Raw genomic sequence first — 72089 nt, 5'->3', positions numbered from 1 at the left:
AAACTGTCATACTACCTTCACAGGAGGCCTTTATCACAAGAAGTTGGGTAGTCAGTTGCTCAAGTTAAAGCTGCTCAGGGACTTGCTGATCGATCTGACAAAAGATGAAGAGGGGAGAGAAGAAGAGTAGAGATGAGGAGAGAGGGCACAGCTAGAGAGCATACCACAAATGACTAAATGTACACTAGATTTAGTTGAAATGTAGAATATATACAAACCCATTTAGGGTTAGGGTTAGGGCATCGAGTGGTTTGGTAAAGATGTCTGCAACATTCTCTTTGCTATCACAATGCGACAGTGTGATGTCACCAAGTAACACTTTTTCTCTAATGAAGTGCTCTCTGACATCAATGTGCTTTGTCCTGGATTGGTATACTGGATTCTTGGCCAATGCTTGAGCCGATTGATTATCACAGTGTATTGTTGTTGGCTTTGACTCATCAAAGTAATCTATTTCTGACAATAGTCTTTTGAGCCATCTAGCCTCACATGCACCTGTAGTGAGTGCTCTATATTATGCTTTAGTCAAAGACAAAGAAACAGTTGGCTGATTGTTTGACAACCATGATATAGCACCTTGACCAAGGAAAAATGCATATCCTTGTGTCGATCTCCGGGTCTCATGATCTCCGGCATAGTCACTGTCACAGTATCCATGCAACCATGGATGACTTCCTCTGTATTCTATCCCAAACTGTCTTGTACCTTTGATGTATCTCAAGACTCTTTTGGCTGCATTCTAGTGAGACTATTTTGGATTTGCCATAAACTGTGCTAGTGAGCTTACTGCATAACAAATATCTGGTCGTGTGATAGTCAGATATATAAGAGATCCAATGACCTGCCTATAGTACCTTTCATTGACTGTAGGCATTTTTGAATCTTTAGTAAGTTTCAAACTCTCTTTCATGGGAGTGGCTACAATCTTGCAATCTGCCATATGAAACTTCTTCAAGAGACTGTCAAGATACTTGAGCTGACTCATGGACTGTGTGATCTGAATCTCTCCAGAACTCAATTCCAAGACAATAGTGCATAAGTCCAAGATCTTTCATGTCGAACTCTATAGATAATTCTTCTTTTAGTTTTCTAATGAAGCTATCCTTGCTTCCTGTCACAAACAGATCATCTACGTATATAAGTGCAATAGTAATGTCTTCCCCTTGAACTTTGTAGTAGAGAGTATGATATGCATTGGATTTCATGTATCCTAGATCAGCAAAATACTTATCGATTCTGCTGTACCAACTTCTAGGTGCTTGCTTTAAGCCGTAGAGTATTTTGTTGAGATGGCAAACCTTATTCTCCTTTCCTAGTTCAACATAACCTGCTGGTTGTTGCATGTAGACTTCCTCGTCTAGATAACCATTGAGAAATGCATTCTTGACATCGAGCTGGTACGCATTCATCTGCTAAGTGTCGCTAGTGATATCAAGAACCGTATGGAATCCATCTTTGCTAATGGAGTATAAGTCTCATCATAATCTTGACCATATTATTGTGTAAATCCTTTTGCAACCAGTCTAGCTTTGTATCTTTGAATACTTCCATCTGGATTGTACTTCACTTTGTATACCCATTTGTTTGCTATAGCCTTCTTTCTTGGTGGAAGGTCACATAATTCCCAAGTATTATTCTTATACAAAGCATCCATTTCTTCATTCATAGCAATTTGCCATTCTAGCTTGTCTATTGCATCTTCAAAGTACACTAGGTCTTCTATAGCCATGATGGTAGTCATAAGACCATAGTTCGTCATTTCAACCTGAATTGCTTTGCCTTTCTGAGCATATGTCAATCTGGCTGGTGGTGTGCTTTCCCTAGTAGAGCATCTGAGCTGATGTGGCTTTGCTTGGAGTGTTTCAGGCAATTCTTGCTCTTCTTCATCAACCTTTTCTGCAGATGATTGTGAAGTCAATGCTTCCATCTCCTGTGTATTTGAGGTTTTCCATTCTAATCGTCATCAAGGATTACATCTCTAGAGATAATGACCTTGCGATTGATGGGATCATACAACTTTATGCTTTGCTTTCTTGACTGTAGCCAACCATGATGCATTTGCATGACTTTGCATCCAATTTCCTGCGATCATCATCATGTATGTGGGCATATGCTATGCAACCAAATATGCGGAGATGCCCGATGTGTGGCTTATGTCCAGTGAATGCTTCATAAGGAGTCATACCTTGTATCGGTTTGGTAGGAAGCCGATTAAGCAAATAGTTTATAGTGGCTATTGCTTCTGCCCAATACTAATTTGGAAGATGCTTCTCATAAGCATTGCTCTAGCGCTGTGTGCTAAAGTACCATTCTTCCTTTCAACTCTTGCATTCTGCTGAGGAGTATCTGCACATGTGAATTGTCTTCGAATGCTGTGATTTCTACAAAAATTCATGAATGTTGAACTTCAGATTTCTCTTTCAAAAACTAGACCCAACAATATCTGTTGTAGTCGTCAATGAAAGTCAAGTAGTAAAGTGAACCATTGATGTTGCGGGTCTGGGCATAACCCCATACATCTATATGAATCAAATCAAGAATACCTCATGCACGAAAGGAACTTCTACCAAAATTGGTTTGCTTTTGTTTGCCGAAACAGCATGCTTCGCAAACTTTTCCAAGAAATTATAGCTTAGGAATCCCAATTGCCATATTCTGATTCATGAGATCTAACATGTACTTGAAATTGACATGACCATATCTCTTGTGTCATTTTGCAGATAGTGGCATCTGTTTGCGGTTGAGCTGACATGGCATGCTTATCTGGTACTGTAGCTAGCATTCTGTACAAGCGTCCTTCCTTGACACCTTTTGCTACTAGCTGACATGTTTTGGATTTATCTCTGATAGTGCATTCATCTCCATCGAAGATGACTTGGTAGTTGTGTTCCGACATTTGACCTACTGACAAAAGGTTCTTGCTGAGCTTCGGAACGTAGAGTATATCTTTTACCAATCCTTTCATACCAGAGTGAAATTGTGCATAGGGACACATATCCCTTGAACTAGATTCGGTGTATTATTTGTTGTGTAAATGACATTTTTCTGACCTTCTAATGGTTTCATCTCTGCGAACTATTCCTAATGATTTGTCATCTGAGATGATGCACTGCTATCAATGTACCAAGGATCTTGTTTTGCTTGGTCGACTTGATAGCTGTAATCCTCTTTTGGATTGAAATCAATGTCTAGGTACACTGCATCAATTTGCTACATTTCCTCGCTTGCACAAAACATATTCCCATGTTCATTTGCAAAATGACTGTGACTAGAATGTCGACAACAATGATTTCCTCTACCGCGGAAATTCCCTCGATTACTATTGGATTGACTGCCTTGGTCGTACTACTTCTTGCAACAATCTCTTTCATAGTGTCCAAACTTGTGACAGTAGTTGCACTAGATGTTTGACATGTTGGTGGATGCATTCCCTCATCCTTGGAATCTTTCTTGGTTGGAATAATTTCCTCTTTGCTGATGTTGGTGTTGCTAAGGATGATGCTGATGCTGATTTTGCTAATGATTCTTTGCAGATGATGACCACTTCTCTGGAATGATCTGCCTCTGCGTCTGCCTGTACTTCTGTCTGAAGCTGTGAATGCCTGATCATTAGAATAACCTTTGCGTGCTTGAGTGGCTTGAGTCCTGAGTTCTTCACCAAGTAGGATTGATTGAAGTTCTTCTAGTGTCAGAATTTGTCATTAGATGGCAATACTTTGGATTAGATTCTTGTATTCCTCTTCTAGTCTATTCACGATGACTTGAACCATTTGTGTGGGATTCATAGTCTCTCCTGCTACTGCTGCAAGTTGATTGTTGTAGTCTTTAATCCGGAGTACATAAGCATGACCGGTTTCACTGTTGTTGTGGAAACTCTGGTTGAATTGGTTTCTCAGTGTGAGAATCCTAGAAGTGCTCTTTGACTTGTAGAGAGCTGCGAACATATCCCATGCTTCTTTCGATGTCTTGATGGTGTTGAGCTATCCTAGCATAACATCTTGCACATTCTACTTGATCAGATGATATGCGTACTTGTTTTTCTTATCCCATTCTGCGTGAGCTCGGGCAATGGCAGGATTTGCTACAAGTGCAAAAATTGTTTGTGTAGCTGTAGATCCTGCTATAGATTCCACTGCACGTGTTGTGACAACAGGTGGAGTAGAGCTACTGGTAGCTGGATCGTCCAACGGTCTAGGTGTAGTAGATCCATTGACATACTCCCATTTGTCCTGAAGTACAAGAATGGTCTCCATTCGGTATTTCCATGTGCTGTAACTGCAATTGTCTAGCTTAGCAGATGCCTCCAGATTGAGGTTTCTAGTCGTAGACATGGTGCAAGAAATGTACTCAAAGTGTCGTGAAAATTACTATCTGAATCAACTGCAAAATACTATTTGTGGCAAGTGAAATCTGAATTGCCGGGTGAAGATAGAGCTGCAATATATAAAATATGATTCGTGTTGTAAGGCTTGTGGCAAATGATGCTGAGAATAGCCAAGAGGCTTTACAAGGCTGAAATGATGTGCACAATGCCATGAAATAGCTGAATAGGATTTACAATAATGGCATGTGTGTGACATCAAAACATGTGCTATCTGCCCACTGAACAATTGGAAATGCCTCTAAATACTCTAACGCCTGCTCACTGAACTGATGAAGTTTAGGTTTTAGGTAATGTGATGATGTGAAACAGTATGTGAGCGTATGAACTGACTTCGAGTAGGAACTAGTCAAGAATTTCAAGCATGGCTTAAATTGGCAACTTGGAAAGATTCAAAGTGTCCCCTCTATGGTGATCTAGTCTACTCTGATCTAGATCTATACCAACCGTCGATCGATGAAAGAATAGCAAATAATTTCTTTTCTCTTGTTCTTTTTAAGTGCTGGGTCAGATGCATTGATGTAGAGGCTGATGTGCGTGTAGGAAGTGGACTTGTTGACGATGCTCAAAAGTGAGTGTGATTTGTGCCAAAATGTGCACGTGATATGATGAGTGCATAGATAATGAAAAATCGATCATTTTTTCTTTTCTGAGCGCCTTCAAATTCTTCCTGGATCAAGAGATATGACTTGATCTAGGTGCAGCGGCAAAAAAGGGTGAAAATGTGCTCAATATAATGATGTGGCCACTATGTTCACATGCAGGGGTGTGCTTGCCAAGGGATGTAGCCGTGTGTTGATGTGGCACTCAGATTCACATGCAATGCCTGTCAAGGGGTAATTGTGCCTGCAAGATAGGTGAGTTTGGCTAACCTACCCAAGGTCAAGTTGATCAACCAAGGTAAAGGTAACCATGATGATGCGGCAAGATGAAAGCTAGCAAGTGAGTCAGCAATGATGTGGTAGTCTATGTAGACCTGGTGATGTGGTTGCCACGTGTCAGCTAAGGTGGCAAGGATGATGCCTTGCTGATGTGGCACAAGGGATGAAGGGATGACGTGGATAGATAAGCTGACGTGGACCTAGGGATCAAGCTGATGACATGGCACCTCGAGGTGACATGGCAGATAAGGTCTGCCATGTGGCAGACTGTGGACCAAATCTATGGGTGGCCTTATCCTGCCATGTGTCAGAATCTTTAAGATTCCGACGAAATCTAGGAAGATTCTGGTCAGACGCTGAGGGTTGTGCAAGGGCCCATGAACTCGTGAGTCGTCGTCGAAGGCACTGGAGTTTTCTGTGTGGATGGAGCTACGCCCATTGTCGAAGATGTCGCTGGTGCGCGCTTGCTGTGTGGAGGGCGGGCCGCTTTGGCGTTTTGGCGTCCATGACTCGTGAACTAGCGGCCTTGAAAGAGCGTTGACCAGAAGGTGGCTGGCCATCAGATTGCCTTGAGCGTGGAGGCTGTAGATCGGAAAACCCGTCGACAGCTTCTGAGGACCAATCGAACGACAAGGAGAATACATAAAAACTCCTTGGTTGTACGATGGACACTGATGAGAGCTTGTCGTCGCTTTGAGAAGAGTAGAATTTTCTCTTCCTTTAATTCGTTCTTTGCTCCAGAGTTGCAGAGGAAGCCAATGATAGAAGCACCTCAACGACGGATTAGAACAAAATGAGAACGTTTTTTGGGAACTAGAGCTCATCTATCACAGAACCAGAGAATTCACATAGGGAAGATGAAGTTGTGTTTTTTGACAATTATGTGACGAACAGTCCTATTGCCTCAAAAAATGTACTCCAGAGAGATTGAAACGACCCTTGATGACCAGCAAAAACAATATGCTACAGATTCAGAACACAACGGAACAAAGATCTCTCGGCAGCTTTGCATATAAGGCTTCCCTGCATAGGAAGTAAAAGAGCATTCCACGCTTAGCACATACAAAATAGCTGCAGCTGCTTTTATTGAAGTAAGGTCCAGAGGTAGAACACGCAATAGCAGTCACAAAAACTGGCACAGTAATAAAATGTGCTTTCTAGGTAACCAAACAAAAAAAAAAGCTTATCTACGCATAGGTAGTGACGGTCCTTTCGAACTGCAGCCTCGGATACTGACGGTCCTTTTAACAACCCACAAAATAGCAATAGAGATGGAGCTTCAACCCGCGATGGCGAAAGCAAGATCTCCTTCAATAGCCTTTGAATGAGGAGAGTTCCAGCACTTCTCCGTGCAATGCAACATTGAAGAGACGGAGATGGAAGAGAAAAACGACCAGTTGGCTGAAGTATAGGCAACTACACATGGCAAGCAAGACGGAGAAGAACCTCGAGCTCCGGGACCATGCTACAAAACAAAGACTTTACGATGGAGAGGAGATTATCACGAGAGAGAGAGAGAGAGAGAGAGAGAGAGGAGAGAGATAGTGAACCACACAACTAAAGTCCAACACATCACATCGTATTGGCTATCAACCTCATCCACGCAATGGAAGAGCATGTCCACCCACTAAATAGGACCAAGTCTCCATCCAAATCCCATCCAATATCCACTTCCACCACATCATGTGAAGGTGGATTTAAAACCCCTCTAATGTCAACATCTTTTCATTGAAAAAGGGAGTTAAGAAAATTAATTAGGAACCTCAAAGACTAGAAATTCCTATAGGGGAGATTTTCATTGAAAAAGGGACTTAAGAAATTAATTAGGAATATCACTTAAGGACTAGAAATGGGTCCCATTTCTAGGCTTGTTAGTCATTATTAGTCATAGGTATTGCTAGTTATGGGCACTGTTAGTCCTTAATCCACTTTCCTAGAAATGTGACAATCTATAAACATTGTTAACCTTTCTTGTCCTTTGTGAGACTCCTAGTTTCAAGAGTGCCAACCATCCCCTCTGGTTCCTCAAATCCAAAAAGTCCCCCCCCCCCGCTTGGTCAACTCAAATCCAATAAGTACACTCCCTCCTCCATCTAGGATAACTCTTTCAAAAATATTGCACTCTTACTCTCTCCAAAAACAATATTTCATGTATAACCCTTCCTCAAAAACTTCAAATGATGCTCATACCACCCCAAACTATTCTTATTTCTTATGCACCTAAGTCATTTCTCTACCCCAAGACCCAAAGAAGGATAAAGCTATTAATTGGGAAATGATAGTTCAAATCTAAAATGTCATGAATGAACATATTTTTCCTAAGAAATCAAAGGAATATTGAGTAGTGGAGAAAGAAAGAGAAGAATGAAGGAGGAGTGTGGAGCTTGTGATAGAGCAAATCTCAACAACCTCCATGGATGTAAGGATGCCTTGATTTTTCCAAATATAGCAACTAGGTTGTACATAGGGGCAAATCATTATCACAAGGATGCTATAGGCTTTCTAAATTTTCACATGTTGCTAGGTTGCAAATAGGTGGCAAATCATGCCAAAGGGCAACAAAACCATAGGTGGGCAAACAAGCAATGAAGGAGGTGGGGGGTGGATGTGAGAGGAGGGGGGGATGCATCTAAAAGTTGCTACAAGTAGCCTAGAATGTAGGATTTAAGTGAGGTACACAAGTATTAAAAATCTCCAAATTGTATCATCTCGAGACCAACATTTTTTGTTTGTTAGGGAAGGAAATCATGGAGCAATTTGAAGGCCATAAGTCAAATACAATCCCTTACAATTTCTACTTTGCAAGAGGCATATGAAGTGGCTAAATTCTCATTCTTGGGAGGGAGATTCCATTTTGTCCATTATCCATGTTAATGCTCATGACCAAAGGCATACAAATTTCACACAGGATTACACCAAACCCGAGCTTTGAAGGCATTGAATCACCACACTCTTGTGAATCATCACACTTTTTTGTATCTAAACACAATGCATTAGATCTAACCCAAGCTTCAGGCATGGAATCATTGCACTTTTGTATCTAAAATCTATGCATCAATATTCTTATAATAAAATTCTCCATGATTTATTGAATATTATTAACTTTAATTATGCATGTTAAGGGAAAAAGGTTGGGTCTTAATCATGCATGCTTGCAAATGCCCAATTCTAAGCCAATCCACTATGATTTGAGTTTATATAACTTGTGTGTTTGTTAGCATTGGCTCTCCTAGAGACACTGCTTTAGGATTGAGTTGAGTGGGAGTTTTGTGATTATTCTTAGTTTTTAAGGAATTTTTATTAAAATTTAAAATTCTTAACCTCTACTTTTAGATGGTTGTTGGCTTTTTAGCTTTTAGCTTGACCTCCACTTCCCTCCCCCTTCTCCCCTTCCCCCGTGCCCACATCCATGGCTTCGATAAGCCTTCCACCCTCCCCGTCGAGTAGGCTTCCCTCACCGTTAGTACTAATCAATCGAAATCCTTCTTCACCAGATAGTGGATTCAAATGATTCAATTTAGAGCTGGGCATCGAATCACTTGCATCCATCATTTGTTGCTTAGAAGACTACTTCAGCTTTGAATCCATCATCTCTTGCATTAAAATGTGGCAAATGCTTCAGAATCCTTTCCTTGCTCTTTTAGCTTAGTGTTGGTCGACATAGCCTGAATTTTCCTTGCTTGATTTGATCGCAGGTATGGGTTTCAAGAGCATTTTCCTTATCACATGCCAACTAATCGTAATCAAAAATGGCTTTCGTATTCGCTTCTGTGAAGCTCCATCCTGCCGGCCCGACATAGGCATCATATACATTGTGCTCGAATGGGCCGAGACCCCTACCGATGCGAAGCTCATTGAATGTCTAGAAGTTGAAAACCTTCCCACAACCGTCATCATCCCAACAAGGTGCAAGCGATGATGGAGCAGCTTATGTAGCTCTCCCTATGGCTTGTGATTTTCTTGAACAAGCTACAGAGGCTTGCAACCAAGCGGAGAAGCAGGAACAATTCAACAACGACGACGATAGTCTAGCGACGAATAGCAATTTCGAAGGAGATAGGAGATTGCAGGTATTTGATTGTGAGCTTATCATTAGCAATGGAGACATCTTACTGTGTGTTGAGTCAGGATTTCGAAGTGAAAGCTAACCAGCTTGAGGGAACGCCAGAGTGATCACCCAAACTTCGACATCTCACATGTGATCCACTTTGTGTCCATCTTGTCGAGGGAGAAGGAAATGTGTATAACAAAGCTCAACACCGAATTTCCATTCATCATTAATCACGATTTCCTCCTCGTCTCATCGCGATAAATCATCCAGTTTGACAGTGTTTGGAACAAAGGCATCCTCTCTTACATCCCCCAGGCCTTCACCCGATCTTTCCTCTTCCTTCTCAAAGAATCGGCATCCTGGTATCGCACAAATGTGCACCCTCTATTATGTGGATTGCATAGGCAGCCTCGGATGGATCTAAAGCCTCAGCAAAAATCTCTACGTGAGGGTGCTTGCCTTCTTCATGGTTGGCTTGTCGGCCACAAAAGAGAGGTGAAGCAGCTTTGCAAACGTTCCCTTGTTAAGTATGTGAATCACGAAGGAGCTACAACACTTGCTCATACCTCCTTACCTCCCTCTTTCCTTAATCTCTTTGAGTTAATCTCAACGAGCCTCTCCATCTCTTTGCAAAAAATGTAGATAAGACATTGTTTCTACGTCACATCACCTCGAGATCGTGAAGTCAAGATCTTCTCATGGAGAAGGATGATCTAGACGCATTGGTCATTGGATGCGAGGGAGTCTTCAACGTTGTGAGCCCTAAGATGATGTTCATAGCTAATCCCAAGTAAGCGAGCTGAAAATTTTATTCTCAAACACTCGATAAGAAGTTACCCCCATCGTTTTTGGCCTACCCTTATAGGGTAGCCTTAGCAATGGTTCTACTTTGGCAAAGCTAAAATAGGGGAGTTTTTAAATTTCATAAATTCTAGAATTTTCTTATTGGCCTTTGTTAAAGCTGCCCGCCCAATAAATGGGGCAATTATTACAATTTTGGGTCTCTCTCTCTCTCTCTCTCTCTCTCTCTCTCTCCACTAACCCTTCGCCTCCCCATTCTCTCTCTTAGCTTCCGTCACTCCACCACTAGTCTCTCTCTTTCTCTCTCTCTTAACTTCCCTCACTCCACCACTTGACCCTAGCCCCCCCCTTCACCTCCACATTTATTTTGGGTAGGCCTATTGAATGACATGTGTCAAACCATTTAGCCTTGCAATATGACATTAAATTCCTTAATATCTGACTTCAGATTCCTTAATTTTGGTTTAACATTCTATCAAAACACTAGATATTTTCTTATTTTTGACACATCTTCTTGGAACATCGAATTCCGTGAAGAGTTTGCTTTGGATTTATTTGTGTGTAAAGCTGCTTTCCAGGTGGGGCTTCTAAATGTTGAGAGTTACTACAATTCAATGCTCGTTTTGTTTTGCCAATTGCCAAAAAAAGCTTTTCCGCCAATTGCCAAAAAAGCCATTCTACCAAAAAAGCTATTTTGCAAAAATATATACTACCCAAAAAGCTATTCTATCAAAAAGGGCCAAACGGGCTTTATGTGTGCCAAACGGGTTTTATGCCACCAAACAAGCTTTATGCCTACCAAACTGGCTTTATGGCTGCCAAATGGGCGTATGCCTACCGATGAAATAATTGTTTTTTATTGGATTGAAAAAAAAACAAAAAAAAAGAAGAAGTTGCCATCAAAACTAATGGGCTTTTTGCTTGCCGAAAAGAATCTATATATTGCCAAAACAAAATCTATATCAGAAAAGTTTTTCTACCAAAAAACTATAATATACTGCCAAAAAAGATATTCTGCCAGTTATCTTGCAAACTTACGTATCAATGATGTGCGGCGGCCATTTTGTCCAACTCATGGTTTCTGCCATTCCAAGTATTATCTATTGTTTATTCTCATCTTTGCATATTTTCTGTCATTCTTTTAATTGAGAAATCTTCTTCTTCTACTTTCATCCAAATAGTGGATTTTTAACCTTCTATTTTGAATCTATTTTTTCATGCTTCCAGAAAGTCAAAGAAACCTATATGACTGGTGCGTGCAAGCTATTACGACATCCCTCTCTTTTAATGCAAGGTAAGATTCAAAATCAACAGTAGAGATAGCCAAGTTGGATGCAAGATCAAAGGATGACATTTCATATAGGTGTAATCCATGACAATATTATTTAGGTTACAACCAAGGATGAATTATGAGCTCTTGTGAGCATAGTCTTATTCATGTCTTCATTAGGCTTTGATTCTCAAAAGATGAAAATCTTTGAACATCACGAAGGCAATCAGTAAACACTACCCTTGACATTTACAGGGAGCATCGGGTCTGATGGACCCAATGTCGTCTCTCATGCTCACATTTTTCTCATTCTTTTTTTCCCTTTAGGAGAACTTCATTAAACGATAGGATCCGAGTTCAATTTTGAGATAGTAGTTTTGTGCTTCATGACAAAAAGGAAACTATGAAGTATAGTGAGTGAGCAATTAATAAATTAATAAAGACATACCAAGGACTCTGAAATATAGAGAACTATCAGTGATGATACGCCAATCTCTCAATGTTAAGTAGAAGCTACCCACTTTGAAGTAACCTTGCGTTTTTCCAACTACATGGGTGAGGATATTATTTTTAAATTTATTTTGGACAGAGCCTCATAGCCGAAGCCAGTGCTTGTATGCACTCTTGTTAAGTATTGCATATATGATGTAAATATTGTTAAGTAACATCTTAATATGCCAAATAGATAGGAAGGGAATAATCCTAAATTGGTGCAAAATGTAGTCTTAAAGGTAGACTCATTTTTTTGCATGTAGAAGAAAAAGAAAGGAATTACTTTTGATTGGCTCCAAATTGGGCTTGTGCAATTAGACGTGATTTGGAGCAAGATAATATGATAGAATCTAACTCCTTGTATTTAGAGATAATTAAAAAAGAAGGTCTAAGTTTCTTGCAAAATCTATCGTCTTTAAATATAATGCAAAACAAAAGTCCAAATTTGTTATGATCCAAAAATTGGTATCAGAGTCTCACTAATCTCTCCACGTTACCAAGCATGCCTCTATCCTTGCCATTCTACTCCTCAACACCTCCTCTCCTGCCACATACTATCCTCTCCTTGAAGACAACATGAAGTTGTTCATGTTTATGGAGCATCCATTTTCTTCTACTGTTGGTCATCTGAAGCAGTGTTTCAGTGCTGTGAAACTCAAAATTTATACTTAAGGATGGTCACACCCAATTATGCCACAATTTTTTATTTTCTTTCCAACTCAATTATGAAAGATGATGCCTTAGTTAAAGTAAGTAAACCTCATATATTTTGTTTTCATAATTTACAAGGGATTTGGGGGGGGGGGGGGGAGGTAGAGACTATGAAATTGCTATAAGTTGAACAAGGGAGAGGTGGGGATGCCTTTATAAAGCTAAGAAGCAAGTGCCAAGGTGAAGTAAGAGAGTAATCATTGAAGGTAGATGTACAAATGAAAGGAGGAAATGGAGCCATAATAGGGACTTTAATTTCGTATTACCATCTTTAAAAAATATGCACACTTGTCATATAGTAAATTCCAAACCAAATTGTCAATGTGCACAAAAAAAAATAATTATATCCGCAATTGTTCATCAGTGATGCCTTAAGGAGAATGAAACACTTTCAATGGTCTCACTAACATTACAAAATATAATATGAAAAAGAATGAAAATACTTATTATTGTGTCTGTTAATATTTGCAAAGTATAATGTAAAAAAGATCCATTGGTACTAAAATATTATTGAATTACAATGTCAAATTATCCATAGCTAATAAACTTGGAGGCTTGCATTGGTAAACCATTTTTCACACCTTCTAGAGCCTCCTCGCCAACTTGTAAGGAAGAAGTCTGAATCATCTTCAAAGCTTAAAGACAAGTGAGTTGCCTCACCAACTTCTTGCTCATTGTAAGGAAGAAATCTAAATCATCTTCAAATGTTAAAGGAAAAAGATCCCAAATGTGTTTCAAACTCCAACCCTTCGTAACCTCAAGTCACTAACTATCCCCATCTAGTAGATGTATCTCTACTTCTATTGTAGCACCTACATCATAGTCCATGGGAATCCATGTCTCATTATTGTAATTCCATCTTCTATACATATGGATCATATTTAAGGTGAGATGTATGACTGGATACCTAACGACTACTCTCTTCCTACTAATCAAACACCTAAAGTGATCACCCTTCACCCTCCCTAACATCCCAGGCTAGATGTAACAAATCATCAAAAAACACATTTGGAAATTCCACAAACATCAAACCAAAAGTGTATTCATGGATGTCTCCCCACATCTTCATCTTAAAAGCATCTATAGTGAAATGATGATCAAAGGATCAAAGTCCCAAGGGTGCTTCCATATGCACCAATCCCGCTAAGGAATACAATTACTGGAATTATATATTATGATTCTAGGAGGCCATATTCTAGTTAGAGTATGATCAGGGAACATGAATTTTAACCAAGTTTGTATGGAAGACTTGGATTGTTCCAGTGAGGCTTTGCCGAGGGCTAACTTTCCACTTTCATTTTGCTTGTAGGAAATCGGTCTAAACAAATTGACAAAGTAAGGATAGCTAAAAACTTTAATGTACAATAAGCATCCAAACACCCTTATAAGAATATGAAAATGGAAAAGTTCAAATAGAAGTCACACAAAAATGCACAGCTTTAAAGAAGGTGAGTCTTCGTTTTGGAATCCAAGGCCATGTTGTAAGAGATGTAGACATTTTGGATCTTGGCATTCAAACCTTTTTAGTTTTGATTGCATGGTAGCCCACAACATAACTTGAACTCTTTGCTGTATAGTTACCATTGCATCCTTCACGTTGTGACAAAAACATGTGGAGGGACTACCTGTGGCCTATGAGAAAGAAAGGGTTTCATCCTAATCACAAGGAGAAAATTCAGGTTGAGTTCGGGATGTTTGTATGATTTTTAAAAATGTCCAACTTTCTTTCGGAGAAATATGCATGAGCTTCTAGTTCGAAGTATGCTTTTGCGATTGGTTTATAGGATAACAAAAGCTATTCTCATCTTATAAGAACATAGAAGTAATTTCAGTAGGGGGTACAGATGGGTTTGAGTATTTTTAATTGTTGGAGGGAAAAAGTATGTGAAATTTTATAGGGGGGAAAGGGAGGGACCAAAAGAGAGAGGGACAAGTGGCAAGTGCAACATGTGGAAACTAGGAGAGAAGGACATGGGGGACAGGGCTATGGGGCAATGCAGGGACCCGGTTCACCCCCATGAGGTGAAGCCTTATGCTAATGTGGCTTCATTGAAAATCTCAAATTTCGAGCCTTCCCATTAGTTGATCCCTCATTCTTGGATTAAGGGCCCTTTTCAGTTCAAATCTTCATTCATCATATAGATCCAATTTCAACAAAATCTATATGACGCCTCAAAAAAGATGGATTTGCAATGCAAAGGATGGCCGAAGTTCAATATATATCTAGTCCTATGATCATAAGATGGAAAGCATTGTTGGACTTTATATTTGTGATGAACAAAAAGGTGATTGAGAAGTTAAACGACTTTATTCTTCAACATCAATTTTTGAGTGTAAATAGATGTTATCAACAAAACAAATACAAATTGCATACCACCACGGTCTCCTAGTAAGACTTGGAGTTCCTTAAATTCCTCTCTAAAGAAGTTTTCAATTTTCTAATGTGATTCGTACTCATGAAGCCAAACTAGCACAACAAACTAAGATAAATAAAATCTAACACTATATTAAGGAGTTTGGAAATTTTCAAACTGTTTGGGAATTCCTAAAACGATTAAGATTTAGCCACATGGTCAAAACTAACCCCTTACATCTATCCTAAGCATTAGATTAGGGAATATATAAGGGAAGCCTCCCAAGTTCCACTTTCAAATAAGGGGTTGATATTTAGACACATAGTCAAATCTTAACCCCTTATTTGAAAGTGGGACTTGGGAGATCCCCAAACATGTCAATAGCTTAAGTAAAATGTGCAGGACCATCAACATATCGCACAATCGTTTAGGGATGTGGATTGGTTGGTAGAACCATTTCTTAGAAAAACAAAATTGAGTATAAGGAAGGATGCACACAATCAAAGTTATGCACATGGCTCTCACCTAATTCCTCCATTAGTTGGATTATCTATACTTCCCATCTACCTATTATAAAGGCCCTTAATCTCAACAAATTGCTCCATACATATAACTTGAGGTAATGAAAAGGCCTTTATTTTTTAATGGAGAAATTCAATCAATTTCTTAGGTCAAAAGGTGGGGATAGCCCAAGGTCAAAGGGATACCTTCAAAATTTCATGCAAGGGGGATTTTAGCTCAAGACATCCTTTACCCGTTGTTGCTGATAGGGACTTTCAATTAGCCTACATGAGATGTTGTGAAAAAATAATTGTAAAAGGGTTTACCTTGATAAATAAGAGGGGAGGGTACCGCTTCCCTCATAAATAGAGGGACATCCTCATTATTCTCTCTTTTTTACACACAACCCCCCCTCCCCCTACCCTAGCGCCCTCCTTGTTTCCTTTACCACCCCTCCTTTTTAACTAATTAAAATGTTGAATTCTTTTAAATTGGGGAACCTATATTCGATGCTTCCCTCAAGTCCTATTTGAGCAGCCATTCTCATCTTATTCATGGATTGAGCCCTGAGCCCTTTTTTGTTGGTGCTCCCCCTCGGCCCTTTTTTGTTGGTGCTCCCCTTAAGTTTTGTGTACCCAATGCTACACTTTCAATGTTGATTGGAGCTGACCCCCTCAGTTCACTTCCATCCCCTTTTCGCCTCTTTCCCTTTAAACTCATCCATACTCTAGTAAGAGATTTGTGCATCTCAAGGCACTGTAGCATCCAGCACATATGATCAAAATTGTCTGCAAGTCCAAATCCATTCTATTCCTAGATGTGGCGTATCGGGGCTTAGAATTCCCTAGAATCAATCTCATGTAATACTTGGCTAACCCCTAACAATTAGTAGGTCTCTTGCTAAGAACCTTTCAAGAATATGCATAAAAACCAATGTTTCTATATGTTAACTGTTGTTTCCTTTCTCTTCCACTGCTTCTATCACTCTACCTATCCATCTCCTTGTCGATTGTCTCTTGAGTTATCGAGATTAAGGGAAGGGGGTAAAGTTGGGTTTAGGACTAGCTCAACTGCGACAATTGGTGGTGAGAATTCAAATGGCGGTGCAATACTAGAACCACCTCCATGCCTTGGTGGGGTTGGAACAAAACATGGTTGCTAGCTACTTGGTGCTTAAACATCACATTCAATGGTTCACAACATTGGGAAATCTTCATTCAATGGTTCAACATGGGTGGGAAATCTTCCTGTATGCTAAACTATTATTGAGGGTAAAATGCAAACATCCCAAAGGAAATTGTCAACTGCAAGACTTATGGCCTTGCTATAAAACCAACCAACTCTTAACAGTACGCGGCGCAAGTTCTATTAAGGTGCAAGACTTACCGAGTTGTATTGGTTCCTCGAGCAGGTTACAATGTCTCGGCAATCACTTGTGTGGCAAAATGCTCCAACACAAATAAACTCACATGCATATAACATAGTACTACCGTACATAACAACTTCTTCTAGTATGGCATGTTGGACGTCTTTCTTTTACCATGCTGTCTCAACACATTGCTACATCGACAGCAATTCCATGCTGCATTTTCAGATGATTCACTTGCCAAGAATTCTCTTACCAAGACACTCGCACCAATCAATTGAACGTGAACAGACACGTTCCTTGTTACAACGACATATTGTATGGAATTCCTCTCAAACACAACGCACAGCTATGTCTAAGCGCTCCTTACATTCCCGAGTCAGCGGAACCGAGATTTTGGGCTTGTTAGATTCAAGAAGGCTATTCGGCTACTTATAACTAACCAAGCTTGAATCGGTAATTAGCTTCAAAATCCCGCTCTCCCAAGTGGTTTAGGCCACATTCCAGTTAGACTTTATCCTCACCCAGTTCTACGGGCCAATGGATGTACAACTATAGAGAAGGGATCTCCTGAGAATCCCAATGGGCCTTTGGATCAGCACGAAAGACGGATTATGGAAGGGATATCATGCAAATTTTCGAAGGCAGACTCAAATCATTATCTCTATCCAGTTTCACATGTTTATGACTTGATGGCTACCATCCAAAACCGGGCTCAACAAATTTATAGCTATGTGCAGGCCACCTCTATCGGAAGATTAAAATTTACATGGAATTTTCTTATAAAGTGACGTGGCATTTATGCATCAGGTCTAAGCAAGATATTGATACTGTTGAGGCTGCAAACAGACTATCTGGCAAATGAACGAATTTGGTTTCATAGACAAATTGCTAAGGCTTCCTCTTCCAATATACAATCAATTTCATATACATGAACTGGCTTGAATTACAAATGTTGCATAGCCATTCCGCATTCACAAATCTTGTGAAACATGGGAGTGGTGAGAATCCAAATGCTATAAGCCAATATGCATGCTCATACCATGCAACTTGCTGGGTCTTATAACCAGATCATGACACGTAATGTGCCCTATCTCCTTCATGCATAGATTCAAGACCTCTAGCAGTGTTGAGAATTTCCTTCCTCGGGTTGTTTCCCACCACAAACTCAAGTGCCAACTCGCTTGTCTCCATAAAGGCCATTTTCTTTGCATCTTAGCTCCTCTATTTGATATGCATCATCCCACTTGCCAGCACTTGCATAAACATTTTCCATGAGTATGTAGGAACCAGCGTATTTAGAATTCATCTGGACAAGCTGTTGAAAGCACCTCAATCCTAGTTCTGCTTCATCATAAGTTTTGCAGGCACTGAGCAAAGCAGTCCATGTTTCTTCACATGGAGAACACTCCATAGTTTCGAAAAACTGCTCTGCTTCATGTAGATGTCCTGAGCGTGCAAGAAGATCAACCATGCAAGTGAGATGATCTATCGTGGGTGCAATGCCATAATCCTCCAACATCTCCTCGAAATACTCCTGACCCTTCAGAACCAGGTTGGTATGGCTGCATGCAGTGAGAAGAGAAGTGAATGTAATAGCGTCTGGCTTAACTCCCTGTTCTTTCATGTCCTCAAAACATTGCACAGCCATGATACCCTCATGGTTCATTGTGAACCCTTTGATCATTGCACTCCATGAAACAACATCTCGGACTGGCAGGTTGTCAAAGGCTTCCCTTGCCTCTGAAATTGAGCCACACCTGGCATACATGTCGATCAAGGAGTTGCCAACAAAAAGATCTCTTTCAAATCCCCTTTGTGTGACTTCCATGTGTACATCTCGCCCCTTGTCTATGGCTCCTATGCTGCCACAGGCTTTTAATACAGAAATAAATGTGACAGTACTTGGAGAAACACCATCGAGTTGCATCTGTTCAAAACATTTCAGCACTTCCTGAACAGGTCCATGTTCAGCATATCCTCCAATAAGAGCATTCCAGGACACATCATTTCGAACTGGCAGCATGTCAAAGACTTCTTGAGACTTTGAGGGCCACCCGCATTTGGCATACATGTCAACCAAGGTGCTTCCCACAACAAGATCTGTCTCTAATCTCCCATGTGAAATCTCTCTGTGTATTTCTTGGCCTTTGTCTATGGCTCCTACCCTGCCACACGCTTTCAAAACACAAGTGAACGTGACGGCACTTGGAGAGAGGCCCTCTTGTTGCATCTGTTCAAAATATTTCAGGGCTTCCTGACCAGATCCATGTTCAGCATGTCCTCCAATTAGTGCAGTCCATGACACAACATCTCGAACTGGCAGCTTGTCAAAGATCTCACGCGCCTCTGAAAGCAAGCCACAATTGGCATACATGTCAACCAAAGTGTTGCAGATGAAAAGATCTGTTTCCAATCCTCTTCGTGAGATATCCATGTATAATTCTCGGCCTTTGTCTATGGCTCGTATGCTCCCACAAGCTTTCAAAGCACAAACAAATGTGACAGGACTTGGAGCAATGCCCTCCTGTAGCATCTGTTCAAAACAATTCAGTGCTTCCTGACCAGGTCCATGGTCAGCATATCCTGCAATCAGTGCAGTCCATGACACAGCATCTCGAACTGGCAGCTTGGCAAAGGCTTCCTGTGCCTCTGGAATTGAGCCAGATTTGGCATACATGTCGACTAAAGAATTGTTGACAAAAAGATCTCTTTCAAGTCCATTCAAGGCAACCTGAGCATGTATCTGTCGGCCCTTGCCTATGGCTCTTATGCTGCCACACGCTTTCAGGACACAAACAAACGTGACATCACTCGGAGAGACACCTTCCTTTTGCATCTGCTCAAAACACTCCAGCGCTTCCTCACCAGGTCCATGTTCAGCATAACCTGCAATAAGTGAGGTCCAGGACACCACATCTCGAACTGGGAGCTTGTCAAAGACTTCCTGTGCCTCTGAAAGTGAGCCACACTTGGCATACATGTCAACCACAGAGCTGCTGACAACAAGATCTCTTTCAAATCCCTTTTGTGCAATTGCAGCATGTATCCTTTGGCCCTTGTCTATGGCTCCTGTGCTGCCACAGGCTTTCAAGACCCAAACAAATGTGACAGCGTTTGGACAGACGCATTCCCGTTGCATCTCATCAAAACATACCAAAGCTCCCTGACCAGATTCATGCTCAGCATATCCTGCAATGAGTGAAGTCCAGGATACAAGATCTGGGACTGGCAGTTTGTCGAAGACATCCTGTGCCTCTGTAATTGAGCCACATTTGGCATACATGTCCACCAAAGTGTTGCCAACAAAAGTATCCCTTTCAAGTCCTTTTAGTGCAATTTCAACATGTATTTCTCGCCCCTTGCCTATGGCCCCAACTGTGCCACAGGCTTTCAAGACACAAACAAACGTGACATCACTTGGACAGGCACCCTCTAGTTTCATCTGTTCAAAACATTTGAGCGCTTCTTGGCTAGGTCCATGTTCAGCATATCCTGCAATCAGTGCATTCCATGAGACGACTTCTCGGACTGGCAGCATGTTGAAGACTTCCTGTGCTGCTGCAAGTGAGTCACATTTGGCATACATATCAACCAAACAGTTGCTCACATAGCGATCTCTTTCAAATCCCTTCCATGTGATTTGCCTGTGTATTTCTCTCCCCTTGTCTATGGCTCTTATGCTGCTACAAGCTTTCAGGATGCAAATATATGACACAGCATCTGGAGAGATGCCTTCCAATTGCATTTGTTCAAAACACTTCAGTGCTTCCAGACCAGGTCCATATTCCGCATATCCCTTGATAAGGGCCGTCCACGACACAACATCCCGAACTGGAAGCTTGTCAAAGACTTCCCGTGCCTCTAAAAGGGAGCCACACTTAGCATATGTGTCCACCAGAGAATTCCCGACAAAAACATCTCTTTCGAGTCCCATTTGTGCAATCTCAGAATGTATTTTGCGGCCTCTATCCACATCTTTCAACCTAGCACAGGCTTTTAGTAGGGCAGTAAGCGTAAACGTGCTAGGATGTACATTATCGTCTTGCATTTTCTGGTACAAGTTTAAGGCAATGTGTGTCTGCCCATGTTGGATATACCCTAAGATGAGAGAAGTCCATGAATACTCATTCCGATAAATCAAAGTGTTGAAAACCTGTTGAGCGTCAGACAGACTCCCACATTCCACAAACATTGGCACAATGTAGTTACCAACAGCTCTTTCCTTTTCCAGTCCGTTATCACAAGTGTGAGCATACAGGCGCTTTGCAATCGCTAGATTTTTTTCCTTCCTGCACTTCTGCGCAGTGCAGATAACGTCATCAGCACAAGGGGACTCATCCATCCTATCCAAAATACCAAGTGTCTTCTCTAAGCTTAGCATCTTCCAACCACAGGCCCCTTGCTGTTGTGCCTCGTACACTCGTACTCCGGACCAAAAGTTCTCCTTCCAAATAAGGCTGGACTGGCACAGTTGTTCTTGCTCTGGTTCCCGACCAGAACCGTCAGTTCCCTGGTTCCCCCTGTCTAGAGCCTCTTTTCCCTCTAGCATGTCTTTAATCCAAGCTGGGTTGTACAGCCCATCTATCCATTCTTCAGTGCTTATATGTCTGAAATCTTGTAACTCGTCAAACGAACCAATCAAAATCCTAATTTAAGACCATCCTATGCAATACACTTTGTCCAGTCGCATTTGCCACTTACTCTGTCCTTTCCCTTGTACCACCACTGAGAGGGAGCCGTGAAGTGCTCCTGCCATAAGCGCTGTGTACGTGACTTTGGCTCCCTATCTGCAAAGCAGGGACACAATATATAAAACCAGTATCCGGCTTTCGAAATCGAGATTGAAAAGAAGAGGCGGCCTGTCCGGAAGCAACGAAGAGGCAAACCTGGAATAGAGATTGTTGATATACTCCGAGAAAGCCCAACCAAAGCATCTTCAATCATGTGACTTTTTGGACGGCAACCAAGAGATTGAGCTTGACTGAGCTGGCGTCGAGGAGGGCTATGGCTCCAATCCCGGGTTGCTAAAAGATTGAGCTCCACAAAAGAGGCTTGTGGGCGGATATAATCGGGTGCAGATGTCATGATAGGGAGCTGGTCGACGGAGCGAGTCAGCTGGCAGATGGCATGAGGCAGCGAGTAGTGCAAAGGACTTACTGCGATGCTGTTGGGTGTGGGGAGCTCTGCTGAATTGAAAGAGGTTGACAACATGGCTAGCAATACAAACTCAATTTCTTGAACTGAAATTGCTCCTCATCAAGTGAGTCCACACTACCACGGGGAAAAAGAGTTCTCCACGTCAATTGAGTCCACACTATCATGGCGGAGAAAAGAGTTCTCCATGAGTCCACGCTTGAGTTGGCAACCGCGGTAAAAGAGTTCTCCATGAGTTGTGTCGTGGGTGTTACTCCCTCATAGGAAAAGCCGCCTCTAAAACAAAACAAGAGGCACACTATTGCCCCTTGACAAGGTGAATCGCATTCACTAGGCTACACCCAAGCAAACAATGACCCCTTACCTAGGTAGATTTTATATGAAGTGGGGTAATGCTTCTATGTCAATTGGGATGAAGTTGAAGTATCGAGAGTGCCAAAACAAGTCTAACATTTGCAATCTATTGAAAAGGTTCCTTGAATTTGATATAAGGAAGTATAACTTTGTGAATAGTTGGAGCTCTTAGCTTTGCAGAGTTGCTAGATGTTTGGCTTCTATTGCCTATCTACTTTTTACATCAGATTGTTGCTATCTATTGTCTTGCTTTGCCAATCCTTACTTTGCTTAATTGTGTGCTCATCCTGTGAGTCGTTGAATCATTTCTGTGTTTGCTATGCTTACTTATTGATGTGTGCTACTCTCTGTTGTAGTTTGATGTTTGCTATGGTGTTTCTTTCTGTCATGCATATGCTAGTTGCTTGCATGAATTGGTGGCTATTACCTATCAATTGCCTTTCATGTGTTGTGTGTATTTGCCTTATAGGTGATGTGTTGTGGTTGCTTGATTTGCATCACTCCGTTGGTTGCTCGCACGATTGAAAATAATTCTATAGCAAAAATCAAGGGTGCCTCTTTGTCTAAATGTTTGAATGCCCAAATGCGAACATCGTATTTATAACTGTCATACTGCAAACATCAAAATTACAAACATAAACTTACAAATATTGAACATCAATAGTCATGGCTAACACATGGCAATATTTGGTAACACTTCTCGTCCAAGCTCCTATATGTCCAAAAACTATCCTTTTTCTTGTCCATAGGTAATAGGTAGAATAGATGAAGAATATTAATCCTTTGTTTTTGTCCATGGGTAATAGGTAGAATAGATGGAGAACTATACCTTAAATGAATCTTTAGGAGAAATTATTGTTTGTAGATGGCTTGAGTGATTTTACTAGTCATAATCTTACTTTGGCAAGGTCAATTATTCTTGAGTTATATTCTCAATTTCAATAGTTTTGACAATATTGAAAACTTGCATGACAATAATATTGTAGAACTATCTCAAAAACATCTTGGAGATTAATGTTATAATTGTGGTGCATTTATGTGCAATGGGGTGTGTGCTTGCACATATGTGAACAAACGAACATGTATGCACTCTTTGGACGTTGCACGCATTAAATCTCTATACAATAGAACTAAGAAACATGTTATTTGGCTCTTTCATAGGGATAATGCAATTCATGCATGATTCCACATTTGTAAAACTATGGCTTTCATATTATTTGAAAAACTATTATTTTGTCTGGAAGAACAATGTTTTTTAAATGATTTATTTTAAAGTAAACATTAATGAGCTTAACTACTACCAAAAAAACGATTCACAATTGCACTAGACTACATTGAGCATAATTGATGTAGCATTGCACCAATAGTATTGGTAGATGTAACATCACTATCCAACACAAGATCCTCTAATTTTGAGCCCCATAAGAATTGTTGGCATAAGGGCTTTTTCATAAATCAAAGGCCCCATGAATCCAAAAAAGATAATAGAGCATGGTTGACATAAGGCTTGTTTCATAAATCTAAGGCCTTAACCTCAAACTCGTATAGGATGAGATCAAACTTCTAAGTATGTGAGGTACAAAAAGTTGTGCCAATTTTGAACTTTTACTCTAGGGTTTAGCTTGTATTTAAGATAAACAAGGACATTATAGTGATTGTAGATGCTTGCCCTTTAAAATTGAGGCATGCTCGGAGGCATTGTTTGGCAAGTTGTACTAAGTATATTTGTGGCACGATAGATGTTGGAGTAGTTGATATGCTAACCTTATGAAACATGTGGTGTATCCCTTTTTTGTGTGTGTGGAAAAGACCTATATTAAAAGAGAAAAAGTAAAGTAGAACAGTCTCACCAAAAGAGAGACAATTACAACGAAATTTGATACTCATCCAACTTCATGTTTAAGACTCCTAAAGCTCATCATTATAGAAATTTCAAGTTCTCTATACTAGCCACCTGCCTCGTCAAGCTTCATGCAGACTTTTCTGTTTCGGCACTTCCAGATGCAATTTATAACTGTAGCTCTAACAATTTTCCAAGCTTCCCATATCACATCATTCATACTTCCTTTGTCTCTTAAGAGAGCTAACTTCTACCTAAGAGGGAAGAGAATATGCATATGACTGTGAATCATCACATAGTTCTCCTCCATACTGGCGAGATCGAAGGACAATCCCATAGGATGTGAAAATGATTCTCCTTCTTACATTTACAAAAGACACAAAGATGAGAAAGTCTAGGATTCCAATTAGTAATCCTAGATTTAACTGGCAGTTTACCAATCATTACCTTCCACAATAGCACATTATACTTAAAGAAAGAAGTAGCCAATCATATTGATCTTAGTCTTCTAATCCAAACTTCCATACTATCTCTTGGAGCACTAATAGCCCAATTACTGTGTGCCACTAAAGCAACCCACAGCCCTTGGATCTTGACCAAATCCTTTAAGGAACATCTTTGAAGATCTTTGCCTGCATAATTCACAAATGTCACATCCCTTCCCCACGCATTTGCCACTCCATCTACCTCCAAAACTCCCTTAATCTCTTTCTAAGACAAATACTTTCATATCTCCTCTGTCAATGCATACTTCATTTGTCGACCAATCATCTCTTATGCCTAGTAAAATGCATTGCATAATCATCATCTTTATATTAGAAAGATTGAAAACTCTGCCTATGGCATCAATCTCAAACCATTTCCAGCCACCTTGGCTCCCAAATGTTTCTAAAAGTCAACAACCCCATATTGCACAACCTCTTAACATGCTTTGATGCAAGCATTAGAGGCTTGAACTGATCCTCATAAGCCCACTCCACTAACCATAGAGATCTCCCAGGAGAGGCATCGCCCTAAAATGAACAATTTACCACTGATGAAACATAAGAAAAGTTCTCTTTCCAAAGGCATACCATCTTCGAGAGCATCTCAGATCGTGGAATTTTGACTGCATAGTCACAAAGTACTATATCTTGCCATGGACCAAAGACTCCTAGTGGGCCGTTTCTATGTATCCAATATCTAGTAAGAATAGCCTAAGGCTTCTTACAATCCAGCCCCAAAACCACTTAGAAGATAACTGCTTACATTTTTTATTCATCCCCTCAAGGCCTAATCCCCCTTCTCTTTTGCTTGCCACCACAATGTTCAATAGCCCTTCAATAGCATGCCATTGTTCCTCCAAAGAAAACCTCTGATCATTTTATCCAATTCCTTTAGTACATTTGCTAAAAATGGAAAGACCGACGACATGTATACCAAAGTAGAGGAGAATATTTGCTTAGGAAATAAAATTTTGCCTGCAAAAGAAATCTTTGCATCATCCCATGCAATTTATTTTGTTTACCACTCAAATTTGTCTTCCAAAGTTAGTGCAAACCCAACCGGGCATCCCAAGTATCCAGAACACAACTCTTCAAATACATTGCTATCTATCTTGAGTTCTTGCAAGACTAGGAGCGTAATAATCTCTTCACTGAAGCTTTCTTTAATGCAGAGCAGACACCTCTGATATTCCGACAATAGAGAATCTCCTACTCATCACTCGATCCATGCTATGCATCAGAATCTCGGTCCATCCCTTCCGCCAAAGGAGTACAAAGGTTAACAAAGTTCTCTCTCCTAGCTTTGCCCTTAGTCGCTCGTAACGATTACCGTTTTTTCGACAATTTCTTCGAACTTTCATTCGACTCTCTAATTCCTTATCTTGCTTTTTCGCTTGCGCTTCCTTCTTCGAGCTTTCCTTCGAGGAGTACGAAGCATCCTTCCCTTTTTTGGCAGAGGTGTTATCACTGTTTGGACTCTCTTCAGGATCATTTTCTTTTGCGTTCTGATCATAGCCAATCACTCCTCTCTCTGCTATCCTGTCTGTTTTCCTCTTGGTTCCGTCGCTTCATGACGTACTATTGATAAAGCGTCTAAGCATTCTTATTTTTAAATGTGGGCCGATGGATACTCTTGTCGCTGTGTCGCTGGGTTTTAGAGGACCTGAAAATGCTAAACGCATTCTAACGTGATCGGTGTTTTTAAAAACATTGATATTTACTATGTTGATACGAGGAATCAAGCAAGCCGGCCTAGCTCAGTTGGTAGAGCGCAAGGCTCTTAACCTTGTGGTCATGGGTTCGAGCCCCATGGCCGGCGCCTTTTAATCCGTTCTCTATTTTCGGAGGATTGTCAAGTAATCGCTTGTCTTCTAATCAATTTTGCTTTGTGGCCTGCCTTAAGGTAAAATAATTTAATTTTAATTTATTGGCCTACATGCTATGTGGAAATAATGGATTGGCCAGTGAGGGTGCCACCTGTGTAGAGGACCCCCCCTCTAAATGCCTCTACTTTTTGCTAATTATGATGGAGGCGTCTCAATTGCGCTTGGCCCTTTGCATGCAAAAAATGCATAACCCTTATTGATTAGCCAAATGGAAGTTAAGGTGTGGCAGCTATTCTACTGAGAATCAACGGTATTCTTTCATGCATGCTCTGTTCTGTCGTTTACCAAAGGATTCACCATTGAAGGCAAATATTTTCTCGATGAACTCAAGGATCTTTATGGCACAGACGGGCAGATCCTTACTTGGCTTGGCTGCCTATAGATTGCAATTGGTGTTTGTGCTTGGTACTTTGTTATTACATACGTTTGCTTTCCTTGTCGGATCATTTGAGATGGTGGATTTTGGAAGCACCCATGAGGCCATGGATATTGAGAGTAACACATTTGAGAGGGGTATTTCAAGAATTCTTATTTACTTCATACTTCCGCTTCAACTTTTGCTCTTTTGTGTTTGCTCAGCATATGCAACTCGTTAATCTACGAGCCTTTTTTATGTGCGTTTATGTTTTGTGATATAAATTGTGAAGAGGTATGGGAAGGGTGTACAAGCCGAGACTGAAGGAGACAACTCTAGATTCGATGGTAGGTGCATGTCCATTTTGAAGCGCATATCTTTACCATTCGGATTCAATCAAATGATTTACATATTCCGAGGCGCATGCTTCTTTTCAAAGTGTTGTATTTGGAAGAGTCACCAATGTCGGAGAAAGAGAGAAGTGTCGAACATTTAAACTCTACCTTGTTGTTCCTTGGAATGTTTTCAGACACTTGGGTGCACGCTGAAATGACATGTTCTCGTATAGATAGCTTTCAATGTTAGTATACTTGTAGGGTGCAACAGAAGACCAGCCTGTTGACCTTGATTTTGAGTCTACTTGTGTGCAGAGTACAACCTCATAAATTTAAGAATATTTATATGTGACAATGCAATGGATTAATTTTGGTAGATTTAGAGAGGAGATATCCCACATGTGAGCATGCATATGGATGTAAGTACCCACTCCTATAAAAGGGAGGTTCATTTGAAGTAATATCAATCAAGCACTTTGCACTATCTCAAGATTGTCTTTATGAGTCCAAGCTAATCTATCTTGGAACCTAATTGACTTGAGTTATAGATCATGATCACTCTTAGGATTCATCCACCTTAGATTAGTGTTGTCACTCGAGTAGATTAGGGTCCATAGGAGAGCTCGGTCCATGCACTTTAACATGTCCCACTAAGTTCTTTTTCAATTTGCCAAAAGGAAGAAAAAAAAAGATTTTATTGATAGAATCATGAGGCCTGATGGAAGAGTGGAAACTAACTATTGGCACATTGCTGACATTTTCATATCCTTTTTAAGTGGTTTGGTGGAAGCTCTAGTGGTGCAGGATGCAGAATGGAAAGGTGAAATTGCTACCATTTTTTATGGGGATTTTTGACAGGGTATTTGAATCTCAGAGGATGAGGTTGGGAATGCTGTTCACTTTGAATGAGCTAAGGGAGGCATCTCAGTATAATGAAAAATGACAAGGCCCCTGGGTCTGATGGTTTGACAATTGAGTTTATGTTCACTTTTGGGATATGTTGGGTAATGATCTAATATTGATTGCTAATGTTGATGTAGAGGAAGGATCCCTCTCCATTGATGTTAACATAAGCCTTATCAAGCTTTTTCCTAGGTGGCAAAGCAAGCTGTACGTGAATGACTAGCAACCCATTACAATGTTAAATATGTCATATGAAGTGATAGCAAAAGCTCTAGTATTACATATCCGGGATGGTGATCACAAGTTGTGGATAAAGAGCAGTGTGGCTTTGTGAAACTAGGATATCTTTGCGAATAACCTTAATGTAAAATGCCACTCTAGACTATGCCTTAGCCTCTAAGCAAAAATGTATTTTGTTTGGAATGGATTTGGACAAAGCATATGACCGAGTAAGGTGGTACTTCGTCCTGGAGGTCCTAGATAGGTTGGGATTCGGTAATGCCTTCATAAAAAAGGTGACTGCTCTATTTGTGAAACTAGGATATCTTTGAGAATATCCTTAATGTAAAATGCAACTCTAGACTATGCCTTGGCCTCTAGGAAAAAATGTATTTTTATGACCGGGTAAGGTGGTACTTCATCTTGGAGGTCCTAGATAGGTTGGGATTTGGTAATGCCTTCATAAAAAAGGTGACTGCTCTCTTTATGAAACTAGGATATCTTTGAGAATACCCTTAATGTAAAATGCCACTCTAGACTATGCCTTAGCCTCTAGGCAAAATTGTATTTGTTTGGAATGGATTTGGACAAAGCATATGATCGAGTAAGGTGGTACTTCATCCTGGAGGTCCTAGATAGGTTGGGATTTGGTAGTGCCTTCATAAAAAAGGTGATTGCTCTATTTAGCAATGTGCCTGTTGACCTGAGGCCTAATGGCGGGGTTCTAGGATCTTTTAATTTAACCTGGCCCATCCGCCATGGCTGCCCTATTGCACCCCTCTTATTCACAATATGCTCAACTCCACTAATTCATGGTTTGAACAAGGCCAGATATAGAAATGACCTTAGAGGTGTTGTGATGCCTTCTGAGAAGCAATTCATTTTCCATTTATTTGGAGATGACTTAATAGCCTTTCGTAAAGAGGACCGATGGCGTATAGAAGACTTCAAGAATCTCATCTCATGCTTCTGCCAGCAGGCATCCGGGTCGATTTGTAGCTGGACTAAACTTTGTGCTTTAAGGACATCTATCTGATCCCCCCTGATTGGGTTAGTGTGTTGCTGGTTCGATGGGTTCCACATGGTGAGGGATAAGGTATTTGGGAGCATCCCTGGGCCTTGGGCTACCCCTGCAAGACATTGCTTCAACTAGTTTAAGGACCTCATCAAAAGTCTTGGCATGGTTTGAGCCTAGGCTACAATGCAAGGGCTTTACTTGTTGTTAAGCATGTCTTAGCTACTACGATTATGTGGCCATTGTGTGGCATTTTAGGATGTCTTATTAAGGTATCTCAAAGCATTCCTTTGGGTTGAAGAAGGAGGTACACATCATATGCATTGCATACCATGGGACCTTCTAAAACTCCCAAAGCAGCAAGCGGGTGTTGGAATCCTATATGCATCCATTAGGAACCTGTCTCTAATAGGTAAATGGATTCCTAAGCTACTTAATGTTTATATGCCTCGGGTGGAATTGGAGTTTGGTTTGTGGAGAACTACAAAAGCCCCAGGGTCGTTGCGTGGAAAGGTCTCTCTCGGTATGAAATACCATTTTCAAATTTCCCCCGGTAGGCTAAAGGCTTTGACCTTATAGCTAGACTTGTGGGTGCTTGGAAAGTGGTGATAGGTGTTTGCTCATGGAGAGGATCTGGTGGGCTTAGGGGTGATTGTAGTTTGGCTAGATCTATATGGTGGAGCAAATTGCTATTGTTTGAAAGCCACTCTTTGGCTCTAGATAATCTTCAGTGTGCTCATAGTATGTTTAGAAAGGGGTTGAGATGTTGGGAGAAAATTTGGGATGGACATAAAGGCTCATGGTTGCCTATAGGTGACATCATCTATAGCTTTTCCCTTAGTGTGAGACAGATGGCATGCCTTTATCATATTATCCAAAGGCTTCCTACTGATCAGTGACTGCTGCTGACCAACACTTGTTTGTCTAAATGTATGAGAATCAAGCAATGTTATGTTGGTAAGACACATCTTGCAAAGATCTCACATCTACAGACAGCTTCTAGAGGGTTTTCAAGTTTCATGTGACTTGCATAAGTGTTGGGGAAGGGTTCGAAAGATAGATTTTGTCCTCTAGAAAGTAATACATCAATGGTGCATGTCAGAGCCAAGTTGGCAAAAATATTTCAGGTATCTCCCTTGTGTCCATTCTATGGGAAGTTGATAGAAACTGTCCACCATTTGCACTAGCGATGCTCGGACTAGAGGTATTCGGACTAGAGGTATTTGGTTCCTTGTAGAAAAAGCAGTGCGGGTGTCGTGAGATTGATGTTAGGATCTACTATAGAATCCAACTAGAGACTAGCTTTATTGGGTGACTCCATGGGTCTGCCCTCTACATTGAAGGCTTGTTGGCGTGACATTCAAGGAGTGGTATACTATGGCATCTGGGTGACTAGGAACCAGTTAATTTTTAGAGAAGGCCCGGTAGTCGGGTTGTGTGTGAAAAGTTGACCTTCAACTCTGTAAGACTTTATCTATCCAACCTTGCGTAGTTGCAGCAAGTTTGAAAGTCTGGTTGATTGTGCACTTCAGGATGCCTACTCTATTTTGACTTAGTCCTTTTCCTGTTATCAGGTGCTTATGATAAGTTGTTTAGCGAAGGCCTAGGGCCTCTAGCCCACTTGTTGGTCACATTTTGTATTGGGTCCTTTTGGGTCTGACCCCCCTACTTAATAAAAGCCAGCATTGTTTTTTTAATTTCTAACAATCAATGTTTCAAGATATCTTTTCATTCATAAATAAAAATACAAAGCTTGGTTAGGTACATGAAGAAGATGAAAGAAAAATATGCTTTTCTATTTCTCGATTCAAAGGGTTATAAAAATGAAAATACCCACACACTTTTCTCTTTCTCAATTCAAAGGGTTATAAAAATGAAAATATCCACACACACCCACACGCACCCACCCACCCACCCCCACACACACACATACACACGAACACACTCATGCATGTGTGCACACACATGCACATGCACACACACATATGCACACACATGCACACCCATGTGCACGTGCGCACACACATGCATGCACACACATAATCCCTTTTTTTGTTGTATTGACTAAAAGAGACAAAAAGGAAAAGAAGTCTGCCCCCTGACTCAGGCTATGATAGCGAATGGCCATATAGGCCTTATACAACATCTTACTTTTTCTTCCAAAATACTTAGAAGCCCTAATGAGATCCTCAATGACATCATGGATAAGAGTTCCCGCATCTTAAACTTTCATAAAAGTTCCTTAATTAACTACCAGGCTGTAAAAAGAAAGTCATACATTCTTCCCTTGTCACCTAAAATGGCATGTCTCTATGTTGAACAGAAGAAAATGGAAGCACATTCAAACCACTTACAACCTCTCGATCGAATGGGATGACTTGTCACACACTCCCCTAAGTCATGAAAAATCGTCTCCTTCTTAACTTTGCATAGTGGGCACAATGGGGAAATTTTTGTATTCCATTAACCATTCTAGCTCTAACATGCATTTTACTAACAACCACTTTCCATAGTAATAAATTGAGCTTAAAAGAGGGCATGGCCTTCCATACCTTGGAGAGTCTTATTTCCAAGATAACAATAACAAACTACCAAAAGGACATAAACCTTCCATACCTTGTAGACCATGGCAGCCACCCAAGGAGAATTTGGGATTTTGAAGTCCTTCAAGGAACAACTCTACAAAGGTTTCCTGAGATTGTCCATGAACCCTGTGTAGTCATCCAAGAATTTGGAACATTTATGAGTTGGCCCATCATCTCTAATCCAGCTCATTTATCATTTGCATTATCCTTCTTTCACTAACTAAAAGTTCATATCAAGAAGTAATTGAATCAATTCACAATCAACTCCCTATCCCAGGGTCCCATGTATCTTTAAATAAATGAAGCCTTTGCTAGAGAGTTTTTTTACCATTCTAAGATTACTTTTAACTAGTATATGACCATCCTTTGTACCCAATTAGGAAGCCAGATTGTCTTACCTAGAGAACCATCACCATACAGGAACCTATATCCCATCCACAAGCAATTTCGAACCTTGATTCTTCAAACGTGAACCAGTCTTGAAAGAAACCTTAATTTGAGCACTAGATCTTGTCACAAGCCATGAATATGATAGGGTCCATTAGTGCATATCCAATGCCTTGTAATCTTATCCCAAGGCTAATCACATCCTAATCTCAGCATCCACATATAGTGGACACAGTCTCACATTTAGCCTTCATGCTCTTCAATTTCAAACCTCCATCAGACCAAGCATAGCAATCAACTCTGAAGAAAAGGCATGCCATTGACTATTTCATCAAAAATCACGAATGAGATTGTCTATTTTTTTCAAAGAGCTACCAAAAAATGGGAAAACTTATAGCGTGATAAACTGCAAATGAAGACATTATGTGCTTACAAATGCCAATTTTCTCCCCTTTCATTCATCAAACTTGCATTGCAATCTATGAATACACTCTCAAATTTATCCTTAAGGAACACACCAAATCCCACTAGGTATCTAAGATACCTCAAAGTTAATAAAACCTAAATCTAGAAGCCCAATCATAGGGATTACTCCAACCCAGCCATAGAGTAGTAGTTTTAGACTCATTAATCTTGGAATCAAAGATACTGCAAATTCCTCAAACACTTCAAGCACATTCCTAATATTCTCTTATGATCCAACTACCATGCTAGTATTGTCATCTACAAAAAAGTGTGAGCATAACTATGACCCATTAGGACATTGGATGTAGGGGTTAAAGGCCATTGTACCTCAACCCCGGTTATGTACAATACTGAAAGACATATATATATGGATGACATACAAGATTAGGGTGTTCTGCACCCACTAAAGCTTGTGTGCTTCTCTCTTTTGGCTCTCCATCTCTCTCACCTTCTCCCATTCTACTTCTGCCATTGCGATCTCTCAACTGGTATCAGAGCGTGGGTGTTTTAGCTGAGCCTAGGTGTGAGGCTAGAGCCTGGAGTCTGCTTGTGGGAGGAAGGAGAAGCTTCGTTGGGTGACTTTACTTGCATCCTGGTGTGCAGCGACATTGTAGAAACCTTTGGAAAGTCCTTTGAGTGGTTTTGGAACCAAAAAAAGACGTTTTTTGAAGATTCCCCTATTCCTTTCGATGAATGAGAGTCTGGAATCACCTGCAAAGGTGATCATTGCCTGCTTTTGGTGTCCATTGCACTTCAAGAGTTCCAAAATTCCTTCATTCTTGAATTTGGGATCATTTTGTTGGATTTTTGACTCACTCTCTCTGCTTTAACCTTTTTCTAGTAGTGTGTTGGAACTCAAGTTTGAAGCAACCATTCACAGATCTGTTAGTTTTGGTGGACTCAAGAGGTCCTAAAACTTATGTGTTGCTCATCATTCACACCCCGGTGGTGTTTAGAAACAGATATGTTTGCAAAAATGTTTTTTGGTCCGTGTGTTGGACCCAGTGATTGGGACCACGGTTTCCAAAACCATCTGTTCCATTGCATTTTGGAGGCCCAAAAACCCCTACCTACCAGCTTTTGCACAATTACATGGATATTTGGAGAAGTTTCTCTAAGATGCCAAATTGTATGTTTCTCTGTCAAGAATCCATTCAAAGATTCAAACCTTTGATTTTTTGATTACAGATCAATTGCAAGGGCTGATTCTTTGTTTCTCATTCATCGGTTGGGATTTTGGAGTTCCAGCAAAAGAGAGATATTTGCATATTTTCTTACTGAGTTCGATTATGTAGTGATGCCCATGTTTTGAGGCATATCAAGTCCTATTTTCAATAGCGGTCATTGTCATGGGGCCATGATTATTTGGGACATACCTTATGTAGATCACTCTAGTTGCAGTCTGAGCCATGTGTCCTCATTTGTGGTTTGTATTAGGTTGCAGTGGATGCTTTGCATGCCATTTGGATGCATTGTGATCCTTGTTGGATGGGTTGATAGGCCCATATTGCCTTATGGGATGCTTTATTGATGGATGCTTAGCACACAGATGTTGTTTTATGTTGGGGGATAGCTTTGACACATTGTAGTTGATGCACTCATAGTGCTATGCTCTCTTGGATGAGACATAATTGATGCATATGCCATTGGACGGTGTTTATTCTTGAGGCATTTGGCTCAAATTGGCATTGGGTTTGCCATTGTTTTGTCATTGTAGGTTGACATTTTCTTTTGTGCCAGATATGCTCATATGGATGCATAGTATATGCACATGAGTTAGATGCATTTTGATGCTTTGAGCCTTGAGTTTTTGTGACACTATCCTCCATTAAGGAAGACATATTTGGGTGCACCTAGTATTTGGTGTGATTTCCATCTTGCAGGTACTAGCATTTGGGATTTTGCTTTATTTGCATCATGGCATCCTCTTCTATGTCTAAAAAGGAGTTTTTCAGTATTAAAAATTTTAATGGGACAAACTTTTTGTTGTGGAAAGAACAGATAAGGGATGTGCTTATTCAAAAGAAGCAGATTAAACCCTTGGCAGGAATTGAAGCTAAGCCTACAGATATGTCTCAGGATGATTGGAATGAGTTGGAAGTCTACTATTAGACTTCATCTTGTAGAGTCACTTTATTTCACAGTAGTAAATGAGCAAACTATGGAAGATTTGTGGAAGAAATTATGTGCCACTTATGAGAAGAAAACAATCTATAATAAAGTTTACCTCATGTACAGGTTGTTTGAGCTGCAGATGAAGGAAGGGGTATCCATTGCTTCTCACTTGAATGAATTCAATATAATTTTTAGCTAGCTTCAGGCTCAAAAGATGAATTTTGATGCGGAGACTAAGGTAATATTTCTCTTGTGTTCATTACCATCCTCATGGGATACCTTCCATACAGTTGTCAATAACTTTGCACCTGGTGGAGTACTGAAGTTTGATGATGTTGTCGGTAGCTTGTTGGCCAAGGAGATTAGATGGAAGTCTATGGAAGGCAAAAAGTAGGATGCATCCTTGAATGTGCAAAGGGGCAAATCGCAGCTCAAGGGGAAATCCCAAGAAAGAGGAAAGTCTCATAGCAAATCCAAGGCACGGAACATTGAGTGTTACCACTGTGGCAAGAAGGGCCACATGAAAAAGGATTGCTACAAGTTGAAAAGGGAGAAAAAGGATAAGAAAAAGAATGCAAATCATGGTGCACATAAGCAAAGAGAGAGTCCAAGGGAGTATAAAGGAAAGGTGAAGATAGAGGAGATCAATGCATCCAATGATAATAGTGACAATGACATTCTCTTCATGTCTAGTCTAGCTGTAGAGTTGCTTACCACTTCAGATGATGCATATTCCTAGGATTGTATTTTGGATTCTGGTGCTTCATTCCATGTTACTCCCCATAGGGAATGGTTCTCCACTTATGATAGTGGAAATACAGGCTATGTGCGTCTTGGAAATAACTATGCATGTGACAATGGGAGCAGGTGACATAAAGTTTTCTTTTGAAAATGGATCTGCATTTGTTTTGAAAAAATTGAGACATGTGCCTAAGTTGTCCAAGAGTCGTATTTGAGCGGGTCAGCTAGATGATGCTCTGGGCTCTATGGTTTTAGCAAGGATCCCACCACAACCTCATAAGGTTCTAGGATAAGATCCTAACCGGACGTAAAATTCCACCATCTAGCTGCAACGACAAACTATTGGTTTGCCAATTCCTTGGTAAGCATCTCTGAGGAAATGAAAATGATTCTCCTTACCTTGGCCCATATTACAGGGATCATCTTTGAGCCATTTAGACATCGAGCGGGAAGGCAAGGCCCAATGCTCTAATTACTTTCAATGAGAACCCTCTTATCAGGTGGCCTATCCTCAAGTACCCTTTCTTGTGGTACACATCAGCGAGTTCTTCTTCTTGAATTATGTTCGGCTGAGTCTCATGTCGAGCTTCATTTTCCAATTGTACCTCCATTTTGGAACCTTTAGTAGCACTTGAGAATCTCCTCTGCAACTCGACTGGAGCAGACCTTCCTCCCCCATTTGACCCCTGGTTCCTAGTCACAACCTTCTCCTTGCATGCAACTCGAGTAGATTTCTTTTGTTCTCCCCTTACGACCAACCACCCTCCAAGAACCATCCTCCTCCTTGGAAAGAGGAACGCTAACCTTAGCTAGTTGTGAATCAGTAGAGAGGGATTGGTCTAGCTTGGTTTGCTACAAGTTCGCAAAGGTAGCCGAAAGTTGTTCAGTTTTCTCCTCCACCTCAATAGGAGTGTTAGCTTCTTCTCACCAGTAGCCAATCGAGTGCTGATCGCTCTCTTCAAGCAATTTCGAGTAGTATCTCGGTAGATGTAGCACAAATTGGGAAAAGCCCCAAACCTAACTTGCTGTGCAATGACCACACCACCTTGAGTGACAACCTCCACAAAGTCAGGGGTATCTTGAGCCCTATTCCATAAAATCCATGCTCTTCTAAGTTTGGAAAGAGACTTCGATAGTGGAGGTACAAGCAAAAGCCATCCTAGTGAAGCAACTTGAAGACACTTGATAGAATCCCCAAGCATAGCAGGAAGGTTTGGGAAGTCAATCCTGACTAGATACTCCCTATAAAGAAACTCGTCAATGCTAAACTGAGGACTCCAAGGAATGACCAGGACAGTGGAGCTAGAGAATACAAAGGACCTACCCACCACCTCATTCCTGAGCTGGTCTGATGCCAAACGGACCAAAAAAAACCCCTTTACCAAAAACCTAGTAGAGAAACCACGTGAGGGAATATCTTCCAGCTCAGTTGTCTAAGTGGTTGAAGCAAATAGGTGCCCATGACATTCCAAAAATGGATATTAACAATTAATTATGGGGAGCATGATGGACGATTAACCTAAGTGCAAAATATTTGAATTAACATCTAATCCAGAAGGTTCGAGGAGGTTCAGATGATGGAGGAGGAGAACAATCACTGGTTGGTGATGGTCTGATGCAAAGAGCATGAAACCTAGGAGTTTCCGGCCTATAGTAGCTGAATGAGAGACACAACAGAGTGCCAAAAGCCCTACTTGGTATGATGTGCACCAAGTACTTAATCAGGAAAAGGAGTCATGCACATCCTTCTTGTGTAGCTATTGCAGGTTATGTTTTGGAGCTTGCATTGGTTCCCTTACCCTTTCGATGCTTTTGCCCCTGCTGCTCCCAAGCTCCTCTGGTTGAGGAGGAGCAATGAATATATGTGTCCCTCTCTTGCTACTGCTATCGCATGCAGCAACCTCGAGGGGTAATGGGAATTTTCTTTACAAAATTACAACCAATCTGCAATTCATTCGAGTTAAAAAGGACTAGCCATTTGGTAGTTGCAAATTTTTGAAGACAGAGGAGCCATTAGGAGCCATTTTTGAAAATGGAGGATCTAAGTAAAGGTTGTCAATCTTTTTAATGCATAAGATGTTGTATATGCAAGTCACATGTGTATGAACACCCCTTAGTGAAAATGCTAACTTCTCAATAGTAACTCCCTGTGAGCTCTATGATTTCATCTAGCTACAACTGGTTGGATAAAAATCATGGGTGCCCATTTTTTATAATGTTTGTTGTCATCTTCCACCATGAGTTATTTCACAGAGTTCTTGAGTACTCCTTTAACATCCACATGGTCAAATCATGCCTAGACATTTTGTTTTGAGAGAGTATTAGATTATTTCTATCAGATTGACAGTTCTAACATAAGCCCCATAGTAGTAGCTCAAGCATAAGCCCTATAGTAGTAGCAACCACATGTTGTTCTCACGGGTAGACACTCTCAATGATACACTAGTAAGCCTCTTAGTACTTAAATTCGTTAAATTTAATTTCCTGCCATTCGGTTCATCTACCACTATTTCTAGACCGGGATGGCTTGGACTTAATGTGATTATCCTAAACCAGTCCGGTGATGATTCACGATAAATAGCAAGCAGTAACTGACATAAATTGTGATTGAAATTGTGAAATTCAGAAATGAAAAAGCAATATATTGCTATTTTCTAATGGTGAAATTCAGAAATGAAAAGCAATATACTTGTTATTATCTAATATGTGAAGTTGAGACTGTCAGGCCAAACCAGCTCGGTGGTAAAGTTTAACTTTTCTACCTTTTATACAAGTCACCTTCTACAGGGAGGGCCAACTTTTTTCTATTGTCTCTCTTTACAGCTTGCTTGGGCTTATCTAGCTCAAAGACATGGTGCTCCTCTCTTTCTTTTGTCTTGGCTTCTTGCAGCTCCATTTTTGTTATTGCTTTTTCATCTGTAAATGGCACTTATGTTATCCAATTATGACCTGGCAAGATAACCATGGCATTATGCTATCTTATACCTTCTTGTAGTAGGCCCAAGATCATGGGCTATTGTTCCTGAGCAAGTGCTACAAATGGCACTTGTGTTATCCTAACTTGGGCATTTGGATTCAGCTAACTGGTTAGAAATTGCATGTTTGGCTTAAGGGAACCTTGCCCTTGTGCATGATACTTGGGAGGGGACATGGTATAATGTGTCCCTGAACCTAGGTAGCTGTCTCAAAACTGCATGTTTGGTTTAAGAGAACCCCAAAAATGGCACCTTTGTTAACCAATGTGACTCTATCAACCCATGTGGTTAGCACAAAAGTGTGGGAGATCTTTCATAATATGAATGTTAGCTAAATTATTGAAAATTGCCCCATATTTTAGAGAGTTTCTCCTACATCAGTTCTAAACTGAGAAAAATCCAAAGAAATATGTAGATTCATGTCACCATTCTAGTCATTGATCCTCCAATAATGGATGAAGAAGTCTCAATCATCAATGTAAAGGAATGTGCCAAGTGTGATTGTGGATGGTGGTTTGGTGTAAGTATTATTTCAAAAGCTGTGGTCAAAAGGATGAAACTCAAGAATTTGAAGCCTTGGCCCCATTTGAAGTTTGAATGGTATATCATCCACCAGTTTGAACCCATGGGTATGCTTTCTGATGTTGTCCTTATCATTGGTAGAATACATTACATAGTAAATTTTTTGGTAATCCCTATGGAAGAAAATGCTTATCCTTTTTTACTTGGGAGACCCTAGTTGAAAGGTGTAAGGGTATTGGTTCCAAGTTAGTGACAATAAATACTGGTGATAAGAAAGTATAGATTCCTTGTTGACCAAACAATTTGGAAGTTTGAGATCAATTTCCATAGGATGTTGAAACTCAATTAATGGAACTCCAAATCCTTATAGTTCTAGGTAGAACTCATTTTATGAATGAAGTGTTTGAGTTGCTTACTAAAGAGTTTATGGTGATACACCAAGTGGCTACAACGTATTACCCAAGGTGTAATCGACAAGCAGAGTCCACTAATAAAAATGGTTCTTATTAAAACTAATAGTTCAAATTGGCAAGATTGGGATGCAAGGAATCCTATTGAATTATGGGCGTATAGGATAACTATAAAGTTCCCCCCCCCCTCCCCCTAGAAAAGAAAACGGATAGCTACAAAGTTAGAACACATCTTACAACATTTTGAATGGCCTTTAGCTTGGAAGCTATGGTTCCACTAGAGTTCCTTGTCTTGATTTTATGTGTTACAGCAGTAGCAGCATCACCTTAGTGAACCAGAAGTAATCGAGTAACACAACAACTACATAAATAGGATGAGCTTCACATACGAGCTATGTGGACACAGCATGTAATCCAACAATGGAAGAAGGTTTGACACCACTGGCATATTGTGCAAAAAAATTTAAATAAAGGGATGTTGGTGCTACTGTATAATGAAAAAGAAGAACAGTTGAAGACCAATCTTAAATTTAGGTGGAATGGACTATACAAGTTGATTTAAGTCCATGACAATGGCATGGCTCAATTGCCGGACTTGGAGAGATAAGTGATTCCTAAGTTGATCAATGGAAGCCAAGTGATGTCATATAGGATTTCTACTACTATAAGTTTGGTGACAATAAACAACTCCCTTAGGTACCTAGAAGGATGCCACATGACAATGAGTGCCTTAAACCCACAGTAACTAAAGCTAATCATGAGACTAACAACAATTTTTTTTTAGTCAAGGTGTCATATGGGCACCAAATTTGGTAGTGCATCTTGTCATTGCTACATGTAGAAGTAGGGATCATGAAGCTTCATTGTTCCATAATACAAACTCAGATTGCCCAAGCCCCATGTTGCTTTTAGCTCACTATCTATCACATTTTTAACAACTGTTGTATCCTCCTTCTTGTTGTTATCCCCATCCTCACCCGTACCATGGCTTTGACTGCTTTCAAGAGAGAAGAAAGACAAGACAAGGAGTTGAAACTATTGCTATAGCTTTAAGGATCACATCTAATCGAGCAACTCTTTGGCCACTTCCATGCTCCAAATTAATATAAGGAAGTGGAATTGCTCCAAATGTTGATGCTGTGGGTGTCACCCTCATATTAATGCCATGGTTTGATCTAGAGCATGGAAGCGGCCAAAGAGTTGCAGCACTAATATGAGGGAGACACCCATAGCATCAAACCAAAAGTTCATTTAGATAAATGTCTCTATGCAAAGGGACATTTTGCCTTTCTGACAGCACATCTGACATTTGATGCATGTGGGACTTTGCAAGGACATCAAAACCAACTAATTTAAGACCCATGCAAATTCTAGTGCTGATTCTGATGGTGGGACATATGGATGTCCTTGTTCGTTGTGTATTTTTCCTTGACTTACATACGATCCACATGTGGATTGGAAAATCTACCTTCCTAATAGCACAAAGCACATATACAATACTCGATGCACCCGATCCTTTGCAAGGACATCAAAACCATTTATTTTAAGACCTGTGCAAATTTTAGCGTTGATCCAATGGTGAAATATACGGATGTTGGTGTTTGCTGTTGCGCAGTTTTTGTTCATATACGTAGCATCCACATGTGAATATGGGAATTCTGCCTTCTCGATGGCACATCTGGCATCCAATGCACCAAAAACTTTGCAAGGACATCAAAACCACATATTTTAAGACTCGTGTGGAGTTTGGTGCCAATCCGATGGTGGGATATATGGATGCCGGTGTCTGATGCATATTTTTTCTTAACATTTGTATCATCTACTTGCAAATTGGGGCATTTTAAATCGATGGCTCCATGACTCATAATGAGATAATACCTGGTCCGAATCTAGATGACAATATGCCCAAGTAGTATGCCACGAATCCTATCCTATAAATAATGTTTCACATATATTATTATTTTTTAAAACCCAGTGCCATGAACTGGGATTTGTGTGTGTCCATGACGATTTTTCATGGGGAGGTTGGGGACCGATGGTCGAAACGGGACCATAATTTGCAGGACTCAATAGGGTAAGGTCAAATTGATGGCTCTGTGATTCATAATGGGACAAGACTTGGGATGAAAACCTAGGTGACTATGGGACACATTAGTGTACCAAATCTGTGCTTTGACATGTGTGGGTTGACGGTGTTTGTTTTTCATGGGGATGTTGGGCATCGATAGTTGAAACCAAAGCAAATAGGCAAGCCTATAAATAATGATGATATAAATATTCATGCCAAGTGTTATTGCATTTGGAGCAGCACGACGCTTTTTATAAGGTGCATATCCCCTATTTTACTACACCTTAGAGCTAAAAAAATTTCAATAGAGTAAGGCCAAATCCATGGCTTCCTGACCCCTAATGTAGCAATACTTGGTATTAATGTAGTTCACTTTAGTGCTACGAACCACACCATATGTGTAGTTTGCTTTAGTCCTTGGTATGATCCACATGTGAATTGGGGATATGCATGAGCTAGGTGCATGTTATTTACCATATTTTCAACAATGCCTCATAGACATTGGGAAGAGGTGATGTACTTTATTTTGTCTATTCTACTCGTATTTGAGTTTTGAGATTAGAATTTTGGTTTTCTTGTGTACTGGGTTGCTCTTAATTTGTGATCTTCTTGGCTGGACTACTGCTGGTTGCAAACTTACAAGAAATTTGAGCAACTACCACGGTGGAAAGAAGCAAGCAATTAGGAAGTGCCAATGACATCCCCTTCTTATAATGCTTCATTATCTCCATGATCATGTTTGCTTGTAGCACATTATGCACTCTCATGCACATCATATTGTTAATTTCTTACTGAATCTTTCACTTTTAGCAATAAAACCAACACAAAGACATGAGTCTAGAAATTCATTTTTCTGCATAGTCTACAATCTCGATTTAATAAACTATAATATTATACACATGTCACAGTGTTACATAATGTGTAATATTTTCCTAGTTAGAAATTGTGCCCACGTCCTGCATAGATGATTATGTTATAATTCGAGGAGCTTTTATTTCTAAACCCTTTTTTTAAATCGATGCATGATGTAACTTCTAAGAATGCATGATGTAACATAGTTACTATTCTTGAGCCTCAAATGTAATAAAAAATAATATACCTATAAGAGACCATATACTTTTCTAAATATGTCTCATGTCACACTATTAGATAAATTTTTTAACAAAGGGTAGGTAACATGTCTCACATCGCAATTGAAAGAAAACATGATACAAAAACACCTTTAGCAATGCAACAAACTTGCAACGAAGTACCATAGATATACAAACACTGAGCATTTCTTTCCATTCATTTAATAACATTGAAAATTATTGAAGAGAGTCTACACAACTAGGACTACAAAGGACAAGAAAAGAACATACAAAATAGCAAGCAATAATGATAACAACTTCTTTGACACAACACCACCACCACGAGAAATAATGATAACAATGAGGGAACAACGATAACAATAGCCAAGATTGTAAGGGAGATAGATGTGATGTATGGGAATCAAAGGGAATAGATAGACTATAGGCATTTTGAAACTTGTTTATGTATGAATCGGATGAGAGCATGATAAAAGGAGTTGGATAGTTTGAGTGTGCAAAACATGCATTTAAAGAGACCCTATAGTAGAAGAAAGGAAAATGGAGCCAAGAAGTAGTGCCAAATGTTGGTGGATGGATTCAATCTTACGTAGTTGCAACAATAAAAGGCATTGCTTACTTATTCTAAAATTAATAGACGAAACCAATAAAATTAACGTTGTATTTTCATAATGTTGTCTCTGTGCCAACATGGACTTAGGTAGAACAGAATGTGTGTGTAGAGTAGCAGCAAAGCTCCGCTTGTACTTGCATAAGGCTAGAAATAATCCCTCTTATAAATCCAACTTGCATATTCTACATGCAAGTTCTACATACAATTCCTACATGCAACTCCTACATGCGAGTTCTACATGTGAGTTCTATAGCAACATTATGTTATCATATGCTATTCTATGCACCTTATGCTATAACCTATGCTATTCTTATGTGATGCATCCTACGTCATGATCTGCACTTATCTTTCTCTGCATTATACTATGCACTTACCTTTCTATGCGCTTATGCTATGCTATGCACTTATCTATAGCTCTATGTGTGAGAGTTTAGCAATGAGAAAAAATAAAATCTCATGGGTATAGTTTCTCTTTATCCATGGAGTCAATGCTAGGGTCCACTCTTGCATGGACTGCAATCGCTTACCTATGATTTTACCATGGGTGAGGTAATTTTGATGATATCTATTAGGATGCCATCTATGCAAAGTAGATCCATCTTTGTGTGAGAGGATCTATAGTAGGTTTAGTATCTAAATGTATTGGATATGGAAATCTTTATTTGCATTTGTGGTTTGTGGTTGAGTCAAATAGATTGCATGTTGGCCTATATGTGTGGATTTGTTTTCTCTTTACCATATAGTTAAGCTTTCTTTAAATTGAATTCTCTGGCCAGTTATTAAAATCATTCATGTAAGGGATATGTGCATCTATCTGGTTTGATACAATATCTATGTCTTGTGCATCTATCCATAGCATCATGTGTGCATGCATAGATCCTCTATTTTGTACCTCATATCTTATGATGTGATGGTTGACTCTACCTAGTAGTCCTTTATCGCATAGAATATATCTTGCTAAGAATTGTTGCAATCTAACATGGAAGAGCACTGCGCATTCAATTGGACAATCTCTCCATGTGAAGTTTTTATTGAATTGTTTAGCAATGGTTTCTATTTGATCGATTTCACACCATCTTGTGGTTGATACCTTATCTACAGTACATTCAATTGGACAATCTCTCCATGTGAAGTTTTTATTGAATTGTTTAGCAATGGTTTCTATTTGATCGATTTCACACCATCTTGTGGTTGATACCTTATCTACAGTAAGTGTAAGGAATATATTGGGAAGGCCCCATGTGTCAACCATTGCCATTAGATCTTTTAAGTTTCTACGGTGCCATGAAGGAGATCCAGGAATAGAATTTGGTATCTAAAACTTAAGAATACATCTAATTATCTCTTGTTCAGATATTCTTGGATCTTGTCATCTTTGTTGGTCAATATCTCTTTGTAATACTACAGTTTGAGTAGAGTGTTTGAGTAGAGTTTGCTATTAAAATAGATTGGCGTATTTGGTACATCAATAACAAGTATGGTTTGTAAAGAGTGAACACGGAGAACAATGTTGATATTCTCATTTTTAAATATACATTGAAGAACTTCTTGCCGTCATGAGCACCATATCCGAAAGGATAAAGGAATGGGAATAACGCATACTCTATTGTTACTTCGTTATATTGTGACAAACCTTCCATAGATGTTATGAGTTGATGCTCAATAATTCTTGTTGAATCACGAAGTACAATTGTCCTGACTTCATGTGATGTTTTTTTTTTAAATTGATGAGTTGTAGATAGCATGTTGATTTGTTCTAGTAATGACAAGTAGTTGTCCTCATGTGCAATTTTCATAAGATCGAATGGTGAGTCAGCAGAGTGTCTTTCAAGAATATCAGAAATAACTTCTGAAGAAAGAACACTTACTTACTCCTAGTTTTGGATGCGGTCGTTCATATATTGTTAAGTATTTTTTAAATATGGGGTTTGTTCTAGAGTTAAACGCTAGAATGTGTTTTGTTGTTGATAGTAAGTTTGTTGAGTTACTACAGAATCTTTGTTGGCAATTCCAACATATTAGTGGATTATCCAACATCAATCTCCTTTGTAGTATACCTATTGCTAAAGACGTAATACCTTTAGAAACGTTTAGGGATATATCGATTATAGAAAGCATTTGCATTTGAAATATGTCTACACCTAATACATTATGTAAATAGTCTGGATCATAGGGAACCGAGTATAACTTTCTGAATGGACTATCTATGCATGCTTTACAAGCCATTTTTTATCTATGTCCTAGGCCATTTTCTACATGCAAACTTATGAACGTATTGGATAAGTCATATGGTGTTATACTTGATTCTAGTACTGATATTACTGATTTTAACTTTGTAAAAGAACTTGTGTTAAATTCTATTCTACCACAATATACACAATATTGCATCTTTGAAATATATTGAGAAGTGATTTGGTTCCATTTTTTTAGAAAATTATTGATGAATAACCATGAGAAGAAACTTGGTTGTAAGCGTCTTTTCTTGTTTTCTATGCTAATGTAGGAAGCACGTTCTCTCCTTTCAATAAGAGACCTTTTTATATTTGTAAAGTAAATTATATGTTGAAGTAGAAGCACCTACTTTATTTTCCTATTGTGGATGAGAGCATTAAAAATTACTTGAAATTCACCAATTCGAATAATCTACAAACAAAATATCAAGGTTGTTAACACTTTAGTATTTTCACTCAAAATTTATAACGTCTCTAGTTTATGTTGATACCAATTTGAATATAGCATATAGGAATTTGAATGTAGCATATAGCATTTCGAACATAGAACATGGTAAATAGATCTTTCTTTTTGCACATAGGAGTTTGTGTTTAGCATATATTTTTTTGCATATATTTGTAGCTATTTGAATTTGGGATATAGTAGTTTTCATTTATCACTTTGTATATATTTGGTAGCAATTTGAATTTGAGAAATAGCACTCTAAATTTCGTACATATCATTTTACATTTAGAATTAGCACTTAGCATTGATCAACTAGCATTTTTGTGTTTAGCAAATAGCACTTTATATCCAACACATAAACAAATAAACTTAACCACACATTCGTGTGGGGGAAGAGTCGGCACATTTCCTCTCCAAAAATTATAAGACCAAGGAACGTGTCCTTCCTTGGGTTCATATGATTTTGCATTTTGCACATAGCATTTTGCATATAGTATGTAGCAATTTGAGTTTAGGATACAGAACATAGCACGTTGCATTTTACACATCGTACTTTATTTTTAGAAATGTATGATTTTGTATTTTGTACATAGTATTTTGCATTTTTGAAAATTTAATGGATCAATTCTGTAGTACAAAAAACTTTGAGGTTGTTAGCAATCACCCATGCATAGCAGCTCAAATTGCAAGCATCAATAGCATGGCCATTGAAGCAACAAGGACGAGCTAGAAGAACATCAAGCTAATGCCAATTGAAAACTCTGAATCATCAAGCTGCCTCTACAAGGTTTTCAAGTGCAAGTACCTTTAGGAGCAATTTGGCGCACAAGAGCTACTTGACTACTCGAAGCTACATCAGCTTGAAGAGATCAAGAACACTCAATGCACAGATTGGAGCTCCCCCATTGTGCAGACTGAAACCGATGGAGGACTGGTGCTAGCGAAAGAAGGTGAGCTAGCCAAAAGGTGAGGACAAGAGTGGCTCCTAAACGTTCTATCACCGGATCTCTTCAGCCAAGAAAGTGATAGTAATTCTAACTCAAAGGACGGGAAACTTAAGCCAAACATTTGTAGCTATTTGAATTTGGGATATAGCAGTTTTCATTTATCACTTTGTATATATTTGGTAGCAATTTGAATTTGAGAAATAGCACTCTAAATTTCGTACATATCATTTTGCATTTAGAATTAGCACTTAGCATTGATCAACTAGCATTTTTGTGTTTAGCAAATAGCACTTTGTATCCAACACATAAACAAATAAACTTAACCACACATTCGTGTGGGGAGGGAGTCGGCACATTTCCTCTCCAAAAATTATAAGACCAAGGAACTTGCCCTTCCTTGGGTTCATATGATTTTGCATTTTGCACATAGCATTTTGCATATAGTATGTAGCAATTTGAGTTTGGGATATAGAACATAGCACTTTGCATTTTGCACATGGTACTTTGTTTTTAAAAATGTATGATTTTATATTTTGTACATAGTATTTTGCATTTTTGAAAATTCAATGGATCAATTTTGTAGTACGAAAAACTTTGAGGTTACCTGGACAACGAATGAAGCAGAGCATGAATTGAACTTGACACAATTTATACTAATTGTGGAGACGGTGTAGAGAATTCCAAAAGCAAGGACCAACAGCATGATTCTAAACAGTGAACAAGAGGGATCACATGTTACTTTGGAAGGCTTGGGATTGGGACTTGAATGGAGCTCAACAACAGGTTGGTTCTGAAGATAGCTGTGAGGAGTTCCAGATTTACTAGGAAGGGATCAGTTGGGAAGAGGTACGTGGAGCAGTTCCAAGGTTCTCACTTTATAAGTTCTAAGGCTCGAGTTTGCAGATGTTGGAGAATGACCGGGTTGAAACAAACCAAGGATGCTTGGTACTTTGCAGAAGAAGGACAGGTTGGTAGACTGCAGATAATGGACATGAGCAGTTTGCAAGGAGTAACAAGTTTCATTGGGCCAGCAAGTTCCTGTCATGTGGTAGGCCATCGCCATAGGGCTCTTTTGTCGGGTATCTACATAGATTGTGGCTGGCCAGATCAGGTGGGCATTTGCCCCATAACAGGGCCCCACTGATGGGGCCAAGGTATTATCTTGTGCGCAACAGGGATGCCAGTGATCAGCATCCATCTTGGCTGGGCTGCATCGAGAGTAGCAGGGAGGCCAGGAATACTTCACAACACTCTCTGGAGCTTGCACACGCAGGTTGACAAAGGCCAGAGGATCTCTAGGGAGGCTTACTAAGAGTGCAAGCCCAAGAAGGCCAAGAATAGAGGTGGTGTATGAGAATGCAGTCACAAACATTTTAGGAAAGCAAGATAGGACAGCAGCAATGGCACAAATCTGTAAAGACGATAGGGTAGTGCTCTTCATGTGGAGGCATGTTGGCTGCAGCTTCTTTGTGCATTCGGCCATAAGAAAATAGAAGAAGAGTGTGGATATGAAAAGAGGGGAAGAGTTCTGTGAATAGATGAGTAGGGAACAAGGACAATTTAGGCTAGTACAGCACAGAAGTAGAGTGTTGCAAGAGAAAGTAAGATCAAATAGGTGCGCACAATTAAGCTCACCAGATAATCTCTACACAATTGCTGACGCCTGCTGCTGCTGCTACTTATGCTTTTTTTGCTGCAAGCCTGCTGCTACTATAGCCTCAACCTTCTCTAGTACCATGAGGTACTTCTAATGACTAGAGTAGGTCTGTTGATCCTCAGTCCTTGTGGCTGTACTTTACTGCCTTCTCTGTGAGTGTGGGATCGATTAGAGGGAAGGGGTGAGGGCTAAGACTATGGGCTGGCTTGCTGACCACTATCCACCATCTTGCAATCTCAGCATGTATGTTTGGCTCTTATCTATGGGTCTGATGCTGCCACAAGCCTTCAAGCCATAAACAAAATTTCAAGACACTATCTAGTTGCATTTTTGTAAAACAGTTTAGTATTTCCTCACAAAGCCCATTTTCAACATATTATCAAATTATTGCAGTCCATGAGGGTAAATCATGAGCATAAGCCTGTGAAATACATTGCTTGCTTTCACAAGGAACCATAATTTGGCATACACAACAGCCAAGGTGTTGCCTACAAAATGAACTCTTTCTAATTTCAGTAAGAACATGCTACAATGATGGCACTTAAGGAGATTACATTCTACAAAATGAACTTTTTCCAATGCCTGCAAGTAATGCCCATTGTTAGCACCCCACAATGTAGACTGGACAGCAAGTTCACCCACCCAACTGTCATGCCACACTGCTTGCCTATTTGTGCCTATTTGCAAAGGCACTCCATCCCTTATGCCTAGCTCATCTAACCCTTATGGCTGCCCTGGTTTGCAGCACATGTGTCAGCCCGCACTACTCCTTAGATGTAGCATAGAGCTGTCTTCTTCGAACTCCATGTTCTGCACAACCTGCCTATGTTTAGCCCTTCTCTGGCTATTTTAGTGTGTATTTCTCAGCCCCTGTCTCTTGCTCCTGCGTTCCCACAAACTTTCAGGTTGTGAGAAAATGTGACAGCATCTGGAGAGAGACTCTCCAGTTGCATCTATTCTAGATGCCCCAGTGCTTCCTCACCAAGCCCATGCTCGACATATCCTACAACAATCATTGCATTCCACACCATGATTGCAATGTCCACTAGGATTCCCTACATGTCTTTGCAAATGCAGGAAAAACACAACCTTTGTCTGTGTTCTCAGTGCTAGTGTAGCAGCCTTAGTGAAAGATCAAGAGATCCATGCTCTTATTGTTGGCAATACATGGGAGTCAGATGTGGTGGTGGGGATAGTCATTGTCAATATGTATGGTAAGTGAACCAACCTGGATGATTGCAGGCTGGAGGTGTGAAGCCAGACATAAACTACTGAAAGATGCAGAGGACTTGATCATGATCATGCCAGTTAAAGATGCTAGGTCATTTCTGGAGCAGATCCAGGCATATTGTCATGTGTACTTAAACAATAGATAGATATACAAGCATGTAAATAGGTAATGCTAACCTGAATCCTTTAGACTCCGTACTCCTATAGAGTATCAGTAGCTCTCAAGATGATGCAGATGGAGCATCTAGGCAAGGTGACCCCTGTTCAGCAAGCTTCACCACCTGTAAATATCCAAAAGTGGTCCTTATACCATGTTCAAAAACAGAATTACCATGCAGCAGAAGCTTTCTCACACTCGCAGATCACCTTTCTTTGGCATCTCTCAGTCTAGCACAAGCCTTCAATAGATCCAAAACATATGCTTGCATGATGTTGTATACAATCCTCCTACATTTTCTGGTATAGATTGAGGGCATGCTTTGATTTCCCACATTCAATATAGCCCATGATGAGGGAGGTCCAAGAATGCTCATACGGATCAACCAACCTATCAAAAACCTATAGAGCATTGCACATGCTTCCACATTCCATTAGCATTGGGATAAGGTAGTTCCCGAGAGATCTATAAGCTTCCAGCCCAACTTTGAACAAATAAGCAAGACATTTGGCATACATATTAACCAAGGTGTTGCCAGTAAAAGGATCTCTTTCCAATCCAGACACAATGTCCTTTTCAAAGACGTGAAGACAATAAATCAAGGCTGCCTATTCCTACTTCTGTCCACTTCATGTAAAACTGCAAAGAGGCATTTGCCTCCACTCCATGTAAACTGCAAAGTCACCTACGGTTCGATTCAACATCATCATGTCTTGGCCCCACAATAACTCCCCCCCTGGCCCCTCCTTCTCTACCTCTTTAATGCTTTTGCTTCTCAGTCTTTCTACTAGTTGTATCTTCAGCTATAAGAATCCTAGTACTGGAGCACAACAATCCATGGCCAAAGTAAAATAGTTTGAACAATAGCTTTTCCTTGGAAGCTAGATCTAATACGTTTAGTTAGATTCAATAGAAAAGGTTCCTTATGTCAGCCCAACTAAACTAGCCATTCCAGTCTGGTTGAGCTGCTTGGTAAACTTACATCAGTTTACCGAGTAGAGGAACAGAAAAGCCTCTTACAATTCATCAAGCTCTTTAAGTTTCATCCTCTATCTATAAAGAGAGTAGAGTATCTAGAAACAAGTAACACTCTAGGCCACCTACGCTCTCACCCTATGTTCATGTATTCTAGCCAAACCAATGCAATACCCTATGTTCATGTATTCTAGCTAAACCAATGCAATATATTCTAGGATTCTCTTGAAGTATTTCCTTCCAAAGTAATGTAGCCTTGGGGATGGTTTAATACTTACATGCTCCTTGGTGTTCTTGAGTCTACACGCAAGACTAACACATTAAGGGTGAGTTACTAACAAATTCTTCCATTGCATTTTTGTTCTTCAGGGCTTTAATACACACCCTGCCGTTTTTGGGGTCAAAAGAAGCAGGAAATTTCTTTGCTAATTGAGGCAAGCTCGCTAGAGAAGGGGAGAGTTCTTTTAGAATCCTTCCCATAGTGACCTGAGATTAGACGAGTGGCAAATTAGTCTACTGGGAGACATGGACAAGAATAATGCAGCATTGACTTGCAACAAACAAAATTCGATGAGCTTGCATCTTGAGCTTCATCAATGTAATGAAATTCCACTCCAACTTTCTCCCCTTCTTTAAGGGCAACCTGTGCGATGAGATTGAGAACAGTTATATGGGGGAGAAGCACGCACAACTCCACGGTAAAGCCTTTCGCCAGGTACTACTTACCTTGAACTCCTTTTCGAGGCTCAGACCACTTCCCAATACATCGGACAATACCTCTCGAAACAAGCGCCCAAGTTCACCTGGCAGGTTCGCGAGGTAGGAGGGCTCGATGGTTTCTGACATCCCCGATCCCAAGTGTATAGCTCTAGCCGCACACAACTCAAGCTGCAACATTTACACTCGAGTTTCTGATCACGAATGCCTTGTAGCTGATAATGGCTCTGGACATAATGGACGTAGCAAGTTCTATAAACCCAAAAGAATACGCCAACCCAAACGAGAGATTGAAGCCTAAAGAGAGCTCCATACTTACAGCTACCGCATTGGGCTTGACAGCCGTGATCACCTGTGGGGGAAACATAGAAAATGAGGGATCTGCGTGCAAAGACATCGCCTATTATAATACCCAAGTAGAATGGCCCTTGAAAGCCCCACTTTCTATCATCAGGTCAGCGGCAGGCTGAAGCCTTGCTGAAGCCATCAAGCGATAAACCAGAGTCCATTGTGCTATGGCATCGATAGCTCAATGGAAGGGTGTTCTTGACACAATTCCTTCCGATGACAAATGAATCAGGGTGCGAAGTTGGAAACTCTGAAGTATACAGAAGCATAGATACGGTAAAGAATCAGACCTGTAGAATCGAGCGCCGCCTACAAAGATGACAAGCGCTATCGCTAGCAAAACGGTGGGAATACTGTAACCCTAGCCCTAGCCCACGTTCTCTTGAATGGTCACAAATGCTATGAGGGCTACCACATTCGCACACGACTGTGCAAAAATCCACCAGTTGAAGAAGGAAGCCTTTCGAGTCCTGTCTGTGAGATCAGAGTTGTTGAACTGGTCACCACCGAAGGCTGATGCACAAGGCTTGCCAAGAAGATGATGCCAACAAGACGATGGGAAGCACCGTTTGATTTGGAGGCAGTTTCTTGAATCATTGAAAAACAAAAATGAAATTTTAATCATGACACGTGGCTTCATGAGAGGCCAGATTTCCTTTTTATATCACAATGCTACCTGCCTAACCAGATTGACGTACAATGAGCGCTCCACATGCCATGGTATCTCGGTACACTTTTCTATTACTTTGGTAGTTCTTTCCTAGTCTTGCATGGACCATGTGCTCATCACATGATCATGACCTTGAAGATACAATGGAGGGGTCGCTCACAAATCCAAATAAGGCTCTTGGTCTAGGATATGACAAGCCTCCATTTCTGCCCATGATCCCTTATCTTGACAAATTATTGGTCGTTAGATATGATCAGGTGATATGATCAGGTCTCAGTAGTCTATTGGAGGGAGCAACGACACTTAGACGCTTAATGTGATAATCGTTATTTATGGTGGTGGCCAACAATATACAATGGTTAATCATGAGTTGGCCATTTTGAGCTACTCCCCATCACCCCACTTGGTTATTGTTATTTTGCCTTATTAGGACAGAGATGCTGATGATGGATTAATGAATGTCTAGGGATGCGATATGGATAACAACTATGAGCTAGTTGTTGTGAAGCCTACCTACCTACCCCTCACAGACTAACTACTTGTTGTTTGTGTGGGATGTTGGCAGGTGAACTAGCTCATTTCACTCCCAAGTTTTTAGTTTGAAGTCTTTCAGCACGTCCATTTTATCTACCGCAGAGAGTACAATCAATAAGCATGTGGATGAACTAGTTTTCCACCTCTAGAATGGCACCTGTTAAAAGGATCTTTTTTGGATACACTACTTTGTAGATTTTTTTGGGACATTAGACAAATCTACATTGAACTTATCTATCTTAGTAATGATGTATAAGTTTTTGCAAATATATATAGGAGGAGCAACTATATCTGACTTAGTTTGTTTGAAGTTGGAATTTATGGAGACACCCAAACTGCTGCTGTTTTGGATAGTTAACTGAGAATGAAGATTGCATCCTTGTTTGTATTGACGCACTGGGATAAACCCTTATAGTAGAAGGATTTTTTTTGAAGAATTGTTATAAGAAAAGAGAGAGTATTGTAAAATAGCAATAGAGAATCATTACTGTCCATTGTGTTGATCTTGGCATGAGATGATGGACGCACTTACCTTTGAACCTTGGGAATTATTGATAGATAATATATGATAAAGAATTCATAGAGAATATATGGTCTAGAAAAAAATAAGAGATAATAACATTTTTGACATTTGATGATATTATGTTATTGTATGCTAATACTTGTTCAAAAGCTATGATACTTGCATTGGCAAAATTGGGCTAGTCCTTCCATATGGCAATTATAAGGAAATGGGCTATGGTTTTATATGACAATGAGTTCTCAAAGTTATTGATCTTTAAGAATTGAAAGTACTTAATGCACTGATAGGTTACTTAATAGGCAGGTAAAACACACGTGCACGCATGCATGCACACATGTGCACGAGCACATGCACATGTGTTGGGATATGTGTGATCAAGGGCTTGCTAGGTGCATGTGTGCATCCACTAGCAGTCATATGGTTGTGTGTGTGTGTGTAGGAGAGGCACACTTAGTACCATAGGCCACGGCACAAGTGATGATGTAATGTAAAGGCCCCCACATGGGGTGGTGCCTATGATTGTGAAGTTTCTATGACTTAGGAGTTACCTCCTTCGATGTAGGAGAGGTGCCATTGATCTAGGCCACCCTCTCTCCCATTCTATAAAAGAGAGGACTTCCTCTCAACTCAATGGAACATTTTTCCATTTGGTTCCCACACTCTTCTCCATGATGTCCATCTTCTCTCCCACTCCCCAACATGTGGTATCAGAGCCTTTCTATCCTCCTTGAGCTTCCACCTCATGCTCCTAGCCTACTCTAGCTCCAAAGTGCCACCTCATCACCTTCTTCTCCACTCTCCACCTTCTTCCACATTTTGCCCTCTTTCTCTCTGGATTTTGCTTAGCTTTGTTCTCTCCATCTACTATGCTGTTTGCCAAGCCCATTGAGATGAGGCATCCTTGACTTGGGGCAAATCTCTGGCTTAGAGGAATTGCAAAATGCTCGCCTCTACTGAGCGTGCCGACACAATCTTCGTTTGACAAACTTTCAATGAATTCATCATGCTGGAGTACAATTGCACTAATTCCTTCTTTGGACTAGGTGTTTGACCATTGGAAGTGATTTGAGGCATTTTCTAGTCTTATTTTTGGAGCATTGTCCTATGGTTTGACAGTTTTGGTAAATGCTCATGATGCATTTATGATATATTTTGAATTGAATATGTTTGAATGCTATTTTGTGAAGAAATAGACACTGCCTTATAAGAGGTAAGACCTTCCTAATGGGGCTAACATGAGTAAGATAGATGGTCATTCTTTCCATACATGGCAGACCAAATTCATTCTCATGGAGAAAGGTCTATTGAGTATTGCTTGTGGGAAGAAGAAGAAACCTTCAACAAGAAAAGTAGAAATAGCATGGACAGTAAAATATGAAAAGGCCCTTGCTATCATAGCATTGGGACTTAGTGACTCATACATTCATCAGCTTGAAAAGGTATGCCTCAGCTCAAAGGATGCCTCAGCTCAAACTTTTCAACTTGCGTGCAACTTGAAAAGGTATTTGGTGCACAAGTTTTACGCAAAAGTCTTCTAGATGAAGAGTATAGCAACACTTTTACATCCAACTTGGTCAATATTGAAGCTTCTCTTTTGGAAGAGGAGAGAAATGGCTCCTACTATAACTCCAAGGAAAGAGAAGCATATCTTGTGAAGAAGGGCTACATCAACAACAAAGCAAATACGGTTGAAGAGAGAACTCCATCAACAAATAAAGAATCAAACTTTGTGGTAGAAGATAAAGACTTTGCCTTTTCAGCACTTTGTCTTTTGAACTTTATTTATCATCACTTGGTCAAAATTTTAAGGTTCTCTGCTTGGAATAGTACTCCAAAAAGAATGTTATGTGTTTTGTCTTTTGTAAATCACCTTTGGTCACCATATGATGTAGGCCATGTGATATGTGTTTACCCCAATGGTACCTGTTGTAGACATGAGAAACTAGGTCCACACAAAGGCCTAAGATTTAATCGTTGTACATGCAAGGGAGAACCTTTTGGGGGGGTCTATCCCATTTTTGTAAACCTTGACCCTTGGGCACCTTTGCTAGCATGAGATCCTAGCCATAGATTTATCCTTGATCATCATGAGATGGCATGTGAAACTATGTGACTAGATGTTTCCTTAACATAGTAAGAGGCAAACCCTTGAGGGGGGTATGTTGGGATATGTGTGATCAAGGGCTTGCTAGGTGCATGTGTGCATCCACTAGCTATCATATGGTTGTGTGTGTGTGTAGGAGAGGCACACTTAGTGCCATAGGCCATGACACAGGTGATGATGTAATGCAAAGGCCCCCACATGGGGTGGAGCCTATGATTGTGGAGTTCCTATGATTTAGGAGTTACCTCCTTTGATGTAGGAGAGTTGCCATTAATCTAGGCCACCCTCTCTCACATTCTATAAAAGAAAGGACTTCCTCTCAACTCAATGGAACATTTTTCCATTTAGTTCCCACTCTTCTCCATGATGTCCATCTTCTCTCCCACTCCCCAATAACATGCACTTCCTAGTAAAAATGGGAATAAGGGATATAAAAGGTGATTTTAGACTAACATGAATTTTGAAATGTACCATTATCAAATCTTGGGCCACGTAGCCCATCCCAATTTATCAATATCTTGAAGGTCTTTTGGGACAACCAGTAAAGCATGACTAGCCATTAAGAAACAACATAGTAATGCACAATGATTAAGAGTAGAGGGAAGTGGGAGTGTGAAGAAATCCCACCAATGTTTTGGTGCTAAACTAAGAATGTGCAAAACAAAGGATGCCTTGGTGTATCTCAATGAACATGCAATAGTCCCAAGATTTAGGCCCATGCCTAATTTTGAGGCTACAAGGATGTGTTAGAACATGAAGACTTGACAAAAACTTTAATTCACGATGAGGAGTTGGTAGCATTTTTCAAGCCCCTCAGCTTACTACAATAGCTTCTCTTGGCTTGCAATATTTCTTCTTCTAGGACAATGTTCATACTTGCATGTTTTAGTTATGATTTTACTTACAATTCAAAGACAAACCTACAAATAGACATTTCATCCCCCTTGGCTTGCTACAATAGCGTCAATTGTCTTGCAATAGATCTACACTATGTATGTATTCTTCTTGGATGAATTTCATGGTTGCATGTTTCAGTTTTGATTTGATATGTTGTGCAATTATAGTTAAAAGAGGGACCTACACATAGGCTTTTCAAGCCCCTTGGCTTGCTAAAATAGTATCACCTAGCTTGTAATAGTTCTATGCTTTGTACCTCTTCTCTTTGGACAAAGTTCATGTTTTGTTTTGATTCGATTTTCCTCCTCCCCTACTCATACTTTGAAGAGTGACCTGCAAATAGACTTATTGAGGATTCATACACTTGCACCCTCCCAAAACTATTGTAAAGTGTTTGGAATGTGAAGGGTTGTAGTGAGACTCCAATAGTTCCATTTGTTTTAATCACTAAGATGGACTGTTGGCCTTAGTTTGACAACTTTTACTGTGCTACTTTCATAGTGATCTAGAAGGAAGTTTGGCTATGGAAACATTAATGTAGATCTGATATCTAGAATTCCTTTCATGTTTGTAAAGCATGCATGATCTTAGAGTCTCTATAAGTTTGTTTTATTCACCAAGCATGTGCTAGATGGACTATTGACCTTACTTTGACATCTTTTTGGACTGCAAATGTCATGTGCTAGTTTTCTAGTGATCTAGAAGGAAGTTTGTCCATGGAAACATTAATGTAGATCTGATATCTAGAATTTCTTACATATTTGTAAATCATGCATGATCTTAGAGTCTCTATAGGCTTCTCTTTCCCTCAAAGGATTTGTGGGCCTTTTTTAACTCTTGAAATCATGCAGTAAGACTCTAACAAGTCCATCTCAGTGGCTATCAGATATGTATTAGGCTAGCTTTGTTTAAGCCACCTTCACTTGCTGCAACACCACTTCTTAACCTAGAGATATCTTGCATGGTGTAGTAGATGTTGCATTGGAATGGTATTGTGTGAATCTATGCATTGGTGTCTCATTAGCTTCTATGTTTTTTATTTTATAAACAAACATGCAAGCTACAACATAGCATGTTGGTATCCTCTTAGGGACTTTGTGAGCATCTCTTTCTCTTGATTTTCTTAGTATTGTGACAATTGCACTAATACTTAAGTAGTTTCACTAATTGTATGTCATGAAGTACAAATGAAAAAATCAAACTTAGCATAGCCAATCTGTGGTGGTTGTATGCAAGGAGTTGATGTTATACTGTAGATATTACTAAATGTAAAGTTATTTTATTTTCTTCAATGGGCTATGTGTCGGCCCCTAAAAGATGGGATTGTTTGTTACTGACATTAATTAAGTTAGTATGAAGCTAAATGGTTTACTTTTTTCATGAAAAGAAACTTATTGCCCTAAGTAATAGCATACCAAAGTGCACGGTCCTTCCTCATCCACTCTTTCAAGTAAACGAGAAGATTTTGGAGCTCTATCAAAGGTTTGATAGTTGGGATGGATGGTATCTAGTCCCTTATTGGTTCTAATCCGTTGCTCAAATTTCTCTTGGTAATAACACACCAACTATTGTGCCTCTAAGAGGTGTGGTTTCTCAATGACTACATCTGGGTATTCACCCTAACCTTTGAAGATTGAAGGTTTTCTATAAGTCATCACTCCCCTATTGTCATTCCTTCCTTTAGGTGGTTGGCTAACTTGGTTCTTAACCGAGGGGTATGGCCGAATGAGGATGAGGTAGACAGGGTGGTTGTTTCCTCATTGACCCAATTTGAATAATCACCTTGTTAGAGCCTTTTCCCAATTTGACCACATCCTTGTGGTTTGCCTCCTTAGGCTAGGAAGTACTTTATCCCTTTTGGCATGCTTGCATAGTACTTTGGCAAAGGCGTGGCATGGGTCCTCGTTATCATGTTTAAGGACACCGAAGATACTATTGAGAAACCATGCTCAACATCATGTATTTGATATGTGCATAGCACTAGCCCAATAGAGTGCTATAAAGGAAAGGGTTAGATGCCCTAACCCTAACCCTAAAAGGGTTTGTATATATTATACATTTTCAACTAAATCAAGTGTACAGTTAGTCATTTATGGTGTGCTCTCTAGCAGTGCCCTCTCTCCTCATCTCCACTCTTCTCCTCTCCCCTCTTCATATTTTGTCATGGTATCAGAGCTCTCTTGCCTTCTGTTGAGGCATTAAGATCCATGTGAGAGAGATTGAGTGATTGAGAGATTGAGCTTTCATCCTTTCATTCCTTTGATGAAAGAAAATTTCCATGATAAAATTCTGTCCATGTGAATGAGAGAGAGACTTTCATTCATTGAGAGGTATTCTCTTTGAGTTTTCATCCGTTCTTCTGTGAGAGAGTGATCTTCTTTGAGAGACTCAGTGAGTTCTTTGAGAGATTTATATAAGAGAGAGATAGGGAGAGAAAGGTTGATTCTAAAATTTGAGAGAGACAGATCTCTCTATTCAATGGAAAGAGTCTTAGATTCTTTGAAAGAGCTTACCTTCACCATGCTCTTCCTTGAGGAGTTGGTGAGAAAAGTCCTTGAGAGTCTTTGCAAATAGTTTAAGCACACAAGGAATTGCTTCCCACAACTCAAGCAAACAAGAAAGGCTATGATCCTCAACTCCCAACTCCATCATAGCCATCAACACCTCGAGCAACTACAACGCCTATGCATGCTTCATCTCCAACCGGTCAACAAAGCCTAAAGGCTCCAAGAGCAACTGACAGATAGCAGCAACTTGTCAAAGGCTCTTGTACTTCCAATAAATGGCACCACCTCCCATATTTGGGCTTCCTTGTTAGCCTAGGCTCACCTCCATAGCAGCTCTTTGAGCCCTCCATAATCGGGCATCTCACAGTCGAGCTCCCTGTAGCCAGCCGACGAACTCGCCAGTCATCTCCACAAGCATCAACCTAATAGCCAGGAACGGGAGACCTCTCTACCTCTCTAAATGAACCAAGGCTCCTCTAGCCCATCATACTGGCTGCCAAGATCCAAGCGCACCTCCAATGAGCCAAAATGGCCTTTGCATCTCCATCTGCTTCTCCATAGCTTCAACGGCGACCTCAATGGTAGGTGTCATGATAGCTAGGTCATCATAGGCCTTCTTCACTGATCGACATCCAATAGCACCACATGTATAGCACCGGCTCTACAACATCACCTCAACTTAACATCCCTTTACATACTCAACTTCATCGACGATCTACTGCCTCCAACCTCACCGAGAAGGCATAGAGCTCCAACTCACTTGCCTCTTAGCACCTATGCGAAAGGTGCCATCGACCTCTCAAACCTGACAGCACACCTCCAACGCTCTTCCTAGACAGGGCTGCAGCACAATGGGCTATAAGGCTCCTTCAACTAAGACTCCATCGAACAATGACAGCCCATCGGATGCGATGCAGTGAACAATCGACGACGAAACGATCTCCTTCCACATAGCTTCTCAGTCATGCATCAACAAAATCTTCAAAGATTCGGACAAAATCTTGAAGATTCTGAAACTCACAGTAGGGTGGAACTTATCTTCCTAGTGACACATGGCACAACGATAAGAAGACACATCAGTACCTCATCTTATTTCCAATTACCACATCATCAGTCAGTACACATCAGCCCTATCTAACACATAGGCACCACGTCACCCTCTATTATCATGTCATCACCTAATCTACCACATCATCTACCATGTGGACTACCACATAGGTAGTGCCACATCATCATCCATGTCATCAACTTGCCATGTCACTGGCTACATCATCCTACCATAGCAACAGTGACTCACCATTGCCATGTCCTCAATGCCATGTGGCACATAGTGCCTCTCCACAGGCACTAATTTTGCATGTGATCCCCTCTTGCCACATCATCAATTTTAGCTTTTTTGCCCCTCCACCTTGATCAAACGATATCTCTTCATTTGGGAAGAATTTGAGGGTGCTCCGTAGATAAAAGTAGAGGTAGGTAGAGGGAGAGGTAGATCATTTCAGTGAAGTGGTCATCATCAACAAACAAAGTCAGAATCAACATCAGCAACATTAGTATCAAAATCCAAGAGAAAATCATTCCAATCGAGGAAGATTCCAAGGATGAGAGAATGGATCCACCAACGTGTCAAACATTCACTATGAAAGAGATTGCCGCAAGAAGCAAACAACCAAGGTGGTCAATCCAACAGCAATTGAGGGAATTTCCAAGGAAGAGGAAATCATCACAATGGACATTCCAACCGCAGTCATTATGCTAATGAATCTGATAACATGTTCCTTGGAAGCGAGGATATGCAGAAGAGTCAAATAGTGTATCTTGACATAGATTGCAATTCAAAAACGAAATACAATTATCAAGTCAACCAAGCAGATCAAAATCCTTGGTACATTGCCAGTGGTCCATCATCTCATATGACAAAGCATCAAGAATGGTTTACAGAGATAAAACCATTAGAAGGACATAAGAATGTCATCTACACGGTAAATAATACACCAAATCTAGTTCAAGGAAAAGGCATAGTCCCTATGAACAATTTCACTGGTACGAAAGAATTAGTGAAAGATGTACTCTATGTTCTGAAGCTCAGCAAGAACCTCTTCTCAGTTGGTCAAATGACGGAACACAACTATCGAGTCATCTTTGATGGAGATGAATGCACAATCAAAGATAAATCTAGAGGATATCTAGCTAGTAGAAAAGGCAGTCAAGGAAGGATGCTTGTTTAGAATGCTAGCTTCAGTACCAGATTTGCATGCCATGTTAGTCTCAACTGCAAACTAGCACAAGAGATATGGACACGTCAATTTCAAAAGCTTGATAGAGCTGAGAAATTAGAATATGGTAACTGGAATTCCTAAGCTTCAGTTTCTTGGAAAAGTTTGCGAAGCATGTTGCTTTGGTAAACAAAATCAAACCAACTTTGGCAGAAGCACCTCTTGAGCACAAGGTATTCTTGATTTGATACATACAGATGTATGAGGTTATGCCCAGACCTATAGCATCAATGGTTCAATTTACTACTTGACTTTCATTAACGACTGCAACAGATATTGTTGGATCTACTTTCTGAAAGAGAAATCTAAAGTCTTTTCTATATTTCAAGAATTCAAAGCCATGGTAGAAAACCAAATAGGTAGAAAGATCAAAGCCATTTCAGAGGGATTTTTCTTCTGTCTCCAGTCATTCAATGACACGTATGGCTTGGTACCTGATCCCACCATCGTAGTAGTGGTCCACTTTAACAGCCTCCTCCTCTTACTCCTCTGCGATCTCCCCACCCATAGGCACCTCCATAATCTGAACAATTAGATTGTCTTCAATCTTGACATTGGTCCTATGCAATTTCAGGATCTTTGCCTCTACTTCCACGTCCGTAATTTCCACGGACACCACATCAGCACGTACGAGGATATGCACGCCACCCATTTTTAAAAGTATCGCTCATACCTCACTTGACTCACTCCACGATAGCTGCACCACTATGTAGTCCTACAGACAATCCTCACCACACACCTCCTCCAGTGTGGCTGACCCGACGGTGGATCAGTAATAGGAAGGGGGGCATGTTAACATCCACAAAGTACAATCGTCGAATGCAAGGTAATCAGTGATTAGAGGTGATTAGGCTTCATGATTTACTTCAACGGTTATAGCCATGGAAGGAGTACAAAACAAGCTCAGTGAGTTTGGGCCCCAAATACCCAAGGCCAAAGATTGCAGGCAACGTGCACAAGTTGCATGTTCCAGCTTATAGATTGCATGTTCCATCTCACAGGTTGTAGGTTCCAGCTGCAAGCTACAATTAAGTGCCTCGCGGGAGTTAAGCCTCACCACTCCAGGTTTTGAGCCTCTTGCACAGGGTTTGAGCCACAAATGGCTCAAGGCTTGGAGGTGCTCAAAGAGTTTGAGCCCCAAAGAGCTTAAGGCTTAGAGGCACGAGGCTAACACAAGTGCTATTTGGGACTCGATTAGGAACACCTCCTAATGCCAGGCTTGTCCCAAGTGCTCTTATATGGTTAACACAAGTGCTATTTTTGCTAGTAGGGAGAGATGGGAAGAATAGCAATATGCCTTGGCACCCTATGGGCCCAAGAGCCTTTTTATTATAAAGAGAGGGAGAGTGCTGAAAGGAAAAGGGTTGGCTCTCCCTTCAAAAGGTGACATGTATAAAAGGCCAAAGGGTTGACTTTGGTCTTCATTGTTGTTTGCACAAGTTTGAATACAAGCTCCTTCTTCTCTTCCAAGAGTGTTTTGGGTGTTCCCTTGTTTCCATTGTAGTGCCCTTGTGTTTAGTACTCCATCCCCCTTCACTCTCCTCTTTCCTTCTCCTTCTCCCTCCCTTCTCCCCTCTCTTCTCCCCTCTCCCCCTTCCCTCTTTCTCTCCTGGTGGAAACATGTTGCAACAATCCGGAGGCCACTTGAGTGACACATGCGGATGGTTCATGCCTTGCATTGCTCTCACAAGGAGTAGTTTAGAGTGGAGGCTCCATCGGCATCTCTTCAACATCCCCATGACATGTGAGTCACTGTCAAGTCTTACACATTTTTGGCACCGCTATCAGGGAATGGAGGTATGCTTTTGCATTGCGCTTGTATTCCTTCATTATCTACCCATTGCATAAGTAAGCTTAACTTGGAGCTTTTTAGTGGAGTTGTAGGAGAGGAAAGGGTGATGAAGTGAGTTTTGGACAAAAAAGTTAGGAAAGCTATCATTTTTTATTGGAGAGTCTCTTTGATCATTTGAAGCTTGTTTTTCATGCTTTTTAGTGTTTTGAGTTGGTAGGAACTTAGTTTGTAAAATTGCTAAGGAGTGTACCAAGTCTAAACACACAAAAGACAAGCAAAAATGAGGATTCTTGCTGAATTTCAAAGTGGTTTTGTGTGGTAGAACTCACCCCTCAAGAAATCTTGCATTTTGGCTTGCAAAAGTTGTTTTTCTTTCAGGTTTTTTCATTGAGTAGGTAGACTAAGTAGTGTAGCACCCCCTAACATAGAAAAACTAGAATAGAAACTCAAAGTCTCCCAAAATTACCAAAAAACCAGTCGGCGATGTAGTGTTTTCCTATCCCCATGGGTTGACGCATTAGAGCTATCATGTCGACTGATGCCATAACCGTATCTCACCAGTCAAACCTTGTTGACCTGGTGCCATAGCCTTATCCCACCGACCTAACTTCTAACCACGGCCTAACTTGCCACCTTGATTAAATGCATGTCAGAGTTAATTATCTCGCTGACATGACAGCTATTGACCTGTGGCCATAGCATTATCGTTATTCCACCAACCGGCACGGTAAGCTCATCCCAAAATTCGTATCCCATCAATCCAATTATTCTACCAACCGGCATGGCAAGTTCATCCCCATGCCCATCGTTATAATTATTCCACCGACCCAATTATCCCTCCAACCGTTGCTATTTTTCTATCCCCCTGCCCATCGCTATAATTATTACGTCGACCGGCACATTAGTCTCATTATCCCACCAACCCCATTATCCCTCTGACCGCCATCTTAAACTTATCCCTACATCTGTGGGGATACCATCTGCATCTTATTCCACCGACAAGTGGCACGTTCTATTCTATCGATCGACGCATTATGCCTATCCTGATGCCCGTCGAGTTACTCCTATCCCTTCGTCCACTACTCTATTAGTATTCTGTCGATCAGTGCGTTACGATTATCTCATCCCCCGTCACTCTACTGGTATCACGCCGCCCAATTCCATAGAGCTATCCCTACGACCGTTGCCATAGATCTATCCCTATGACCATTGGGATACCTCTGGGGTAGTCCATAATATTAAAATTCCAAAACTATAGTTCAGCATGAGTGTGCCTAGTTAGAGGTCTCATACATGCACTTGAGGTCTGGGAGAATTTTGTGTAAGGATCCTGTGCCGAAAGATAGTGCTTCAAGCTATGCTCAGCCCACCTTTTGCCCTAGCTAGGGATCTGGAAGCTGATCCCTAGCTCCCACTCGGTAATAGGCCCTTGACAGGAAGATCTATCTAGCTCCGATGAGACAGAAAGCTTGAATGAAGTAATGCAAGACCCCTCAGGTCCAAGGGCTTCCGAAGCCCCATTCACTAGCATGGCCTCTTCCAACTCGCTCGCACCTTTTGTAGCATCTAGGCTAAGAGGTATGTTCTCCAACATGTTCGAACATTTAGTTCAAATAGAGTTGACAGACATGGAGAACCCCTTTGGCGGCATGTCTACAGGAAGGGGAGGTCAGCAACATCCAACTCCCGAAATGCAAACCGAGATGAAAACCACCTTCGCGGATGCAAGACCCTCCTCCTTTGCAAGACATCCCTAATGGGAATGCATGGATGATGAAGATCCATGGATGAAGGAATTCCGAGGGCAAGATCCCAGTCGAGGAGATGTGAAAGGCTTCTAAGGAGGAGCGCCTTATGAACCCCCAACAGCCCATGTGCCACCAACCTTCAACAACTATGGGGCTCCATAGGCTCCACCTTATTATTCGTTGCATGGAACCACTATGCCCATGCCCCATGACCCACCTCCTCCAGGAATACGTCCATTTACATCCATACCTATTGCACCAATGAATGCAGACCTTGGTGCATCCATTCCAATGTCGGCACCAACAACTACATGGATACCACCACCAGGGCCAGGGCCGACCTTGCATCCTGTCAGGCCCACAGTGGCACCGCCCCCACCAGCTGCTCAAACATTGTTAAGTGATGAGGCAATGTGCATCTTGGTAAATACCCTAGGAAGGGGAGCCACACCACCCCCTCACCCCAATGTTTCCCGCAAGGATTGCAAATCTCTTGAGGAGCTGACCCATAGCTATCTCCAAGTTAATGACCAAATTTCTTGGAGAAGGAGACCCGATCTCCCACATGGAGTGATTTGAGCAAATTTGCGAAGCTTTTGGTGCTCCCGGGGACCTAGAAATGGCCAATGCATTTGGTCTTAGGTTGGATGGTAAAACAGGCCAATGGTATAGGGCTCTCATCCCAAAAGAGAAAGTCAACTGGGAGACATTGAGAAAGGCCTTCATGGTGGGGTTCACCTGCAGCGGCCATAAATGGAACCCAATTAACAAATTGTATGAGGTAAAGTAGAACAACAAGGAATCCCTTAGGGATTACATTGCCAAGATCAAGCACCTCAATGCCCAATGTGAACCATACGAGTGGATGAGCGATGAACAATTGTTGCCTTGCTTTCTCATCGTATTGGCATATTTGAAGTTGCACGACCACCTAATGGTGATGAATCCTACTTCCTTCAATCTATGCAGTAGCAAGGTAGCCATTCGTATAAGTGACAACATGATGGACAAGGCGAATATGGATAAAACCCTGAATCCCTCAGAAATAGCTCCATCAGTTAGGTCTTCTAGTGTAGAAACAATCAAGTAGGAGACCAATGAGCTAGACTCCAATTTGCTAAATTAGCTAGGTCAACAGTGGAGGTCAGGAACCTTTAAGGAGGCACCAAGCAACCCCCACTTGTTTCCATAGAGAGACAAAGTTTGATGTGGGGTATGCAATGGCAACCATCCCTCCAATGAGTGTCCGCACCTGAGGGCAAGGCTGGCACTCTACTGCATACACTACCATAGGTGAGGAAACCATGATACCTCCCAATGTCGATTTCCGAGGTCCCTTCCCTAACCCATGTATCAAATGAGACCCCCATTAGCACTAACGGCTCTGCCTAATCCTTTGAATACACAAGGTGGTCCTTTGGCTAGTTCAAGCCAGTACAAAACGCAACTAGCTCCATTACCACCACCCATACTGGGCCCTCAACCTCCACTACCTAGTATAGCTCCAATCAATCAAGTGTTGGTAGAGGAAGTTCCCAATGACTGGGAGGAGACGGATCCAGATCATGGACCCCTCGACTACTACCCTATGAGGAAGGAAGTGGCACCCTATGCCACTACCTCCTACAAGAGGATCAACAAGTCCCCGTGTTCCAGATCGCTCCCTGAACTCAAGGGCGAGAGACCTAGACTCAGTCGCCCAAAGGCCCCCCAATCCACAGGGCAAGTGAATGCCCCTATAGAGGTACTTTGCACCCTCCAGTGTCATGCTTCAAGTGCCAAGGGCAACATTTCTTAAAGGACTGCCCCTATATGGGGTCTCATCCCCATCACTCCACCCACGACTAGCCCCACACCCTTGTGTGCTGGGTGTGGGATAGAGCATCTATTCAAGGACTATCCCTTGAGAAGACCGACAATCCTAGTCACCTTGTCAAAGAGCACTAGCCTTAACTTGCTTAAGTCATCTCACAAGGATGCATGCAAGCCAAGGCATTAGGCAAGGCGATGAGAAAACTAGCAAGGAAAGATAAAGGATCCCTACCGCAAGTCCCTAAGATCCCTCAACATTCGCTGACCCGGTCCAAGAAGGCCATAAGTGTAGGTGAGGGCTTGACTAGGTGCTCATCCAGAACGGTTCTGATGAGGAGACAGCCACTATTGCTAGCTCCTCTACCTCTGAACGTGCTTCCACCTAGGGTGACCCTAAGGTACCTTCGAGCTAAGAGGTAAACAAGCCAGGCCCAAATCCTAGCACCCCCACCCTCCTATAAGGAAACCTATCCTAACGGTCCTAGAGAAGAAATACCTAATAGAGGCTCATAACTTGGTACGCGATTGCTAGGAAAAGTTCGAGCATCAACTCAAGGCGAGTAGAGGATCGGATACTATCCATCCAGCCCACCTAATAAGCCACCGAGGGGCAAAATCGCTTAAGGTGCCAGAAAAGGTGAAAGAACAGGAATGTTTTAGCTTCGATCAGTCGAAAGCTCTTGATACAATGCAGAAAATGTTCCAGGAAGACCCAGTACTACAAATTCTATAGGAAAAAGAGACATTTATGGTTTTGAGGACCTGTTATCATGGAAGGAGCGTCTTCACAAGAACCCTGTGATAGTTTCGGGATGGTTGCCTTCCTATCGACAGAGGTAAAAATGCCGATTGCCTCGTTCTAGTGATCCATCTGTACTCCATAGGAGGTCATTTTGCCGCTGATGTTACACCACGTAAGGTGCTCCAAGCTAGCCTTTGGTGGCCAACTCTCTTCAGAGACACGATCAAATTCATCAAATGGTGCGACACAAGGTGGATATGATGCCCCTAGCCGGAATCTTAACGATCCACCCTTTGAGAAATGGGCATCCATTTTATTGGACCCATAAGTCCAGCAACTAAAGGAACTGGGGCTAGATACATCATCTTGGCCACATATTACTTCACCAAGTGGGTAGAAGGGAGAGCCACTGTGAAGGCAGATGCGAGATCCACATGCAGTTCAGATGTCCCTTAGAGTGAGTTAGTGATCGAGGAACTCATTTCCTCAATGAAACGATAGCAGTCCTAAGTAGTGAGTTTATGATCAGACATAGGAAGTCAACACCATACTAATAGAGAATACGTTGGTAGAATGACTAGTTGACCTTGAAAGGTTAGAAGAGACAAGGTTGCATGCAGCCTACTCTCTCTGGGAAGAATACCACAGGCCCTCACCATCTCCATATCATGTCAATCATAGCTGAAATTGTATCCTACCAGTTGTTGCCATAACCTCATCACACCGATCATTGCCATCCCCATATCACATCTGTTAACATCCACAAGTACAACTGCCAAATGCAAGGTAATCGTTGAGTAAAGGTGACCAAGCCGAATGATCTACTTCAATAGGACAAGCTCAAGGGAGTTTGATACCCAAATACACCAAGGTCAATGATTACAAGCAATATGCACTTGGAAGGAGTATAGCTCAAACTCAAGGAGTTTGATCCCCAAATACCCCAACCCCACCCAAAAGTCTAAAGATTCAAGGCAACGTGCATATGTTGTATGATTCCAGCTGCCCCCGCCCAAAACAAGGAGGTGTTGGAACAAGGAGATGCACACTTCAGAGTGCATATGACTTGCACTATTCAACTCCATATCCACAGGAAATAGCGATGCCAATGAAAATAGACATGGAGTATAGCTCAAACGTAGGGAATTTGATCCCCAAATATTCCAAAGAAAAGGCTTCCCAGCAACATTCAGGGTTGTCATGGGGTGTCTCACGGAAGCCTAGCCTCATCACTCCAAGTTTTGAGCCACATTCATGAGGTTCAAATACCAAACAGGTGAAGGTGTTAGGGCGCTTAGGGAGTTTGAGCCCCAAATCACTCGAGCCTAGGAGTGGCGAGGCTAATACAAGTGCTATTTGGAAACTGGTTAGGGCTACCTCCTAGCACTAGGTTTGTCCCAAGTGCTTTAATATGGTTAACACAAGGCTATTTCAACTAGTAGGGAGAGTCAGTAAGAAGAGCAATATGCCTTGGTGCCCTATGAGCCCAAGAGCCCATGGTTGTAAAGTGAGGGAGAGTGCTAAAAAGGAAAAGGGTTGGCCCTCCCTTCAAAAGGTGACTTGTATAAAAGGCCAAAAGTTTTACTTTGGTCTTCATTGTTGTTTGCACAAGTTTGAATACAAGCTCCCTCTTCTCTTTGAAGAGAGTGTTTTGGGTGTTCTCTTGTTTCCATTGTAGTGCCTTTGTGGTTGTCACTCTATCCCCCTTCACTCCCTCCTCCTTCTTCCTTTCCTCCTACTCCCTTCTCCCTCCTTCTCCCTCTCCCTCCCCTCTTCCCCTTCCCTCTTTCTTGCATGAAACCACTCTGCAACAATCCAGAGACCGCTTGAGTGACACTTGCGAATGGCTCATGCTATGCATTGCTCCCACAAGGAGTAGCTGGGAGTGGAAGATCCATCGACATATCTTCAACTACCTCATGACATGTGAGTCACTACTGAGACCATGCTACATTTTTGGCACTGCTACTGGGGAGAAAAGGTGTGCTTTTGCATTTGCACTTGTCTCCCTTTGTTATATTCCCATTGCACAAGTTTTCAAGCTTAACTTGGATCTTGTTAGTGGAGTTGTAGGAGAGAAGAGAGGTGGAAAGAGAGAGAGGACGGAAATCTATTGGTTCATGTAGGAATGCCATTTTTTGAGCTTGGGAAGCTTGTTTTGCTTGCTTTTTGGTGTTTCAAGTTGATAGGAACTTAGAAGGCTTGATTGCTAAGGTGTGTGTGTAGTCTAATCACATCAAAAAACAACAAAACTAAGGATTTTTGTCAAGTTTTGAAGTAGTTTCATGTTCTAGAACTTCCCTTATCTGAGTTTTTGCATTTTGACTTCTAAAAAGTGTTTGTTTTTAAGTTTTTTTCCATTAAGTAGGTAGATTAGATAGTGTACCACCCCCCCATCATAAAAAAACAAGAACAAAAACTGCAAAATCTTCAAAAATCACCCAATCTCAGTTGGCGCAACTGTGACTGACTATCTCGCCATCGGCGTTGTAGCGTATTGCACCGACTAGATTCCCCATCGACCTACATGTTAACTGGATCCTGTCGCTCAAACATCATTGACCCAACACCGTAGTACTTCCCCACTGACCTAACCCTTGATCATGGTTGACCCCGACACCCGGAGTTAATGCTTGTTAGAGTTACTTCCGCACCGATTTGACAGGTCGTTGACTGGTGCTGTAGTGGTTCCCCATCGACCGTTGTTATGCTATCCCACCACCGGTGTGGTGAACCTACCCCTCCATCTATAATCGTAATCATTCCCCTCTGCCATCGCGTTACCACATCGCATCGCCCATCGCTATGACTGATGTTATCCCCATACTATGCCATTGTCGCTATACTATCCTGTCGAGTCATTTTCCTACTGTCCGATGTCATACCGTATCCCTACGCCCGTGGGGATAGTTTGTCCTTCGGATTGCACCAACCACATGGCACCTATTTCCCCACCGATCGTCGCCATACATCCATTGCACCGCCCGATGCTATTTCCTATCCCATCGATTGCTGCTGGGTGGAGGGTTACGCCACGCTCGTTGCCAAAACCATATTACACCACCGTTACTATACCCATAGCCCATCGATTGGTGCTGAAGAGTTACCCTGCCATCTGGCTCTGTAGTACTACCCCACGGATCGGTGCTATACTTCTGGGGTAGCTAAGGAATTAATAGAAAATTCCAGAACCTTAGTTCATTGTCCCCAGCTAGAGGCACCCCACATGCACCTGAGGTCCGGAAGGATTTTGCCAAAGGGTCTAGTGCCAGAGGAAAGCACTTCGAGCTACGCTTAGCCCACCCTCTATCCTAGTTGGGGGTCCAACAGCTCGATCCCAAGACTCCCACTCGTTCGTAGGACCCCATCTAGAAACTCAATCTAGTTCAAATGACACAGAAAGTCTTGAGGGAGTGATGCAAGACCCCATGAGTCCAAGGGCATCGGAAGCCCCCTTCACGAGTGTAGCCTCTCCCAACTCTCCTGCACCTTCGGTTGCCTCTAGGCTGAGAGGTACATTCTCTAATATGTTTGGCCTCTTGGGAAGGACAGAGTCGGTAGACATGGAGAACCCCTTTGTAGGCATGTTCGCAGGAGGGGAAGGCTAGCAACATACAGTTATCGAGCCACAAACTAGGCCAAACACTACTTTCACCAATCCAAGTTCCTCCTCTTAGGCCAGACCCCCCTAGTGGAATAGCATGGATGATGAGGATCCATGGATGAGGGAACTCTGTAGACAAGACCCAAGTCGAGGGTATGCTAGGAACTTCCAAGGTGAAGTGCCTTACGACCCTTGCCCCGGCCCCACTAGCCTTCGTTAATTTTGGGGAACAGCAGTTTCCACCCTACTACTGCCTGTAGCATGGGGCCAATGCTACCATGCCCCAGGACCCCCCACCACTAGGAGTTCATCCCTTCCTGCCTATATCAGTTGCGCCAATGAATGCAGGCATGGGTACTTCCATCCCGATGCTGACATTAGCAACTACATGGACCCCACCACCTAGGCAAGGCCTAAGCCCACCAGCCCTGTGACCCGTTAGGCCCATAGCCACACCACCCTTGCTAGTTGCTCAAACAGTGTTGACTGATGAGGCTACGCATATTTTGGTGAATGCCCTAGCAAGGGGGGCAATAGCACCGCCACCCATACTAGTGTTCCTTGTTGCAGGGATGGCAAATCCCTCGAGGAACTATCCTATAGCCATTTCCAAGCTGGACCCGGTCTCCCACCTGGAAAGGTTCGAGTATATTTGTGAAGCCTTTGGTGCACCAGGCGACCTTGAAATGGCCAATGTCCCTGTATTCTAGACTGCCCTCATAAATGCAAGGGTGAGAGATCTAAACTCAATGGCTCGGAGGCCCCCACTCTAATGTTATACCTGCCAAGGTCCCCATAGAGCAAATGAATGCCCTTACTAAGGCACTTCGAACTCGCTGGTGTTCTA

General features: G+C 41.1%; 1 protein-coding gene, 1 non-coding gene and 1 pseudogene across 3 annotated transcripts; 1 reads left to right on the top strand and 2 right to left on the bottom strand.

The window, feature by feature from the left end:
* Positions 1–17718: 17718 nt before the first annotated feature.
* On the bottom strand, positions 17719–22098 carry LOC147894103 (pentatricopeptide repeat-containing protein At5g27110-like; annotated as a pseudogene). The gene is made up of 3 exons (XR_015542132.1): positions 21698–22098; positions 21513–21598; positions 17719–21425 (listed from the first exon to the last, which is right to left on the bottom strand). The product of XR_015542132.1 is annotated as a pentatricopeptide repeat-containing protein At5g27110-like (transcript).
* Positions 22099–26390: 4292 nt separating this feature from the next.
* TRNAK-CUU (transfer RNA lysine (anticodon CUU)) lies at positions 26391–26463 on the top strand. Its single transcript has one exon. It is a non-coding gene; the product is annotated as a tRNA-Lys (tRNA).
* Positions 26464–51373: 24910 nt separating this feature from the next.
* On the bottom strand, positions 51374–52172 carry LOC147894101 (uncharacterized). Its single transcript, XM_087384641.1, has 4 exons — positions 52098–52172; positions 52005–52037; positions 51695–51856; positions 51374–51611 (listed from the first exon to the last, which is right to left on the bottom strand). The coding sequence occupies exons 1-4, from the start codon at positions 52170–52172 to the stop codon at positions 51477–51479; spliced, it is 405 nt and encodes a 134-aa protein (XP_087240767.1). The 3' UTR covers positions 51374–51476.
* Between the last annotated feature and the right edge of the window lie 19917 nt (positions 52173–72089).

This window comes from Dipteris shenzhenensis, chromosome 14 (assembly GCF_047967505.1).
Source record: "Dipteris shenzhenensis isolate YYH24624 ecotype China chromosome 14, Dip_SZ_1.0, whole genome shotgun sequence".
In the NCBI taxonomy this organism is placed as follows: domain Eukaryota; kingdom Viridiplantae; phylum Streptophyta; class Polypodiopsida; order Gleicheniales; family Dipteridaceae; genus Dipteris; species Dipteris shenzhenensis.
This window is presented reverse-complemented; position numbering and strand designations above follow the sequence as displayed.

Coding starts and splice junctions, on each gene's coding strand:
- LOC147894101 (XM_087384641.1), bottom strand. CDS start 52,172: ATGGCTTCAGCAAGGCTTCAGCCTGCCGCTGACCTGATGATAGAAAGT. Junction 51,857..52,004: donor TCAAGCCCAATGCGGTAGCT/GTAAGTATGGAG, acceptor TAAATGTTGCAG/CTTGAGTTGTGTGCGGCTAG. Junction 51,612..51,694: donor GCCTCGAAAAGGAGTTCAAG/GTAAGTAGTACC, acceptor CTCATCGCACAG/GTTGCCCTTAAAGAAGGGGA.